The following is a 61,646-nucleotide window of genomic DNA, read 5'->3' on the forward strand; positions in this document are numbered from 1 at the left end:
CGGCATTTTATAGTTTCCCAGTGCAGACTATCTCCACCCAATCCTTTGTTTGTACACAGATCACACTCAGCACGTTTTTATTACTATAGTAAAAGAGGTGACTACATAGGGAATTTCAACATACTTCATACAGTTTCCAGGCAGGTATTACTTCTGCTGAGTGACCAGGATGAATCTCTTAGTTTTTATTCCCCTAGAAGCAGACTCTGATTTATGAATTTGAGTTTAAATAGTTTTTTAGGGAGAAGAGTCGTGTAGCATGATAAGGTCATGGGAAAATGATACAGGAAGGGATGAAAGCCAATAAAGGGCACATTAGTGGGCACATTCCCTTTGAGGATAACTGGGACTTGGCATTCCCAAGAGACTACGTAGAATGTGCCTCAGAATGGTCCCACTGAGGGAACAAGGTGTGAGATATTTATTTAGCAATTCCTGTCCTTCATCATTTGAGGGTCTCTCTTGGAACATCAATTTCCTAACAATTCTGGCCTACACACACTTGGGCCAAACAGGTGACAGTAGTAGAAATTTTCCTGAGGCAGAGAGATCCAGAAAGCTCTCAGTGTATATGGGAATGCTCTGTATATGGGAATGCTCCAAGTTAGGCCAAAGTGATGTGGGTGGGATACCAATGTTCTTTACTATGATGTGCCATTTATATCATTGAGATCTACTTGTGCCCCAAATTAAGTCCTATCTGAACTCTCAAGAATTCTTGAAGTTGATGGTTAATTACAATTCTTAAGAGAGAAAAGGAAAAAAGGAAAAACTTCCTGAAAGACAGTTAGTAGAACAAAATATAATCATTGCTGTCGTAGTTGGTCTTGAGGTCATAATTAAAATCCATTGCCACCCTCTCTGCTATCCCTTCTAAGTTTGTCTTACCCTTGGTCAGTAATTCTGTTATGTTATGCTGTTTGTTTAGTGACGTGACCCAGAGCTTTACCCCTGAGTTATCTAAAACTCTAATTCCTTTACCACATCAGGGTGCAATTGCTTCCTTTAATTGTTCATATACTGTTATTAGCAGTTTTGGAAGCACCAAGAGGTTACAATGGATACAATAAGTCCTAACCATAACTCATCCAGCTTTTATGAAGTGTCAGCTATCCTAGATTTTTAAATAATCACATCTGATGATTCTACCCAGTATAGTAATTCCATTATTTGACAAATGACCCACTAGAATTTCTACTATAGCCGCATGGACTAAAACACTCAATCTTGCAAAGACTAAAATTGCTGGGATGAAAAGCCCCCCAATCAGCAAGTGTACTACTGAGTGTAATGATGAGAAAATCCGACCCCCTCTGATTTTTGGAACTATGAATTCTAGCTCTTGGTAGCACAGCACCATATAATGACAGTTTTATGTGTATAACGTATTTTGAAGAATAATGTCTCACTATCACAGGTTATCATTCTCAAGTTGGTCCCAATGTTCCAATTTTCTATCTGTTGAACAGGTTCTGCGTCATGATATTCATGAAATAATCAGTCAGTTCCTTGGTCATATGCTCATTTTTGCACTTTCTCTCCAAAAATTTCAGTCTTTTAATTTTATATGATGTCATGCAGGGTCCCGTATTGTAGATACTGTACTTTTAGTCTCTGGATGGCGACATTGTCAGAGGCAATGTCAGCAGGGAAGGTGAGCTCTCACTCATAAATGGCATCCATTTGATTAAGGAAAAATCACTGCCCCTTCAGAGTGTAATAGGTTTTATATAAATAACTTGCCTTCAAGAGATTGATGGTCCCCCTAAGAGATGCTACCATATTGAGGGTGCAGTGATTTTTACCTCTGCTAGTAAAATAAACATTAATCCATGATATTAACTAGGTAAACCTTAAGCAAGGGGAGTCAATGTTATTAGGACCTTCCATAACCTCTACCTCTGCCTCCACAGCTTGTTGGTTCATGGATCTGCTGTGGAAAGGGTGAGGAGAGAGGCTGGCAGATCTCCACTGAATGAGCCATCCCATAAAATGGTTGTTTTGAGTCTACTCTTTAGGCATTGATGTGAGATTCGAAAATCTCCAAACTCTATGCCCACTCCCACACACCCTTCCATAAGCCTCTCCCTCAGGCCTCCTGGTGTCTGGTCTTGAAATATTGTTCCTTTCCTTCCAAACCCCCAACAATGCAGTCAAACCGTGTGCTCAAGTCTCTGCCCACTGGATGTCTCCTCACCACGGTCTTTCAAATTATTTTTAATTTTGTTTCAAAAGAATAAAATGCAGTTTGATTATCAATTGCTGTTTTAAAATAGTCCATTATTATTAAAATCATTTATTGAGCTCAATGTTGATTATTTCTTCCATAGGAATTTCTCTTGAACGCATAAATTTTAAAAATTAGAAGAATCACTAGTAAAATACCGAATTGTTTTAAGAAACCAGGAATCAAGGCCTTGCTTAATCAGTGGCTGGCTATAAAAGTTTTGACAAATTTGGGAATTTCTGAATCTGCTTTTCAGCTGTAAAGTTGCACTAATAACACTTACCTTGTCTATCACAGCAAGTATGAAGGACAAGACAGTACCTATTTTATATATTTATAATGAGTATTCAGGAGATAATACATATAATAAATTCAGTAACTGGTGTACACTGAGGGCTCAATAAAGAATAATATTAATTATTACTAATTATTAATTCACTCTAATGGTTATTGAAAAGATCAAGTTTAATGTAACAATACATAACCAGTTGCTTTATATAACAATGCAATGCACGTGCAAGTTTCTATGACTATTTTCAATTCTGTTATGTGGTATTAGAATTATTTCTGGATATTTTCTATAAAGTGGACATCCCTTTTCTTGAAAAGACTGCACAATCATAAAGCATTCAAAACGTTTACTTAATTGGCCCTTGAAACTTCTTAGTTCAGCACACATAGCTGTAAAATTTTCTGTACCAATCTATATACACATCTCTGCACCCAAAACTATACTGTTTAATTGACTGGAAACTTTCACTGGCATTTGGAACAAATGAAATCACATAGGTCAAACTATTTCACAGAAGATGTGGTTATATATCATATGAGATGAAAATTAAATGTTAGGACACAGGTTATTTTTATCCTACTAACAAAGCTAGAGATGTTAGACATTCTTCTTTTCTTTTCTTTTCTTTTTTTGTCTCTTTAGTGTTAACAATAAAATTGATTTGCAAGTTTAAATGAAATTAGGACGTTTTTCACAGCCTGTGTGACATAAAATTCATCAACTGTCTCAAGAAAATAAATAAGAATGAACACCTTTGTCTCACTGGACCCTGATATAACATGTTTGTATGAGCAGATATATCCGCAAAGATCATTAGGGCTCATACCATCACCATAAATGTCTTCATCAGCACCATTATAAGCACCATCATCAGATGCCTATATTATCCTAATAATTGAAGATACTGAACTTCTAAGGCATATGGAGGCAAGATATAAATGGCTCAATGGCATATTTTGGATAGAAAATCATTTCTTCTGAAGTTTAAACTTTAGTTCAAACTGAAGTGTTGAAACAGATTGAGTTCACAGAGGAGTCAAAGGTAAGATGGAAACTGAATATAAACTAAGGAAGAAAATAAAATTATTCCAAGGATTATCTTACAGGAATAAAGGCATAGGGATACAGCATATGCATAATATGAGGAATATTTATTGGATAATTTTAATAAAAGTGCAAGGTTTATGCAGGAGAGTGAGATAGTGTTTGATAAACAGGAAATGGAAATATATAAAATGGTTTAAGTCTGGACTAATTATTTTTGTCTTTATCTTATAGTCATAGGAAGCATCTTTACATATTTCACTGTATGGGTGACATGACTATAGCTATGCATAATCTAATAGTGTTTTATAAGATTGATTATAGTTGGTGAAATAAATTGAAATTGTACCAGTATTTCATGCTTGAGAGTCAAGGAAGAGAAATGTCTCTACTAGAAAAGTTGGACAACATACAAGATCAAACGGTTAACTTTAGCAGACAGATAGAAACAGTGAAAAATAATTGAATGGAAATTCTAGAAATTAAAAATATATAACATATATAGATGATATCGTTAGTGGGCTAATGAGCAAAGGCAACACTGCTGAAGACATAATCAGTGAACTTGAATATAGATCAACGGAAATTATTGAAATGGAAACCAAGAGAAAAATGACAGAAAAAGTGTGGGGGAAAAAAGACCATCTATGAGATGTGAAACAATATCACATAATTTCATTAAACTGAATTATGGAATTCTGGAGGAAAATTTGACAAAGAAATATTTGAAGAAATCATGTTGAGAAATTTTCATGACTAATGACAGGTACGAATCAACAGAGCAAAGAAGCTCAGAGAACAACAAGCAGGATAAATACAAAACCAAAAAAAGAGACAGCAACAAACAAAAAGCAAAATTAGGCATATAATGTTTAAGCTTCTGGAAAAAAAAAGATGAAAATCTTGAAGGCAGCTACATTAAATATATTGAAACAAAGCTGGCAATGAGAAATTATGTGAGCTAAAAGACAGCGAAGCTTGATCTACAAGATATGCTTCAAAATTGAAGGGGAAATAAATACTTTCTGCAACTGATAGAATTCATTGCCATAAATTCTATATTGTAAAGAATATTAAATAGAGTTTTCAAGTACAAAAATATCATGCCAGATAGAAACTTGGATTTTTAAAATGCCAAGAAGAGTATTAGAAAGGGAAAAATTAAAATATTTTTGATAGAGGAAAAGTGGAAATATACCTTTAAAGTCCTCCACTACACACAAAATGGTGAAATATTATCTGACCTTAGACTTATTTTTAATTGAAGATTTATATGTGAACCACATGGCAACCACTAAAAAATTAAATAATAATCCGAAAGTGTAAACAAAATGAAAAATAAAAATGCAATTAACCAGATCAAAAGAAGAAAAAGAAAAAGAAAATAAGGAAAAAGAACAAATAGAAAAAAGCCAGCAATGTGATATACTTTAATCCAATGGCATAAATAATCACATTAAAGATGAATGGACTTAGATTTGCAGTACCTATCTAAGAAAGAGGTTTAATCAGAATATCATAGAACACCTAAGTTCTCCTACTCTGTAATAGAATGATGACAAGTATGAAATAAAAATCATACTGGAATATAATAAGGAGAGCTTCAAGTGACAGATCCTTTCTGGGGAGGAGTACAAAGAGAAGACACAAAGCCAAGCATGAAGACCTAAAGCCAAGAATGAAACAGATATTGAAGAGAAAAAAAATCTGGCAAACAATTCCACGTCATAAATAAAATAAATTTCCAAAGGGTTTGAGGTTTCAGGTGCACAGGGGCTAACCAACCATAGCAAACACAGATTTCACAGATTTCAAACTCAGACCAATTCCTTACTGACACAAGTCCCCACACTAAAGGCCCCCAGAAATAAAGGTGTGCTCATCTCCAACTATAACAAATATTTGATTTAGTATCTACAGTGTTATACAAGATGTCTAGCTTTTAACAACAATAGTAAAAATTGCAAGAAATCTGAAAAGGAAAACACAATCTGAAGAAAAAACCAATCATCAAAATCATACTAAGATGCAGCACAGATATTGGAACAATCAGAAAGGGAATTAAGATAACCGTGGTATGCTGTAGTTTTTAATAGAAAGATATTTTACCTTCAAGTTAAGGTGTATAATTCAGCAGAGAGATGAAAAATATAAGAAGTAATCAAATGGAAATGCTAGGAATAAAAACAGGGAGGATTCTTTCAAAAGATTCACCAGGAGTCTTGACACAGCTGAGGAAAGAATTGGTGAATGTAAAGACAGGTCAATAGAAATTACTCAAACTGCAACGGAAAAGGAAAAAGAGAGTGAAATAAGCAGAGAGATAATCCAAAGATGTGAAACAATATCAAACAGTGCAATATATTCACAATCAGAATCCAAAAAATAGAAGTAAAAGAGAATGCAGCAGAAGAAATTTTAAAGACATAATGGCAACATTTTTCCAAAATTGGTGACAAACACGAACACAGATATAAAGCAAACAAGGATTAAAAATTATAGTAGAATTCATATTAGCTCATGCTAGTGAGAAGACAGTGCAGACTTCTTTAAAGCATTGAAAGAAATAAAGAAAAAATTCCAACATTAATTCCATCCCCAGTGAAAATAGATCTGAAAGGAGAAATAGATAAATCTGCAATTATATTTTTTTTAGATTTCAATACTCCTCCCTCACTAGTTGAAAAAAAAAAAAACACCTGTGTGCAGAATATTGGTAGGGATACAGATGACCTGAATAACACTAATTGATATTTATAGATGCTCAACCAAACAACAGCAGAATACACATTCTTCTCAAGTGCACACAGAATGTTCAACAAGATAGGACACATGTTGAGCCATAAAACGAAACTTAGCAGTTATAAAAAATATATTCTCAGACCCTAACAGAATTAAATGTGATATTGATAACATGCAAAGTAGGGGAGGATTAGCATGGGTGTTGGCTCAGGAACAGTCTTCCTCGGGCAAGGAGAGGAGGATTTGCAACAGATGTTAGCTCAGGGCCAATCTTCCTCACCTGAGAAAAGGTAAATGAGTATCCAAATTCAAGTGAAATGTATATTTTAAAATGAACAGAGTTATCTTATGTTTAGTATTAGCATCCAAATACACTATTTATTTTCTCCTTTATCAATATGCTACAAGGTTATCAGTTGCTAATAAAAGTATCACAAGTCAATATCTTACTATTAAATTGAAACACTAAAATACTTTAGCTGTCTGTTGCATTATTATAAACAAAGAGTTAAATGTGCAAATTATTATAAAACAATGACATTTGTATTTAATGTTTAATATGGAAAAAAATGTACAAGACTCTGAAGGAACAAGAAATCTCTTTTGACTAGAAGTAACAGAAAAGTTTACAGGAAAGAAACTATAATTGATTTTTACTTTGAATGGTTATTAGAATATGAGCAGACCAAGTTGATGAGGAAATGAATACCAGAAAGAGTGGACAACACGTGCAAAGACTGAAAATCTGAAGAGGAATTGCAAATAGCATCATTTGTTTGGAGAAACTATATTAAACCATATATATATATGTGTGTGTGTGTGTGTGTGTGCATGTGTGTATATGTATGTATATATACTATAAGTTCTAATAGCAAATTTTTTTCTCTATTGCAAAAATGTGACCTTGGAATAGTACTTATCTTCTCTGAAATTCATTTTTCTTACTGATTAAATCAAGATGTGTCCTGCTTGTTTAAAAACTTCTGATAAATTCAAGCAAGGGTAAATATTACACATAGATTTGTTACTATTATTATTATCAATGTTTTATTTTTAAATATTGCCAATCAATTATACTGCTACCATTTAGAGTCATAGCAAATTGCCGCCTGCGTGTGTTCTAATTAGGAAACTTGCATTAGAATATTTAGTGATAGCTATTCCACCTGATAAAACCAGAAATGTTGAGGTTCTTTGCACAGTGAACATTTATCACTTACTCACTTCACAGCCCGTTGTAGTTGGTGGAGAGGAGGAAAAGAAGACTCTGTTCCACACAGTCATTCAGGGAACAAGGTGTCTTCTGCACTTCAATTGGCCCTGTCAGCACATGGCTTCAAGGTTACCTTGGTTTCATTTATATGGAAGAAGAGAGTAAACACGGAGTATTCCACAAAGATTTTAGGGAATGGAATTGGGATATATAATTTATCTCCACATTCAAATATTGAGAACTCAGTCACATGGCCTTCCCTGACAGTCTTTAAGTGTAGACGACACAGTTTTTCTGTATAGCCCAGGGAAAACAAAATGTTTTAGTGAATGCATAAGATTGTCTCTTTCAGATGTATCTGAGTAGTACTGGCATCTGAGAAAAGTTTTGAACACCAACGTAGAATATAATTTCGTGAGACAAAACACTGAATTTAAATACAATCAATTATTTTAATGTTAGGTATGTCAGATTAGCAAATGACATTGACATGGTTTTTCTCCCATAGATAAGATTTTATTACATACAGTAACACTTTGTTAACATTCTTCCTTCCTGATCTTGTTTTGAAGTACAAAAATAATTTTGATTTTTAAACCCTGGGCAAAACAGTTTCAGTTACAATTAATATCTGCAAAAGACAAAGACAGTTTAATGTTAATTTGAAACTAATTAATATACATAAATTATTTTATTCAATGAGGTTTTGTAATTTTAACTTAATTTATGTCTGAAAAGATTCCAGATTGAGTAAATAGCAGGAGTGAAATATCACCTCTCAACTGAGAATTCAAATGTTGATGAAAATAAGTAGCAGAATTGTAAGCTAATGAATCTTGGGCAGTTAAAGAAGCAAGTCTGTAAGACCAGGAGACTCTGATGATGATTATGAAATTGTATACTTTACAACTTCCTTGGGTTTTCAGGAGTCATCTTTGATAGAAAATGAACATTTTATATGCACTATGTAAATGCTAATTTTATTAGGATACTTGTACATATTAGGATATTTACATATTAGGATACATTTTTAGCTTCCTCCTGGGAATGTCACATATTTAGTAAATAGACCTGTTTTCTCTCCTGCTTGCCCTCTCGCTCTCATTTTCCCTCTTGTTCTTTCTCTGTTCCTCTCTCTTTTTCTGAGAAAGCAGCTGGTCTTTCTCCCTATAAGACTTCTCTCCTTTCACACTAAGGGTTGCTGATCAACACATTTAATGATGCATTTGGCTTTATTTTCACAGCACAGCGACTATGTGATAACTTTGGATAGTGTTGACATCAGTGTAAGTAGTTAAAAAACTGAAAATAGATTAATCTGTTCTGCTAATTATTTAGAATGCTTGACAGTTCTGATCAAACATTCTATGTCAGCCTTTTCTCAGATGAAGAGTTTAGCAAGATTTCTTTATCAAAAACAGTTTGGGGACATCTGCTGGAACAAAGTTATCATGGGATACTTGATGCAAGACTCTCAGGACTTTAATACTCCATTATGTGCTTTGAATCTGTAAAAGGTACATAGTTTGTCCTTGCGGAAAATTTTTTTGTTCATATATCTTCCATATTCTGGAAACTATCTAAATGGAGATATTTCAAGACTAATATAATAGAAATGAATATGCCTCGATTTTATAAAACTATATTAAAATTTACTTAATAAGGAATTAATTCACACCTATATTCATCTAGACAAAAAGAACATTTGGGAAAAGGAGAAAAGAGGAATATAGGTAAGAAAAAAATGTTTCAATAGATGGATAAATGATAGGTAGGTAGGTAGATAGAAAGATAGATGATAGACAAAAATATTGGGACTTTCAGATGTTCACTTTTTTATATTTAACTTTTTTGGATTGTTTTATTATGTCTTAATTATGTGTTCTCTATGCCTTTCAGGTAGACCTGAGAAGAAGTCATAAAAGAGAATATCTTTGAGATTCTCATAAACGGTAAATGCTATCATTCTATGAAGTATGTTGTTTCTGTTTGATCAAGCTAGGTTCTATCAGAAAAATTGCAAATTTTATTTTCAATATTCCCAGTAATAAAGAATTTAATGCAGGCCATCGGGGTTTTTGCAATGATTGGTGGGCTGAAGAGTAAAGGTCCTGATACACGGTTAGCTCAGGAATCCGGAAGTGCACACTCTCACCAGATTGTAACACAAAGTTGATTCCAGGATGTTTGCCCAGATGCCACTGCAAACTGCACTTTGCCAAGTTCCCATGCAATTGTCTTTAGCTCTCATCTAAGAGACGTTCCAGCTCTCTTCTGTCTTCCAGATCTTCTGCAAATCTCTCTCATTGGCAGAATCACGACTGTAACTCTGCTCATAAAACAACTTAAAGACTGTGATTTTCAGGCTTCTTTCCTGCTCTATAGGAAAGTACAAAAAAGAGAATTCAACAGTTGAAAAAAGAAAATATGATACAATATACCCCTTTATTGGTATCTATAAATTATTTTCTACCTGTATCTAACTTTGAAACAGCAATGCAGCAATGCATGTGTCAAACAGGTTTTGTATCTTTTCTTACTTGTGCTCCTTAATTTATATTATTACGAAGTTTACTTTTTTATTTTAATTTCTATAAAAGCTATAACTTAATTATAAGGTTGTATAAAATCTTCAACATTACCATGGCTTACCTAATGGTCTTTGGCAGTTTTAAAACATGTCTGCCAACTTATTTGACATTTCTTCCATCAGGAAGTGGGGTCTATTTCTCCACCCCTTCGAATCTGTGCCGATTTTAGTGGCTATTGACAATAGTGTGCAGTGGAAGTGATACCACTGCCTCTGGAGCTAGGTTCTAAATGCCTATTCAACTCTGCTTGTCTCTCCGGATTACTTGTAATGGAGACCTGAGTTTTCATATGAGCAGTCTGACTGCTCTGTAAGCACTGCAAATGGAATGACCACATGGAACAACGTTGGAACTATAAGAAGAGATAGAGATAACCAGCCTGGACCAGCCTCCACCTGCTACAGTCACCTGCTATTCCAGCTCCAGCCACATGAGACGACCTGAGCTGGAATGGCTTAGCTAAGCCTGTTCTGAATTCCTAAACTACAGAAATTTTGAGAGAGAAAAACAAAATGCTTTACATTTAGAGGAATAGCAAATTTAGGAAGAATGTCCCTTCCCCTCTGTAATAACCATGATTCTCTAGAGAAATATAAGCAATTCAGCAAGACAAATACAACAAAATTTTAAACGTCAAATGCTTTTCTCTTCTTTGTATTAAAAAAACACACCTAAGAAAGCAAAATATTCTGTTTGTGATACCAGTTAAGTTGTAAAATATCTATAATAAGCTTCATGAAAATGTTACATGATACACATTAAGCAATGTAAAATCTCTGAATGACATAAAAGTAGATGTTCTTTTTTTTTTTTTCAGTGAGGAAGATTGGCTCTACGCTAATATCTGTTGCCAATCTTCCTCTTTTGTTTTTCTCTCCACAGCCCCCGTACATAGCTGTATATCATAGTTCTAAGTCCTTCTAGTTCTTCTACATAGGATGCCTCGACAGTATGGCTTGGTGAGCAGTGTGTAGGTCTGTGCCCGGGATCCGAACCCACGAACCCCAGGCAGCTGAAGCAAAACATGTGAACTTAACCACTACACCACCAGGCTGGCCCCAAAGCAGATGATCTTGGATGAGAAAACTTAATATAAAAATTTCAGTATTCCCAAATTAATGCAAATAATGCCATTCATTTAGAAGTCCAACAGGCTTTTGTTGTTGCTGTTGTATTATTGAGGAAAATTATTTGAAAGTATATATAAAATGAGAAATGTCTAAGAGTAGCTGTAATATATTGGAGGAGAATTATTCAGTTCAGGTCACTTCTATGTTTCTCTGTTTTTTCATCCTAGCTGGTCACTCAATGCATGTTCTTCTCTTGGAAATGGCAGAAGGAAAAGAAGCAACCCCAGACATGCACACACATTGAAATTCTCTTCTTTCTCCATGTCTGCTAATATCCCATTGAACCCAAAACATAGCATGATCAAGACAAAAGTCTAGGGACAGACTTAAGGATGATAACCAACAGGAGCATTGAGACTCGTAAGGGAAGTTTTGTAATCATATCAGCACCTCCTTCCTTGGAGGTTAGGAGTGAGAAGAGGGAGTGAAAATTTGCTGAACAATATTCTATTCCACCAGAGCGGAATATTTTGGGATCCTTAGACACGGACTTCAATTTGGGAAGATTATATTTCAAGTATACTTAAATTTACACTTCCCTTGGGAACCTAAATGCTCCTGCTTTATTCCTGGTTGTCATCCTCAAGACTCTGCTTTTGAAATAACCCCTCATCAATTGTTCTCAGTCCCAATCTTTCCCTCCCTGCAGCCCGTCCTCTATCGCAGTGCTTCTCAAACTTTAGAATTATGTACAAATCAACAGAGATCTTTCTAAAATGTGGATTCCAGTTCAGTAATTCTGGGGAGGCCTGAGATTCTCCATTTTATCAAACTCCCAGGAGATGTTCGTGATGCTAGTGTGCGGCCCAATCCTTAATTACCAGGACTTTATCCTGTTGTCAGAAACACACACACACATACACACACAAACGTGCAAATCTTCATCAGTTCTCTGCTTTGTTTTCTATTGTGTTCATATTAATTAGAGAATAAAATTCAGCTGCACACGTCTTCTTCCCTCCTTTTTAAATGGAGCTTCTTGCAATGCCAGTTGCAAGCTCTTTCCTTCATTTTTAATGAACAAACATTGACTCACTGTCCCAGAGGGAGCTCACATGTCAATAAATGCCACAGTGCTACCAGGTAGGGCTACTCTCCTAATTTTTCATTCTCTATGTAACAGGTCTGTACCACCTTTGTTTGTACCACTGATGATCATAATATCAATTCCCTGAGGAAGAGCAGCTCTATTTTATTTACCTGCACCTGCAGAATCTAGCATATGGGCCTGGCCCGCCATATTCAATCAGATATATTTATATATCCCAAGTGATGCTATATTTGTATTTTATTATTATTATTATTTCACATGTAATCAAGTGCCTATAAGTGCCAAACACTGAGCAGATCACTGGGGATGCAATGTGGAGCAAAGATCACTTCATCCTGGAAACTAACAGTCCAGTGGGAGAAATACCATAAACAAATAATCACACAAATAATTCTATAATTACAGAGTCTAAGAAAGACTACAAAGGAAAAAAGTATAGGATAGGGATATGGCAACGAGAATTGATTTAGTGGAGAAGCACCAGGTAAGCCTTCTCTGAAGAAGTATCAGGATTGAACCCTAAAGGGTAAGGAGGAGTTAGTGAAGAGAAAAACAGCAGGAGGATTGGAGGCATGTTCTAAACTGAGAAAACAGTAAGCGTTAAGATTCTCAGACAGGAAAGGGTTTGGCGTATTTCATGAACTCAGCGGCAGCTGTGTGCGTTGAGCATACAAAGGAGGGGGAGTAGGATAACAAATGAGGCCGAAATGGTTGGGGAGACGGCACACAGCCGAACTGTGCAAACTTTTTCCTTCCATCTCAAAGAGCATAGATTTTACTTCTTATGTCTTGAATGGGAAGCCAAATGAAGATTTTATGCAGGGCATTGACATAAGTTTGATATGTCTTTAAACATTGTTCTGCCAGTAACACGGGATATGAAACAGCAGGAAGCTTGTGGTATATCTATTAGGATTTCTATTAAGTCTTTCTCATCATTTCGCATGCGGTTCACACGTTATTTGTAAGTTTCAGGCCCTCTTCGATGACTGCCATTGCGGTTTCAAAGTTCAAAGCAAAGATACATCAGCATGAGGCATACTCATTCAGGACCATAGAGGTAAGCGTGGTTCATTTCATCTGCCCCAGAGAAGTGTGTGTGTGTGTGTGTGTGTGTGTGTGCAAAATGAGTTTTACTTATGACACATTATACTAATTCCAGGAAGATAGACCACAAGCCAACGTATCTTCAAATTACATTATGTGACTCACCCTTCAAATAAACCTCTTTAATAAAAATAATTTGGTAGAATAAAATTTTTAAACTGCATTTATGATATGTGTTTTCAATATACTAACTTTATTTAAAGCATTGTGTATATTATTAAACATGTGTTCAAGCCATAAGGTACACATTCTAAATGGTAATTTCAAACATCAGAATTCTACCTACTTGTGAGCTCTTCTTATTCTAAGCTGTCTGAGAGAATTCGAAAAACGTTTAAAAATCACTATAATGTAACTTAGAGTACTCTATGTTGTCCAATTGACAAATCATTTTGGCTGCATTCTTATTTCATCCTCTCATTATCTCCCCACTATAGTCAAACTCTCAATAAGAATCAAGCCTTTTTGAATTTAAGTTCCGTATTTTACCTTCACTATTACTTCTGCGTAATCTTGTCTCATTGCCCTTGCATATATCCAATGAAAACGCCAACCATTCACTGCTAGAATATACTCTATGTAGAGGAAGAAGAGTGTTTAAATGTATAGGGAGTATATTTCTTTAGTGCATTTTGTAATGTATTACGGTTTTCACAGAATTTGCATGACAAATCAATGATCAAATGACAAATAAGAAATCTTTCTTATTTTGTGATATTTAGTACCACAATAGGGTAATTACAGTAAATCCATGTAAAATGAAGACCAGAATATCACAGTAATTAATGAGTAAAGGGTTTTTGATAAACCTCACCTGGAAAGTAATCATATATATCAGTTTATCTTCAGAAAGATGCAAAATAAGATATTTCTTCCCCACGTGATTAGTTTCAGGAGTTTACTTTAGTAGCTATGGTGATTTTAAATAAGTAATTTTGAATTCGTAATTTAAATGTGTATAGTCGGTAATGGGACATTCAAGAGGAATGAATATAAATAATCATGTGTATTTCTTTTAAGATATTGAAATAACTAATTTTCTGCTTGAGTATAGGGCAGCCAGGAAGGTTTTAAATATTTAGAGAATAGATTATGTGAACGTTATTGGTTGTAAAAAAATGCGGTTTGAATACGTCAATGTGATTCAGTTAAAGTGCAAAGTATAGCATTTTTTCCTAAGCAGTGACATATTGGTGGATGCTTTAGAGCCCTCTAAAATACAGGGGAAAATAAAGACTCTTTTCTCCACTACAAACCAGGAGTCTATTACAGATGTTTAGTTCCAGCAATATCTGTCAGAATTTCAGCCAGTAAGGACCACGTTTTGCTATTCAGTAGATCAACTAAATATTTAAAGAAATGAAGATTGCTAGAATCTTCATTCTTCATTCCCTTATAACTCTTGCGCCAACACACAAAGGCTAATATTTACTATGTTGTATTATTCTACATAATACAAGAAGTTTCCACAGCTCTTCTTTGGTTTTAGAATTCAGGGCTGGTGGGTGTTAGTAACATGGGTTAACATGCATGGACTTTTAATTAAACATGGAAAATTAACACGTGCTTGTATTACCTCTTTCTCCTGAATTTCACTTTAATGGGCAAAGAGAATGAAGGAGACAGCAGGTGATGAGAGATGTTAACACGGTTTTCAAAGGGTGAAATGGGAAGGGAGAATTCGTAACTCACCTAGAAGAGTGGAAAAAGATGAAACCTAAATGCTGGCTACAATACATAACTTATGAATCAAGACAATCCATCCTGAAGAAATCTAGAGAGCATCAGGAATCAGAGGGTTAGGCATCTCAAGGGGAGGGGTGAGGAGTGAAACTGACATAGGTAAATCTACACGAGAATAAATTAAAAGTGTAAGTTTACCTGATGAGGCTGCACCTAGTGCAATCTGGGACCCCAGCAACTGAGGAAACTTGAATGCCTCTGCATTTAGCAACAGTGAGCATAAAGAAAGACTCTCAGAATCTGCCAAACTAAAGGCCAAAAGAAAGAGTAGAATGTTCAGTTTATGGATTCCTTAAACTTCTTTATTAGACATATAAGTAAGGTATTAATTTATAGAATTTTTTAGCACTGAAGAATTTTCTTTTAGATAATTTCCTCATTCTGCTGCTTTGAAACAGGAAGAAAGACAGCTTAACGAGAGGACAGTAGGTAATAGTGCTCCAAATTTTATTCAATTTTTGTAATATATTCACGGTGTAGTAAGAGAGAGAGGTCTCTCATTTTATATTTAAAATATATTAGGTGGTAGAAATTTGGTCTGTTCAAGATTATCCAAAAGCTTCGTTACATTAAGAACCACTTCTCTTACTCAACATGGTATTTATTAAAATTTTTCTCTTCAAAAGAATCATTTCATAAAATGACTTTAAAAATACTGTGTCAAGACAGGAAAACTCTCAAAATAGCAGGGTCTGTTTTGCTCAGAGGAACTTATCATTCTGTTGAACGACAGAGCATAAGCACACACATCCCGAACAACGAAAGTCAGAAAGCTTGACTCACCAGGTCCCTATTCTCATCGGTCCCACAACAGGTGTCACCAATAGCCATTGAGGCAAACGCAAAACACAACGGACAAAAGACAATATTGATGCTAATGTGAATCACAGTTACACATACACGTGCACAAAGTAGATTTCACTTTCATTTAAGTTTGACGCGACAGGAAATTCTTGGGGAGAAATCTGTAGTTTCATTTTCACATGCAAATATTTAGGAAGTAACTCAGGTATGTCTTTCTTCACTTATGTTTTCATGGGGCATTTTTTTCCCCTTCTCTCCTGAAATCCTTAATTTTAACCTTATATTTCCACACTCCGATTCCAAGTTTATAGTTTTGTGATGATTTTTGTATTATAGAATAAGAGCTAATCTTAAATAAGAAGTGTTTGCATTAAGGATAGCTTAAAGGACATTATATTGGAATATTAATAATAAATAGAGCACATTTAACTAGTGCAAATACTTAATTTGGTTACAAATACCAAACAGTTTCAATACAATTGTTCCTAACTTTTTATTAGCAAAATATACTAAAAGTCCTGGTTAGAATCGTGTCCTAAGTTTTTTTTCTTTCCATAAAGTGAAATTTGAGGTCATTTAAGCCACGCATAAACTTACTTGCTGTGTGTACATGGGTAGGTTACCTACCTGTTCTGTGCCTCAATTTCCTTCTCCATATAATGAGAATAAGCTGTATCTCACAGGGTTTCTGAGGATTAAATGAATTAATGTACTTAAAGCATATGGCAAATGATAACTAAAAAGGGAGGCTTGTTATTGTAGTTATTGCTCTTGCATACATACAAAACAGAGAAAAAATATTTTCTACTAGGCTTATTTGTCTCCAAATATTTTACCATACTACTAGAATATGTTTTTGAAACCAATTTCCATTCCTTTAGGAGTATATAAAGAAGTATAGTGCCTTTTGATGAGAAAATAGAAACTAAAGTAGACTAATGTTGAGGTCAGGATGCTTTTAATACTCTGAGGAGAACCCCTTTGTCCTGGGCAAGTGGTATTCTGTGTAGTAGACACATCCCTTTTTATATCTGTTATTTCTTAAACATTTAAATTTGTTTTTAATTACATGTATTTAAAACGATATCTTCATAAAATGACTGCATTTATCAATTATTTTATTAAATATTGTATAGTTAAGATGAAAAACGTAAATTGTATGTTAAAAGTAAAGTTAAAATTAACACCAATATACCAATTATGCAGATGAACATATCAGTATTTATGAATAGACAACAGTAGTCACCCCTTATCCATGTGGGATATGTTCCAAGACCCCCAGCGGATGCCTGAAACCGTGGATAGTGCCGAACTCCATACATACTATTTTTTTTTCATATACATACATATTTAAGGTGTGATAGCAAAACTAGAACAAATTTCTTGTTCTTTCTTTACAATTCCATGGATAGAAGATTTGTTCTTACCATAGATCTTAACCTCAGCATATGATTTTTTTCTTTCTATACTATGTGGAGAACTTTCACCTTTTCACTTAAAGGAAGCACTTCATGGCTTCCCTTTGGCAGATCCGAATTGCTAGCATCACTACTCTTGTGCTTTGGGGCCATTGTTAAGTAAAATAAGGGTTACTTTAACACAAGCACTGTGATACTGTGACAGTCGATCTAATAATCAAAATGGCTGTTAAGTGACTAACAGTTGAGCAGCGTATGCAGTGTGGATATGCTGGACAAAGGGATGATTCACATCCCGGGTGGGATGGAACAGGATCACAGGAGACTTCATCACGCTATTCACAATAGTGAACAATTTAAAGCTTTTGAATTATTTCTAGAATTTTCCATTTAATATTTTTGGACCACCATTGACCGTGAGTAACTGAAACCGTGGAAAAGGAAGGGCTACTGTGCTGTACTACACTTTTGAAACCACCTATGTGCCCTTATCAGATAGGAGGGGATGTATCAAATAAGGTGTATATCATGCTGTTGTTTTTATAGATCTCTATCATACATATACAAATACTAATGATTGGTTTTATAATTTTTTAACCGTAAATGGAATTACATTTTCTACATACTTCTGAAACTTGATTTTTTGCTCTATAATATATGTGAAATTCATACATATTGTTATATATAATTTAGTTTTAAGTATATTATTTTCATTACTATTGTAAAATTTCATTACTATTTATAAAATTAAATATTTTATTTCATTACATTTCATATACTATTTCATAGTATAATATATGGTATAGTATACCACAGTATGCATATTAATTTGTCCTTTTTTGAAGAATTCTTTTCTGTTTTTACTATAACAAACACTGCTCATTCAAAAATTCTTGTATATGTCTCCTAGTACCCATATCCAAGAATATTGTAACCTATGCACATGTATAGAGTAGTGGCTTTGAATATGTGAGTCACAATACTTCAGAGGATCATAAAGTTAATTTAGATGATTGTGTCCCACATTTGTGAATGTAACGGGGTAGATTAGAAACAAACAGAAAGAATAAAACAGAATACATTAGTTTCATTGCTCATCTCAAATTGTTGGGGAAAATACTGTTTCATTTAACTTTTGTCTATACTCATATAAATATTGTGAGAAATATTTTATTATTCTTTTGTTTACATATACATAGACACAATATTTGTAAGCATGGCTATATTTACAATATCACAACATTAAACACATTTTTTACTGTAAGCCACTGTTAAATTTTGAGAAAGACCGCTCTAGTGCACAAACCCAGAAGTGGGATTACTGATTAAAATAAGTACTTTTAAATTTACCAGGAAAGACCATATCATTGTCTAAAATATTGGCTGAATTTATTAGCACCATAAAATATGCAAAGTTCTGGTTGCTTCAAATGCTTGCAGGTATTAATAGTCTCAGGTTCTTAAAAATTTTTATCAAATACAGATAGGGAAAAATGTTATCAATTATTTTGATTTTCATTTTTCTTAGTTCTAATGATAAGCATCTTTTCACATGCCTATTGGCTATTTAAGTTTCCTCTTGAACTAATAACCTATTTAAGCTTTTTTATTTTCCATAAATGGAGTCTGGCTTTTTCTTATTTGTGGGCATCCCAATTATATTATAGAAATTATCACCTTTTTAGTTTTATGTCCAATATTATTTCTATTTTAGGTTTTCTATTCTCTTCCCTCATGCTGTATTTGGATGAACAGAATATCTTTGGTTTTAATGTGGGCAATTTCTAATCTTCCCATTTAAGACAGAGTGAATTTGCAGCTGGACTGGGAAAACTCTATCTTCACTCTGGAGTTGCCTGAATGTCCACCTTTTAACTCTTGGCCATGACAAAGGCAAGGTCACTTATGAAGTGCCGTTTAAAGTCCAAACCTCCTGATTTGGGCCAGTTTGTTCGTTTAAAAATATAGAGTGAAATGTAATAACTTTGATTTATAGTGCATAGGGAAAACCCTGATCTACTCAGCCACTCCTGGGCCACTAGAGGTTCTTTTTCATTTCAATCCTTGTTTAATATTTTATCAATTGGTCTTGTGCATGTTTTCCTATTTAACAAGCACAGTTCACTGAATGCAATCTTATCTTTCTTTGAGGACTAAGAATCTTACAGTATCAGATTGATGTTCATGAGCATTAATTCTCTTCCACGCATCCTGAGGATGTGCTCCACATGCTCTGTGTTGAACGGAGATTAAATGGGCTGGCTCTGATGTCAAAACCAGCTCCGCCACTTAACTAGCTGGATGGACTGGGACAAGGAGCTACCAGTCTGAGTTTATGAGCTTAGTGTCTTTATCTGTAAAATGGAACTAACAATAGTCGCTTTGCTAGGACCAGAGAGGATGACTGTAAAACCCTTAGTATAATATCATCTGCTACATAAGAAGCACTACACAAAATATATTCTTTTTCTTATTTTGTGACAAGTGAAATATATATTGATCCTAGGACATACCCTAGAAATATTGACTGTTCGTAGAGGACGCTATACTACGTCCCCTCCGTGGAGGTAGGCTGTCCCCCAGATGTGATGGATCATACTTGCGCTCCTGGGACCCCAGGGACTGCAGGACTAGTTCTTTTTACTGAGGGTTTTCAGCTGTCATAACAGGTTAGGCACCCTGACTTGAATAAGTGATCAGAGAACATAAAAACCCCGCAGGAAAATTAATTCTGCATTGAATTTTTCTGAAGTTAAGATTCATTGTACAATTATTGGTGGCTCAGTTTGGAGGCAAACACCAGCTGTGTGTGACTAAGGAGACTGAAAACTTGCACCTCGATGTCTCTTGGATCCTATTGCTTTGCTTTCCTCTATTCTTTTTTTGTGGCTTTAAAATAAGCCTTACGTGAGGATGCTGTGTACAACCTTTGAGACCTTTTAAAGATTTGAATTTATGGAATCTTTGCAGTTGGCAATGAGAATGGGATATTTGAACCATCTCTGACAATATAATTTAACCAATGTCGGCTAAGACATGGTTTGGGAGAAATAAAGCTGAGCAGAAGGAATCGCCATTTCCAGGTTGGCTTCCTGGCCATTGCTGGTTTTGGCTGCATAAGTACTATATCCAGCGACAGGAGGAAAAATCATAGATGAGACTTGAAGTTCATGGATCCAGGGCTAGGTGGATAGCTAAATGTATTACAAAATAAACTTTAAAAAAAGATAAATCAGCCAACAATGTGGTGTCTTTTTAAAAAAAAAAAAATATGTTTGGTAAAATAGAAGGTAAGAGAGAAGCAGCTGGAGGCTGCTAGAGCTACAAAATTATGACCTATACTTCCTGTCTATTAAGATTTTCACTATCTCCATAGTCCTTACCTAGTGATGACTGGTGCTCTGATAAAAGGAACTCTAATTGTTTGTGCCCAGTGTGTGATTTTATTGTCAAGGAGAAAAGAAGGTGTGTGGGAAACTGTTATGGATTCTAAGTCCTCGAATGGAGCCAAATGATGGGGAAATTTTCAGGATTATGCTAAAGAAAGAGAACAATAAGAAAAAAAGTGTGAAAAACCTCGAGATTGTTCACCTGTGTGGGATTTGTCAGAGGTTCAATTAAAAATGACATTAGGAAAAAGAAGAAGTAGATGGAGTAGCTACTGAAATTTTGTGGGACGACTGTAAGAGACTAGGTGTTCCAGCCCTACCAACTGCTCAGGTTGCAAAAGGACGAGGACAAATTCACTTACTTTATCTTGGTCTTGATAAATTTTTAGAAATCGGATGATTATAGAAAACTGGAGTCTATAATTCTTTCAGAGTCAACGCCAATTAAAACAAGAGAGGATTAAGATTCTGAGTGACAAGAGGGCCAGGTCTCTTGGCATTATCCCCACTATGGGACCCAAGGTCATTTTCATTGGCATGGGTGCAACAGCCTGGGCTGGTAAGGAAATTTGTTAAAATTGCTGGACCCTGGTGTTCAGTGTACTGTCCTTTATAAACCTGCTAATGAAAAGTTAGAAGATAGTAAAATTAGTGAGATATGGTAATGCAAATATAGAAGGTTTTCAGGTGAAAGTATAGCTCAAAGTAGGAAATTATGAGCAAAACTTATTTATGAGTGTTGGCTCACCATTGTCAGAATGTATTATTGGAATATATGTTATGTCTAAATGGAGGAGTTCTCCCTGATCCAAAATATAGGGAAAAGGGATCATATGCAAATCAGCTCTTCAAGCTGTTTTAATTAGACAATCTATATGGGAACATTTAGAATAATCTAAATGTACTCAAGTGCTTAATTTAAAACAGTGTAGGATTCCTAGGGGTATAAATATTCTGGTTTAATAAAGGAAGTATTAGAGGCAAATATGTTAATATCACAGAACTCCTTGCTCAATGGCCTGTAAAAAGGTGATGAATTTTTAAAGTTAACTGTAGATCATAGAGGATGGCATAAAGTAGTGACTTCAAAAGCATCAGCTGTACCAATATGATATCAACAATTCAAGATATGCCACAAACTAAGGGACATTGGCTCTTGCCTTCTTTTCCATCTCTACTTAGGAGAAGGTTAAGGCTGATTTGCATTCACCTTATTTTTTTGAAAGCCAAAGAGTATTTAATTTCTCCTGCTGATTGCCACAACCTGGTGAGAAGAGATATAGGCTGGATTTAGTTGGAAAGTACTGTTATTCATTATATTAACCATAGAATATTGATATTTCAATCTGAAGACTAAGCCAAGACATAATTACAAATAATGATTAATCACATGACTGCCAGAGGATGGTTAAGTAACCCAAATAAAGTGCAGAGCTCAGAGCAAATGATAAAATTTCTTGGCATTACTTGAAAAAGGGGCAATAGAGATATTGCTCAGACAATCAAAAATAAGTTATTGTCTCTGCCAGTTCCAGAATCAATCAAGAGGTATACAGATTTATTGGATTGTTTAGTTTCTAAAGATATCTCATGCCACATTTGGGAATAAATTTGATTTTTTCCCCAAGATCAAGTTTCCTTGGAGCTTCACAAAACACTTGGTAGAACCCAACATGTAGATACCCTATGCTTAAATGATTTTCGAAGTGTCTGAAGCTTATGGTCACAACAACTAGACAGCAGGCAAAAGCTGATTGCTGCCACTCAGCACAGACTACTGGGATTTTGGACTAATTTACTGTTGCAAGATCAAGGTATACACCATTTAAAAAGCTAATGCTAGTTTGCTAGTTCGTTATTGGAATTTACTTGCAACTGCTTCTGTTATAGAGGGACAAAAAATTATCTTGAGACCCAAGATACCCATTGTATCAAAACACCTGCTCCATTCTTGACACCAGATATTATGTGTCTTACTGCATATACAGCAATGTGTGCGTGTGTGTGTGTGGATGGAGGGAAGTTGCCAAGATAAAAAATAGTTGGAAAACAGAAATCAATATTAGTTTATGGATGACTTAGTGGCACATATTCTTGTTTCTTATAGCCCCAATGGCTGCCAAGGACATCCATGAGAAGCTCTTCGGCATACTCAAACTAAAGTATATTTTGAATGACTACAAGTCATATGATAGTGTCCTGGGGAATTCAACTAACAGTGACCAAAATATCCTGCCTAAAAGATCCCTAGGAGAAACTGGCACAACTGTAGGAGTCCTTGAGCAAGCCGAATTTGCCTTCACTAAAGAAAGACATGCTGAGGAAAAAGTCTTAGTGGCTTTTGTTGGTCACTTAAAAGGGAATTTTTTTCAGAAGAACGGAAAAGGATGCAAGCAGCCTAGACAGATTGCACTTCTTTGAAAAATGGATAAAATAACCTCAAAGGATAGTTAAACAGCATGATAGGAATAAAAATGGGAAAGAGCATGGATACTGAACCAAGAGGGGCTATTAAGTATGCTCCTTCAGATGAAAGCAGAGGTACCTCAAGGACAATGGCCTGGATCTTTGCAACAGAAGCAAAAGCAATGAACATATGAGAGATCTATGGTCCCCCTAGTCTATGGGAATTCCTCGATGGGGAATGTAATTTGTATAGGTCCTCCACAGTTGCCAAGGCCTCACATATAAACTAACACCACATGTACCTTATAGAGCAATTGGAACTGGAAACCTGTTCAGTTTAAGCAAGAATTTACTTGTGTGTATGTGTGTGTGTCTGGGGGTGTGTGGCATTGTTTAAATATAAGGCTGATCACAAAACCTAGTCAGTACAATCTTGTAGTATGACATAGGTTATACGGCTACCCTCCGAAAGAGACCTGAAATCCAGAATTAACAAAGATTCAGCTCTTGACTTATACAACAATTCGTGACAACATTTGACAATACAACCAAGGACTGCTCTTATTAGGAAGCCCTAAATACTGCTATTGTAATTCTAAACGAGTGATCTTGTAATAATTTTAGTTTAATACTCTAACTGCTATCTAGTGTAATACTGATGTAACTGGTAAGAATAATTTGACTGATTTACCTACATCTCATTGGATGATACAAAAATAATTAGTATTTGACAGTTGTCCTTTTTTTAATTCTATTGCTGCAAAAGATACATGGAAAGAAATGATCATAGTGATTCATAATTAAAAAGACTTGTTCAAGTGTCAGATTGTTGACTTTGTAAGATAGAGTTAATTTACAGCTGTATTGGTAAACTCTATCTCCGGGAATGTGGGGATGGAGGTATGGTTTGGCTTTTGGCCAAGATAAAAGACAGTGGAATTTATGACATGCTATTTAAAGTGAAAAATTCACTTGGCTATCCCCAGGGTCAATTTGTTCACTGACGGTTTTTCAAAAGGCATAAAAGATTAGACAGCCTAACTAGACTACGTAATCAAAACTATGGCTGGGAACATCTGCCTTGAGCTCTTCCAAAATTAAGACTTGTCATGAAGGTAGGGATTTACACTGGAGATGAACGTGTCTATGTGCACATAGGGACTGTGGAGAGCTTACTCCCGGAGGTCTCTCAGAACTCCAGTATTACCTGTACTCTCTATCTTTGGCTGCACCATATATTTGCCTTTAAATAAAAGCTTAATAAGAGTATGCTCTGTGAATGCTTGTGAGTCCATTTTTTTCCTTAAGGAAGATTAGCCCTGAGCTAACATCTGTTACCAATCTTCCTCTTTTTTGTATGTGGGTGGCTGCCACAGCATGGCTGACAAATGGTGTAAGTCCACACCTGGCATCTGAACCTGTGAACTCAGGCCACCAAAGCAAAGTGTGTGAACTTAACCACTAGGCTACAGGGCCAGCCCCTGTGCATTCTTTTAATATCTAAACTTCTAAAATATGTTCAGTTCTCTTATCTTATTCAAAATAGTGCCTCAGTCATTCATCTTTTTGATTAGCAAAACGAAGATATTACAGTGGCTTGTAAAAAGATTAATGAGTTCTTTCTGGAAGTATGCAATTGCAAGGGGCCTAATCTTCCTAAACCTCTCCCTGCCTGCCATAGGACACTTTTAGTAAGGCCATAGCCAGATCAATCAAGAATTTTTAGAGTTACATGTCCCTTGTCTGAACTGTCTTTGGGACAGAAATCATCAGAGACAGATTCAAGGTCTAAGAAGATTGTAGAGGGTAACTGTGGTAGGCTGAGTAATGACCCACCAAAGATGTCCACATCTTCAACTGCAATGTATTTGCTACCTTACATGGTATAAAGGACTTAAAGACATGCTTAAATTAATAATTTTGAGATGGGGCATTATCTTGGATTATCAGGGTGACCCAATGTAATGTCCTTAATAAAGGGAGTCAAGAGAGTCAAAGTCAGAAAAAGGAGATGTGAATATGGAACCAGAGGTTGAGTAATATACTTTAAAGATGACAGAGGCCTGAGCCAAGGAATTTGGGCAACATCTAGAAGCTAGAAGAGGCAAGGGAATAGGTTCCCCCCCTGAAGCTTCCAGAATGAATGTAGACATCTTGATTTTGGTTCTTTAAGACTTATTTTGAAAGTCTCACCTCCAGAACTGTAAGATAATAAATTTTTGTAGCTTTAAGCTACTAAGAGTGTGTAAATTTGTTATAATAGTAATAGGAAACTAATAGAGTAACCAATCTGGCCCAACATCAAATTGTAGGCCAGTGATTTTTCTCTTTCTATGATTTCCAGAAAGAGCCTAGTCCACAATTTAAAACAGCACCACATTTACAAAGTAAGTCTCTTCCTAACAGATTCACCACAGAAGAATCACTAAACAAACAAACAGACAAAGTATGTTAAGGGGCCTGGTGGCATAGTGTTTGAGTCTGGTGCACTCCACTTCAACAGTGTGGGTTCATGTGTTTGGATCCCAGGCATGGACCTACACTACTCATCAAGCCATGCTGTGGTGGCAACCCACATACAAAATAGAGGAAGATTGGCACAGATGTTAGCTCAGGGAAAATCTTCCTTACCAAAAAAAAAGAAAGGAAAGAAAAAAATTACATTAAATAACAAGAGAGATTACATACACAGGAAGTGGCTGAAATATAACCAAATCTGAAGTATTTGGGATTCCTACCACTGGAAATCTTTTGTTATCCTGAGGAAGGAATGATGAAGGGAGGGGGGTTTATGGTGGACAGTAGACCTGATACCACCTAGAAATGATTTTAATAATTACATTCCTTTTTGTGTTAAGGGAAATTTTGGGCAGACAAGAGTGGCTATTTCCTTGGAGAGGTGTCATTCTATCAGACAATTTTTCTTCCAGTGTTCCTTTTCCTTACAATTTTGACAGTGTATTTTCTCTAGCCTACACATAGAGTTGTTCTGATCCTCTGCTTAGCTAATGGCTTAATACTAAGAGTTATTAATTTAGTACATGATGTTTCTGTTTTCTGAGTCAAAGTATCTTCAAAGAGCTCAGCAAGCTCTTGTAACTCAGAATGGGGGGCAGTCTGCCATTTTATTTTCTGTTTCTAACAGAAAGTTTAAGATGATCAAAAAAGAGAGCAGATACAGTTGTGATTATCTTCACACCTAACTTGAGCGATGTGTTCCCAGAAGGTGGTATTTAAGTGGACTCTGAAATGGATGCTTCTTTCCCCCTGATTACCATTTTTAATCATTCAGTTTTTAGAAAAAGATATCAGATGTAGCTACTAAAATGACTGGTCCTGTTCTTGCACTCATTTTATATGCATCCATGGTCAAATTTTGATCCATATATTTGATAATATCTTGCTAATTGATCCTTCTTGCTCTTTCTAACCAAGTTTTCACATGTCCAAGAACCACAAAGAAATAAACTAATTGATAGTGATCAGGGAATCCTGGCCTGAAGGTTCATAGGGCAATCCTAAATTCTTCAGTGAAACTTTGTCTTTCCTTACCTCAATGAGATTACGTAAATATGATCGTAAGCAAGATTTCAAATTAAAGAACCAGTTTGATCATAATTTCCAACTATAGTATAAGATGTTATGATAATGATCAACGAGAGGAGTATGTTTAGGAAAGACCAGTCCATGAAAGAGAAAAGGGTCTGGTGAAAGTACAAGAGATAGAGAAAAAGCAAAGAAAAGGGGAGGAAGTTGAGGTATGGAGAAGCAGGATGCCAATTCGGAACTGGATCTGAACAGGGTGAAGAAAGTTTAAGTTCAGATGTTAGATATTCCACATTTTCCTTAGTTTTTTTTCCTGAGTCTCTAGGACAAATAATTTTAGAATATTCCTATCTTGTAGTGCTCTCTTCATGCCAATCTAAAAATGCTGACCATTGAATATTTAAAAGCGTTTAAATCTTTGGTTCTAATGCACACAAATGGTTTATGTTGTTTATCCTAAATTGTGTGGGGTGGAAACCAAAGTTTTAAATTTCTCATGTAGAATCTTTTCAACATTTTGATTATTTAGTGCTATTGTCACCATAACCCTGAGGTTTATTGAAAGGCTGGTAACTGTCAATATTTAAAAGAAGAGAATAAATGCAATACAAATAACCAGGCTCTGAGATTCTTACCCCTATCCCACCTTATCTATAAGATACCTGAGTGAGACAAAGCAAATACAGAAGCTAAGACAGGGAAAAAAGGAAAAAGAAAGGCTTAGGGGTCCTTCAAAGTATAGGAAACTATATCATGTCAGAAGCAGGACATATTCAGCTACACAGTGACTGAAACTCTGAGGATGATGTCAAAGGATTTCTGGCGTGTACTATCCTCATGGAAGTGGTCTCATGATGAGAAGCAGAGGATTCAATTCTGATCCAAGCTACTCACTAAAAACTGTGGGAGCTTTTGTTAATAAAATGCCAGACCTGGCTCTTTTCTTATCCTGGAAATCCCTGCCCCTACTCCCACATTCCTTCATGATTTGCTCTTATTTCTTACAGGTATCAAATCGAATCTCTCCTTATTAGTCAATCATCCCTGACCAACCTTAAAATATAAATAAATAAACCCATTCCCTTTGGATACTCTTTATATCTTTGTCCTACTTTGTTTTTTCTGTAGCACTCATTTCTAATTGACTTGTGTAGTAGTAAGCTCACAATAAATATCTGATGGATGAATGACAATAAAAACCAATTCACATCTGTCTTGCTGCTCATAGAGATTTAAGTTTTGTGCCCGTTTGCTATTAGCTGTAACAACAGTGTAGAGTCTTGTAACATGTGCAAAGAATGTTCAAATTCATTATCTTTTCTGAGTGTCATTATAATCCTGGTAGGGGATATGATAAATATCATTGTCATTGTGTGATATCAATATGGGGCAGAGAAATCAAATAATTTGTTGAAGTTTTCATAGCTTATTTATGGAGTAAAGATTCAAATGATTTTTACATGCTATGTTGTCTCACTACATGGCAACTTTTTTCTCTAAGAATCACTGTTAGCAATTTCTCTATGAAACTCCAAGAAACCTGAGACCATGGTTGAGTACCTCACTCCCCAGGCCCTCAGGATATTTAATAATTACCTATCTTCTTTATTATTTCTTTTCCTGTGACGCACAATGTATATCTCCAAGTTCCTGATTTTTGAAGTCTTACTTTCATTACAAAGTACAACTTACAAGTGTATACAGTTCAAGAAGTAGGAGAGAACCTGAAAGATAAAATTTTGATCATTATTTTATAGACTGATCTTATTCAGTTGTAAATGAGAGATACATAAAGAAATTCTTTTATAATTATGGGGAGCTTTCTGATGAATAGAGATTTTATTATATTTTATGAAAATTCAGGCTATTGCACTTATAAAAATGATATATACCTACTATAAGGCATTTAAGTAATATGGAAGAATACAAAAATGAACGTAAAAAACAATTCTGAAAACTCAATATCTGTGATAAAGAAATAAATTATTTTTTAATAATATTATTATTCAAGTCATCCCTCCATTCCATGCAGGATTAGTTCCAGGCCCCCCACCCCCACCCAGCAGATGCCGAAATCCAGGGATGCTCACCCTCTCAGTAGGCCCTCTGGATCTGTGGCTTCCGTATCCTCATATTCAAGCAACTTCCCCTTGATGGTGCACTGTTATGATCCGCGTTTGATTGAGTCCATGGATGCAGAAGCCCCAGATATGGAGGGCTAACTGTATTCATATAGATAGAGATGAGTAGATTGCTGCTTAGAAATATTTTTATAAAAAGTTAGACAGTCTTACATGTTATCAAATAGAATGTAAATTGAAGTCGATAGAAAACAATAAAAAGGGGCCTGCCCTGTGGCCAAGGGGTTAAGTTTGTATGCTCTGCTTCGAGGGCCCAGGTTTGCCACTTCGGATCCTGGGCGCAGACCTAGCATGGCTCATCAGGCCACGCTGAAGTGGCATCCCACATAGAAGAACCAGAAGGACCTCCAACTCGAATATGCAACTATGTACTGGGGGGCTTCCGGGAGAGGAAGAACAACAACAACAAAAAAGAAGACTGGCAACAGAAGTTAGCTCGGGTGCCAATCTTTAAAAAAAAAGAAAGAAAGAAAACAATAAAAAGAATGAGCTACCATACTTCAAAAAATCTTCCCTCACAAGTGCAAGTATAGTGCACTAAAGCAAGCTTGTCATGTTAAGCGAGAAGAATTTAGCTTGCGGTTATTGTGGTTTGTTTTACAAAACGCGTTTCAATTGTATATAACGCTAATTGATTTGGGGCTGTGAAAGATCTCCTTATTGGCACTTCTATAATTTTCTTTACAGTGCCTCCTTGCATCTGCTACTCTTTGTGAATATTTTTTCACATTACGCTGCCAATATTGTACCATTCATATTTTCTTTTGCAACTATTCCTCATAATTATATTATTTGTTCCAATGTATTTAATACTCACCAGCAGTCCTTCTACCATGATTTCTTCTGTGACAGAAATATTTACGCTGATTCCTCTCTTCATTGGTTGGATTTTATTGTCAATAATGATTTTGTTTTGTTTTTATGGAACTCTTTTCCTTTAGTTCTTTCGTGACTGGAAAGGTTTACTTTTGCTCTTATATTAATAATTGAATAGCAACTTAGTATGATATAGCATCCTTTGTTCAAATTTCTTCGCTTTACAATGTTGTCTGCATTTTTTCATTGTCCTCTGGCATTGAATGTTACTCAGGCATTGCCTCTTGGTAATCTTTTTTTTCCTCCCTATAGATGTCCTGACTTTCTTTTCTTCTTTGAAATGCTGTTTCAGATTCTCTTGGAATATAGGATGATCTTTCAACCTGCAAAATTATTTCTTTGTGTTAAAGATTTGTCTTATATTAGACTATTTTTTTTCCATTAGTTTGATGGTTCTATATTATATTAACTTTACCTTTCTTTTTACGTGAATAATTAGCAAAATTTCTTTTTTTCATTTTGCTATTACATGGGAAATTTTGGCGAGCCCTTCTGTTGTCTCAGAGAGAGGGTGTCTTGACATGTTGTCTCCTTGGAGCTATAGTCTGAGGGCTTTACATGAATCCTAATTGTGTGGTGAGAGGGCATTCTCAGTTACATTTATGTCATATTTCATTTTCAGAATTCCCAAATGTCTTTCGCTTCCACTTATATGTTAATGTCCATATCAGGGTTTACGTCACCTAGTTGGGGAATTTATCTCATTCCCACAAGGAATTCCCTGAAGGTGACATTGGTCCCCAACTTTTGTGTGTTTTCTCTTTTTCCTCCCACTTTTCACTAAATACAAATCACACTACATCAGTCATATCTAATACTCTCCATTTAAAATAGACAAGGCTGATATTGGAAAAGACATCTGAGACGAAACTATAAACTTTATCCCCTAGGAAATCAGAGGATAATGACCAGGAATGGCTTTGTAAAGATAACATGATGGCATATGAGAGAAGACTTATATAAGAAAGAGAGCAGCTTTAGAACAAAAGTAGGATGATAATGGTGATATTTATGATGATATGAATGATACAAATAAAATAAAACTATTTAACATTTAATATAGGGTCTATTTTATGCCATGACTATTTGTGTGTCTTATCTATATTAAGTGATTTAATTCCTTCAGCAATCATATAAAATAAACATTGGCATTCTCTTTATTTTGCAGGTGAGACCAGTGAGGCACATTGATATTTAATTTACTTTAAGTCACCCAATATTAAGTGGCATGATTGGGACTGGAATCCAGGTAAGAATCCTGGAGTAAGGGCTCTGCTGGTAGACACATGGTCATGCTTCCTTAAAATTGATTGGAAGAGATTAAGAATGTTGTATGCTATTGAAAGCATATGCTAAAGTGAACCAGCAGAGAATGTTGGTAAAATACTATATTATTTATGAAGAACAAAGCTTGAACTTTGACTAGTGCAATGGGGAAAAATGAATGGGAAATAGATTGAAAACATTTTATAGGGAAGATAATAAAATGTTTTTGTATTAAACTGAGGTTGAAAGAATAAAATTACATCATCAGAAACTTGAGACGGGTTCCTGAAGTATAAGGTCATTTAAAATTGGAGATTTCAGGAGTCTTCTCTCATCCTCATCTTCACACAGTTGGTGGAATGCCATGGAGAGAGAGGAAAGGAATATTAGCTACATAACTCTAATCATGCCCAACTGTTTGCAAATGAAAGGTCTTGTAGTAAGCAAATTAGAAAAAAAGCCTAGTACTACTAACATAGTCACAAAATTAACTAAAGTTTTGAGATGTTCTATGTATGTATGTTATATTATACATATTGTCGTTGAATGTGTATTCTCATGAATAAATAAAATGTCTGTGGTGTAGTTAGAAAGTTTTCTAAGTGTGTCTGCAAATAGACCTCTGAACTCAATAATGTCACAAATTCATAATATACTTTTTGTAATTCCAAAATCTAAGTAGCCTGTAAATATAAGATTTTGAATAATTAATTTGGAAGTGAATCTGACCTAGTCTAACATGAAGCATTTTATATCTTTATCCATTTGGTGTGAACATTTTTTATGTTTTTCTCTAGAAATATTGTTTAATCATGAGATACTGCCCTAAACAATAATGAGTCTGCTGCCTAATATCTTACACGTGTACATTTAAACTTTCTAAATATCTGAAAAACTCTAAAATGTATCTTGCCCCAGTATTTTTGGATAGAGGAGTGTGGACTTCTACCATATACAGATGTTGTAGTCAGCTGTCGACATGGTTCATTTACAGGATTGCCTGGGAAGTAATACACATCAGCTGGCACTCCATTGGCACATCATTCTAGACACGACCACCACCTGTCTCTCTTGACATATGGACGGAAGGAAACAAAAATTTGGTAAGTTTAATTGAGGCAAGAAAATCTCAGCATAATTTCTATCAACGTGTGACAAAGATATAGACGGTTACTGTGCTGGTTTTAGCATCTAACACCTAATGTGCTGGTTTAATTAAAATGTACTGTCCTTATTAAGAAATAACGGTAAGTCAAATGTTATTTGTTCAACCCAATAAAGTGATAAATTGTGATTGCATAGGCTAATTCTTGTGGCTCTCAGGATGTAATTAAGGAATAATTACACACAAACACACATACAGTGACTTTAAATTTGACTAGATGCTCAAAACAGTAACAGATGATGTACCTGAGAATGGATATGGTTCTTCCATGTTTTGAGTGTGCCTGTTGCAATCTACACAAAATATATTCAAATGATGCTGTGATTTCTTGAAATATTTCAAGATTCTATTTTAGGATTATCTCTAGAGTAAAATTACAAAACATACAAGGGAATATCTCATCTTTTAGCAATCATATATTTGTTTAGGTGTGTGAGGAAGATTAGCCCTGAGCTGACATCTGTGACAAGCGTCCTCTATTTTTGTATGTGGGATGCCTCCACAGCATGGCTCATGAGTGGAGCATGTCTGCGCCCAGGATCTGAACCTGTGAACCTGGGCCACCCAAGCAGAGCATGAGGAACTTTAACCACTTGATCACAGCCAGCCCCTGTAATCATATTTTTAATATCAAAGTTTGGTATGCAAGTTTTAGCTTCCAGTCTGTTAGGCAGATGTAGGCTTAATGGCTTTTTGTTTTTTTCAAAACTCCAATACATTGTTAAAGAATAAAGACTTGCCTCCTACTAAAGTATTCAGAATCAGTTTCCTCAAAAGCCAAGAAAAATGTTAATACAATATTATCTAAAAGAGCTTCACTCAGCATCTTGTTAGTAAAGCAAAACAGAAATATTAATTAAACATTTAAGCATGGTACTCTGCCAGGCACTGCATTATCGGTAAACATCATAACTCTTTAATGCTCACAAAGATCGCAAAGTTGAAAACAGTGAGGAAAGAAAACTGAATTTCTTTGTGCAGAGTCCACCACTAGTTACTGAATGTACAAGAGTCAATCGACATCCAAAATCTGCACAGTGTAGTTAAAAAGCAGATGGCATTATGAAGTTTAAAGAGCCTCTGGAAGCTTTTCCGACCTGGCTTCCAACATCTGTTCTCATACTTAGTAACTCTGTGATATCGTACATGTCAAATTATCTGACCTTGTTTCCTTATTTTTCGAAAAGCATTGACAATAAACATCACATGGACAAGTTGGGAGAATAAAGTGGGATATAAAATATAAAACACATAATGACACAATAGATACTTGTTAGAGCTTTAAAAATGCCACTTTCATTCTTTCTAAAAAACGAAGTGTTAAAAGAACAAAATTTAACTGCGTAAATTTTAAAGATCTCGTTGGCTTTCTTCAATAATTCATGAATCAGGCAGGATCCAAGCTAGCAGGTAGAAAGGAGCTCTGAGGAGCTGTACAAAATGAAAGACTTTCATAGGCAGAAGGGAGCAGAAGCAAGGAAGTTCTACTAGGCAAAAGTGGACTGGTTATTGCAAAGTCACTTTCCTTTAGGGGCTGGCAGGGGTCTATCAGGCAGATCACCTAACTAGGGCAGATCAGGAGATTCCTGATTGACTGGTTTAAGATTCCATTTCTGGGAAAGCTAAAACTATAATTAAGTTTCAGTTTGGTGGCCTGGGGCTTAGCATAAGTGACTCCATTTTGAGCCCATTGTCTTGTTTTTATCAGTAATCTCATTCATTGCAATAGTATAGTAACTGTATATACCATTCATGATTGGAAGTAGCTAAACTGTTGTCAAGAGCAAACTTACAGCCCCTTCAGATAACATCTCATTAATAATTTGCTTGTGCCACAAATACTTGTTCTGAATTTCACTTGTTGAGATTTACTTTCACTTCTTTTTAAATTCTCTCAAAGAAACTTTTCAAAATGTTGTTTTTAATTTTTCTACTTTTTCAGGTTTTCAAAAGAATAAGTATTCAAGTATATTATTAGTTAACCCACAACTTCTTAAGATATAGATAGAAAAAAAATCTCGTTTGTGTGTGAAATTTTAAGATGATGATTTAGAGAATCAACAGTTGTTGTTTAAAAATGCAACAGAGGGGAACTATACTGTATTAAATTCATTGAGATAAAATATTTTCCTGTTATTAACAAAAAAAAGTTTGATTTTCATCAGTGTTTCTAAAAGCTTGACAAAAGGACAACTCTAAATCTTATGATTAACCGTATTCAATGTAGAATAATACAAAGTGTAAAAATTTCCATGTATACATAAAGTTAATCCTTCCTAAATTATCCTTTAAATTCAAATAGAATAAGTGTAGACCCTTGCCCTCATTTTATAAACTTCTACCTCCCTCCTTTTAAATGTCATCAATGTAACTATCTGATTTCTCTGGCTATTTCCACACGTTCTTGTATTCCACATGTACGTCTTTTTTTGAAAACTCATCCATTGGCTCTTTCCCTAATTCCTTCATTGATGATAATCATGGTGATGATAGGATGATGATGAAGATGATGTTGGTAATGAAGATATTTATTATATTAATACTTCACTATAATGCTAGTTCTAGGTTAGTTCTTATCCTAAGCTCATTACATATCTATTTCTTTCAGTTCTCACAGCACAATTCTATAAAGCAGAACGAATAGCATCTCTTCTCTACGATGCTATTCTGCTTCTCAACTGAAGAAAATACCCTAGCCCTTATCTAATATCTACATATCCTTGAATTTCTTAATCATACAAAGGCTCTATTATCAAACGTGTATGGAATGATCAAATATTAGTCTTTATGATTCATTTTCTTTTTTCTTCTTTTCTTATTTCACACTGTAGTAAAAAAAAAAAATCACTTTAAATCCTCCCCTAAGTTCCTTAGCATTTCATTTTATTCTTTATGTTTCTTTTTCCAAAACTAAACAAACTTTAAAGCATCTCAATCTTGTATTCTTAAAATCTATATCTGGGTCTTTTTAACCTTGTTTTGATCCATCCCTTACCTTGGTTCCTGTTTATCAAATCACTGTTGATATTTTAAAGTCCCAGCAGTGGGACTTTATTAAATGTCCCTGAATGATCATAGTGTATCAAGTTTAAGATGTTACTCTTAGGCTTTTGAGACTTTCAGAAAATGTTTGTACCTTTATAAATAACATTTATTAGGTAATATTTCTGTTTCCATCTTTGATCTACTCAGTTTTTTGATCTTTATATTTGTCCACACCCCCTAATCAATCTTTGATACGGTGACTCATTCTACGCCTGTTCCTCATCAAGTCACATCTGTTCTTCTTAAAACTCACTGTGAGCAACATGCATTATCCCTTTGTACTAATGGAATCATAATAACCTGGAATGTAGACCTGGATAGTTAAAAAAAAGGAAGAAATGTTAATGACTGATGGCAAGATATTTAAGAGTTGCTCCATATAATACTTTTAGAATTAAAACCATATTAAAGATTTCCAAAGAATTACAAGTGAAGTAGCGCACTTTTTTTGAATAATTGTTAAGAATTGAGGACAGAGCCATGTTGTCGCCTGTGCAGTACTGCAAGTGTTCTCTTTAAATGCACAGTTTCAGGAGAGAACTCAAGCTGAGAGAAGAGATAAATATCACCGTTAAGACTAATGTAAGAAAAGTCATGCTTGTTTGCTGCTAATGTTAATCTGAATGAGTTGTTCAAGTCCCAGCCTTCAACATTATAAAGTTCTAATAATTAAATTTCCTTTCCCTACTTCCTAACCACCCATTTTCTCCTCAGTCAATTATGATGAAGAGCCCATCCCCACAAATGCACTGAAATCATCTCGTTGTTGTCAATAATAACCTCATACTAACCCAGTGGTCATTTCTTGGTCCTCATTTCATTTCACCACTCAGCAGCACTTATTATTTATCCCATCTTCATCCTTGAAAAAACGTTTTATTTTTCTCTTTTCTCACTGGCTACTTGTTTTTAATTTCCTTTGCTTTTCTTCAATTTCTAATGTTGACATCCTCTAGGATTTTGCTCTCTATACTCAATCTCTTGGTGACTATATATAGTCCCACAGATTTTAACATCATCTATAATTTGACTCTCTCCTGAATTCGAGACTAATTTAGTCTACTTATTATTTCCCCTCTGATATTTAATATATATCAAAATTAACATGCTAAAAAAACACCTGATTTTCCTCAAGGACTGCAAATCTCCCAGTATTCTCCATTTTGGCCAACAGCCATCCTTGATGACTCTCCCTCTCTCACATGCCATATGTAATCAATCAGTCATCTCTATTGGCAGTTCTTTGAACCTGGGCCTTCTTACCAGCCCTACCACAACCATCTTAGCATAAAGAATTCCACCCAAGACATTTGTGGGATCCAGAGTAAGAATAAAAATGGAATTCACACACATATATCTAAGTACTTAAAAGCTATAGAAACAGTTTTACTCATAGCCTGGCCTGCTCGCCTGTAATGGGACCCATCTGGCCTCTTCTCAGGGATTTTCTTCATGAGAGAAAAACAAAGGAGCTGCTTTCTTTCTTTCCCTCTCTGGGCCCACTGCCTGTGGGCCGGCCAGAGTGGTAGCAAAGATGCGCTGAGTCAGGGTAGCATGAAAGTCGGCCTGGGCCCAGAACTCCTGAGACATGACTGGACCATTTGGAACCCAAATTAGAGACTGACAAGGTCTCTAACAGGCTGGTTCCCCTCCCCCATTCCACCCCATTTCCTAAAACACTGCTACCCAGCTGATGGGAGAAAAGAAGCACCATTTCCCTCGGGAACAGAGTGGTTTAACCTCTCTCTGGGTGACTTGAGTTCTTTTCTTCCTTCCTCTTGCTCATGTTTTCTGTCTCACTGCATCTTCTGGCCTGGCAAGGAAAGTTCTTCTCAAAGGAGCTGCTTTAGCATATTTCAGTCTCTGGATTAGTTACAAAGTTTCAACAAACTTTCTTAAGAGAATGAAAAGAAATTACATATATGCACATACATATTTATTTATATTTTGTGTAATATTTACATATATTTGTGTTTCAATATTAGTATATGTGAAACCATCCAAAGTGTATGGCCCAGAGTAGGACCTCTTTTCTTAGATCTATATGTCATGGTATTTGTCCCAGCTATCACCATGTGGCTTCTGTGCTGTTTCATCTCTGACTATAATTATTGCATGTGAGCTAATTACATTCCTAATGAGGTCATAGATATATTTCAATTTATTAATACTAATCTATTTTTTTAACAGAAATGAATATCCTTGAGGAAAAAGAACCAAAACACAGAATGAGTCATTCTATCCGGGAAATACCTATTCCTAAACTTCCACACCATTTCTTGAGAATAGCAAGAGAAAAAGAGGATTCATTAAATTGATATAAACTTATCAATTTGTTTAAAAATGCAGAATGCCATTATTTGAACATTTCCCTGAAGGTGTGCTTGTGGAAATAGAAACAGTCTCAAAACTTTTGCAAATTATAAGCTCTATAGATAAGTAGGATCTATTCTTCAAGTGTTTTTGGTTTATTCTCAATTTTTGTTTTGCTTTTTGTGGTTATTTTCAGCTGTTTCAACTAAAGTGCTGTGCAATATTGCAGTATGTAAGGTTATATGTCACTCATGCTGCATTAAAAAGCAAAAATATCAGTGTAAATCATTTCTTAAAGCTGGACTTAAAAGGTATTATCATTTTAGAACATGGTCCAGCCATGCAAAACTTTTGAAGATTTCTCTCTTTTGTGGATGTTGCTGGTGACTCCTGAGCTGCTGTCACCTCTACCCTGTCTGCAAAAGAGACAGAAATGGTTTGCAGTGAAGAACAAAGTACTGTCAGCAATTCGTTATTATTGAAAATACAAAAGACATTTAATTCTGCTTTCATCTTCGTTATCCACAATTTAAAGGACATTTAAAACAAAAAGAGATGAAAATAGATTATCTTTTTTTTCTGACATAAAATTTTAGTGTGTTGTTTCAAAACCACTCTGTGTCAATAAAATTCCACATAATGTAAATAAAGCACTTGCCCTGAGAAATATACTGAAGCTTAAAGTACAAAGTGCTTAAGCTTAGATATCCTGGGGCTGATTCACAATTTATGCAAAGCTGAGTAAAGCCGTTCCACTGAGTCTGTCATTTCTGACTCATAGTTATATTACCGCCATATTAGGTAAGCAAGTTCTGGTGCATAAATGTATTGATTTTATATACTATTCAAAAGAAGTAAATATAACTACATCTACCAATGCAGAAAGTTCCTAGAACATATTGTAACATATTGTTATAGAAAAAAGGAAGTGTTCAAACTAATTCCTTTCTTTAAAAATATATTAATAATGACATAACATGCATTAATATACTCCAAGCAAAAATGGAAAGCATATATAATTATCTTTGCTGGGATTAAGTTTACTTTTATTTTCTATACCATATAGATATAAAATATGGTATAGAGAATAAATGTTTAAGTAGTTACATTTTCAATTAACAAAAAGAAATATTACCATGTGGCATCTATAATTTTTAAAATATGTTAAAATTTGATGATTATATACTTTTTTCCCCTTCTTTATATCAAAATGTTAAATTTGTGACCTTATGGAGACACACTCAATTTGCCAGGGAAATTTGGGGATTTTCTCAGAATTCTTGGCAATGAAACTAAAATGTATTACTCACCAGATTCACATTTCAGGCTACATTAACTAAAAATGAACTCAGGCTAAAATAATGATTATATAGGCAGACCTACTTGGAAGAAACTTTACTAATTCACACCTAATGAACAGCAAAGCAGGGTCAATTAGAACCAATGTTAAATCCTCAGTAAAGGATTTATCTTGATACTCTTATAAGAACTATACGGTCATTACAGTCATGCACCGCATGACAATGTTTGAGTCAAGGACAGGCTACATATACAACGGTGGCCCCATAAGATAATAATGGATCTGAAAAAGTCCTATCTTCTAGCAACATTGTAGCCATGGTAATGTCATAGCAAGAGAGAAGGAAACCCCAGAAAAGAAGATCCAGAGTTTAGCAGAATCTTTTGCAAACCTCAACACGTTTCTTAAAAAGTTTGAAAATGTGAATCTCAACACCAAAAGGGATTTTCATTAATAGAGAGGAATATTCATGGTGCATTATCTGCTTACGAGCAAATCTGTGATTAAAAAAAAAAAGAAAGAAACCAAGCAAACCACCATGGATATGTTTCTGAAAAGAGTGACACCTCCTCAAGAAAAGCCTCAGGCAGGTCCTTCAGGAGGTATTCCAGAAGAAGACGTTGTTATCACAGGAGATGACAGCTCCATGCATGTTATTGTCCCTGACGACCTCCCAGTGGAACAAGACGTGGAGCTGGAAAACACTGATGGTGATAATCCTGACTCTGTGTAGGTCTAGGCTAATGTGTGTTTGTGTTTTAGTTTTAACAAAAAAGTTTAGAATAGAAGTTAAAAAAAATAGAAAAAACCTTATAGAATAAGGATATAAAGAAAGAAAATATCTTTTACGGCTATACAATGTGTTGGTGTTTTAAACGAAGTGTTATTACAAGAGTCCAAAAGGTTTTTACCTTTTAAAAGATTAAATGTTTTATAAAGTTACAGTAACCAAAGGTTAATTTATTATTGAAGAAAGAAAAATAGTTTTTTCTAAATTTAGTGTAGCCTAAGTGTGCAGTGTTCATAGAGTCTACAGCTGTGTCCAGGAATGTCCCAGCCTCCACATTCGCTCACCACTCACTCACTCACTCACCCAGGGCAACTTCTGGTTCTGTAAACTCCTTTCATAGTAAGTGACATATTTTTTTTAGGTATACCATTTTTTGTCTTTTTTTTTGAGGAAGATTAGCCCTGAGCTAACATCTGCTGCCACTACTCCTCTTTTTGCTAAGGGAGACTGGCCCTGAGCTAACATCCGTGCCCGTCTTCCTCTACTTTATATGTGGGATGCCAACCACATCATGATATGCCAAGCAGTGCCATATCCACAGGCGGGATCCAAACGGGCAAACCCCAGGCTGCCAAAGCAGAATGTGTGAACTTAACCTCTGTGCCACCGGGGCCAGCCCCCATTTTTTATCTTTTATACTATATTTTTACTATACCTTTTCGATGTTTAGATACACAAATCCTTACTGTTGTGTTACAATTGCTTATAGTATTCAGTAGAGTAACATGCTGTACAGGTTTGTAGCTTAGGAGCAGTAGGCTGTACCATATACCCTAGGTGTGCAGTAGGCTGTACCGTCTAGGTTTGTGTAAGTACATCGAGGATGTTCATACCATAATGAAATCATTTAACCACACGTTACTTAGAACATATCCTCATTGCGAACCAAGGCATGACTGTATTTATTTATTTACCATGAAAATCTATTCTCTAATCCTATAGTTGAAGCCAGCAAAGAGTTAGCCATTGATGATTAAGTAGCTAGGAACTAAAGGTTTTTTCCCTTTTTGCAATTACTGATTCTAGCTTTTAGCTCTTCACTCGCCCATTGTTAACTGTGCTGTTTAGGCAATATGACTCCCACTAGGTTCCTGGAGATAACATCTCCCCGGAGTCTGGGTCACCCTGGTGATGGGTGTGTGAGCTGTTTTTCAGGTATTAGAACCCCTTGTCCACGTCAGGCCGGTTGAGACCACCAACCCATCAACCAGGCCGGAGCAGATGTCTGATAAGTGATCTTTTGATTTCTAGAGGCTAAAAACTCCCCCCTCAGATCATGCTAATGCCACCATTTTGTGAACACACGTCCTATGAAGAGGCATGGAGTCTGACTACAGTTGTGCAGGTCATCAATTACCTCACCTCCAATCATCTATCACCACATTTCAGACCACCTGACCCCCTACCTCATAGGTATCCCTGAGTCTCTATTTTCAGGGAAGCAGATTTGAGACTCATTCTCCCATTTCCTCACTTGGCTGCCTTGTGCTTAAGCTTCTCTGCTGCAAGCTCATCTTCTCTGTGTTTGGCTTTCCAGGCAATGGGCTAAAATGAACCTGGTTCAGTAACAGAGTGGTTATTTCCAAGAAATCATTACGTCTGCCACATAAGGTAAGTGCTATACACTCTGGCTAAGGGCTTTACATACCATATCTCATTTAGTCCTCCTATTTACCCTAGGAGGTCAGAACTATTATTCACAATTAAGACAAATACAATACAGGCATAGAGAGGTCAGTTGATCGGCTTAGGGTCATATGTCTAAAGAGAGGTGAACCAGGAGTCTAGCACAGCTCTGTCATTATTAACCCCATTTAGCCTTAACAGCACTACTATTCTGCCTCTTTGTGTTGTTGTCTACGGGAGCAAATTGACACAATGTCATTCAAGAGACCAAGTTGGATTTAAAATAATGATTATATCTATGCATTTAAGTAAATAAAATAAAATTGTGTTAATGTTTCTAAATTTAAAAATGTATATTTCTGCTTCTTTAATACATAAAAAATTAAATCCGTGTCTTTTTATATTATAATTAGTATTAAATCCAATTATTTCCTGACAGGCATTCTAGCTGTAGGCTATGCAGAAGTAGCTACAGACTTCTATAATTAGGATAGAGTTTGAATTCATATCACAAGCATTTTTAGGCACATATCCCAAAATTAGTCTGCAAAAATGAGAAACTTAATTTAACCAAAAACTTCATGTTTAGTAAAGTTGTCTTTTTGGTGTACCTACTTATACACACACAAGAAAGTAACTACAGAAACAGTTTACTCTGATATTTTCCATATTTATGAATGTCATCTATATCATAAGAGAATAATGAAAATTATAGGAGATAATATATAAAGTATTTACAACAATGCCTGGCATATTGGTTGTAATGAATGTAATGTATTGTAATGTAATGTAATGAATGTAAGCATTATTATTGCTATTGATGTTAATATTTCTGTCAGGTAATCTTGGTGGTCAGGAGTGAAGTAATAATGTTTTTCTTTTTTGTAGAGACTAAGGAAGAAATGAAATCATTACACTTTTAAGTCTGTGAAGATTTGAAACATTTTAATTGGGAATTATTTGGTTAAAATAGCTAATCAGGGGCTAGCCCAGTGGCACAGTGATTAAGTTTGCCTGTTCCATTTCAGTGGTCCAGGGTTTGCCAGTTCAGATCCCAGGTGTGGACCTACGCACTGCTTATCAAGCCATGCTGTGGCAGGCATCCCACATATGAACTAGAGGAAGATTGGCACTAATGTTAGCTCAGGGCCAGTCTTCCCCAGCAAAAAGAGGAGGAGTAGTGACAGATGTTAGCTCAGGGCTAATCTTCCTCAAAAAAAAAAAAAAGATAATCAGGGGCCAGCCCAGTGGCAAAGTGGTTAAGTTCGCATGCTTTGCTGTGGTGGCCTGGGGTTTGTAGGTTCGGATCCCAGGCACAGACCTACACACCACTCATCAAGCTATGCTGTAGCAGGGTCCCATGTATAAAGTAGAGGAAAATTGGCATGGATGTTAGTTCAGAGATGACCTTCCTCTGGCAAAAAGAGGAAGATTGGCAACAGAGGTTAGCTCAGGGCCAAACTTCTTCACCAAAAACAAAAATAGCTAATCAATTTTAGAAAGAAATTGATTAAAATAAATATATGCATCTTGTTTTAAAATATAAGATTATTTTTCTAACAAATTTTTGCATAGGTACAGTCCCTCAGTCTGTCCACTTGCCATTTATATTCTTGGAACAGATGTGGGCTTGTTCCCATGCTTCATAATTACAAGTGCTTCCTAAACCAAATAGTACAAGTTCCAGGTGTTAATGTTATTTTTGGATATATAAAAAAATGTAGTTGCAAAATTAATTTGTAATTTTATAATACTTTTAGTTTTTTATATTACGTATAATGGACATGATCAGATTATCAGAGCACACAAAAATAAATTACCTCTTATAGGCACAGTATATAAAAAGGGCCCATTAAGATCTCCCAACTCAGTTCAACTCTCTCCTTTATATTATGCTTCTTTAGCATTTAAAAATTATCTTTTCTATCTATAATCTACATTGTCTAAAAGTAGCAACTAGTCACATGTTATTAAGCACATGAAACCTGGCTAGTTCAAATTGAGAAGTGCTGTAAGTGTAAAGTACACACCACATTTTGAGGATGTAGTGCAAAAAAAAAAAAGAATGTAAAATACTCATTAAGAATCTTCATATTAATTATATATTGAAACAGTCATATGTTGAATAGATTGGTTCAAAAAAGAGATATTATTAAAATTAATTTTACCTGTTTGTTGTTTTAATGTCTACTATAAATTTTAAATTATATATGTGGCTCATGTTTGTGAATCACATTATATTTTGAAGGGGCAGCATCAACCCATAGAATATGGGTGTGTGTACATTTGTGTCACATGTATGTGTGTGTATACACACAATGGCAAAACTGTTTCATTTTGTCTATTTACTATACAGACTTTACAAATTAGTTCATTTCCTTATGTTAATTGAAAGGCATATGAATTCAGTGCTGATGCTCAAGCACCATGCTATAAGAAAATGTTAATTATTCCCTATAATAACATCTGTTACCTTGCTTACTGACTATTTTGTAGGAATATATCAATATAGACATTTTGAAATATTTAGATTATGCTTTTCATAAGCTTCAAAACCTCATTATTATTTATATAACATACCCATTCACATTTTCCATTTCTTTTCATTTTACCATTTAAATCATGTCTGTATATTATTTTTCCTCCAGATGCATAAGATTTATGAAGGAAATTACCAAATATATGCTGTTCAGTGCTATATACCCAATACCTAGTATAGTGTCTAGAACATGAGAGATATGCAATCACATAAATTATGTAAATACATTTATATATTGTTATAAACCAATGTTACCTCAATAATAAATAAATAAGTAATATGAATAAGTGCATAAAAAGGCATCTTTATACATATTCCTACAAAATAATGTTAATGGCTATATGGTATTCTATATGATAATTTGTTTGGCCACTGCTACACAGTTTTTTAAATAATATTCACATTTATATTGATTCTTTGTGATATTTATTCTTTAAGCATACTTTTCTACTCAGTTGTTTCGAATATTTCTAATTATCTCTTTGGGATGAATTTATATTAATTAACTTGAGAGATTCAGAGGTAAGTAGCACAAAGATAAATATTAACGATTTTTTCCCCAGAAATATTAGAATTAATTTACATTGTCAATACTGGCCCATAGTCTCATATTTACCTCAAAATTAGAATGTAAATATTTAAGTAGACAAATGGATAAGAGAGAGGGAGAAAGAGAGGGATCTCCACCAATTTGAGAATTTTATAAAAAGTGTCTTGTTTCAATGCGCATGTTTCCAATTACATGTAAATTGAGCATTTTTGCAAAAGTTTGTAAACCAATTCTATCTTTACATGGAAATTTGAACCTTATTTTTATATCTCAGGAATAATTTTAAAAGTTTATATACGGTCAGTGTCACAGACAATTCTAACTCAATATGACCATATCAGAATCATCACATTTTCAAAAAACTTAAGATTTCTGGACACTTGTAGTTCTGCAAATGTAAAGTTGGGTGCTAATCGACGTTTTATGTAACATATTTGAAATTTAAATTTTTATTTTTGTGATTTTTTAAAAAACCTTAGAAAATGTATTGAAATAATGATACCCTAGTAACCTTAACAAGTAGTTCTCCAGATTATAACCTTGTAGATGAGACTAGCACTCAATTTTAATATCTTTGTTAGTTTAAGTTTAGGGTATCTTTGCTGTCAAGTGTAAATCCATAATAACAAGTTAACATTCAATGTAATGCCAATTGTATATGGCTTCCCTACTTTGGCATGTCTTAATGTACCGTTGACCTTAAACAAATAGACAGTCAATTGTTTCTCCAGCAGAAATGGGTTTATTTGGGATCAGCAAAGAATTGCAGTTTGGGGTCTATCACCATGGTGAGCCGTATGAAAGTCTCCAAGCAGCAAGGAAGGAGAAACTCTTTTACAGAGAAGAAGAGGAAGCTGGGGGGGATATGGGAAACAAAGAGTTCTAGGTGTAGTGGTTTTTCATTGTCTGGGTTGTGACAGCCTCTCATTGGCTGAGCTTCTTGCTGGTGAAGAAGAGAAAGTCTTTCTTCTTCCTACTGGGCTCTGATATCAATGTAGGTCAGAGACACAAGGTTACTAAGTTTGAATGACTATATTAACCTCCTTAGCAAATTTGTGAGGTTCTTTGGTTACTTTGGGAAAATCTTTGACTATGGCTTGCAGTTCAGCTTTAGTCCAGGGAATATAAGAAATTAAAGCTTTAGGCTTTGGATCCTAAGAAGGCATGATTTTAAATGGACAAGTTTTGGTAGTTTCAGAGGAAGAGAGATTGGGATGAAATTCAGAGAAAAAAGGAAGTTCAATGAGAGTGTTAAAATAGGGAAACTGAGGGTACAGAGAAGGTGTAGGCAGTATAGAAGGGAAGGAGGAAGATGGTGCTAGGGATGGAGCCTGAGGCAAAGAGGCTGGGGAAGAGGAACAGGATGGTGCCGGATGAGAGGAACCTGAAGCTTTGAAAGCCATTTTATTTTTTTAAATCATTTGCCTCAGTTAATCTTAGAGTTACATTTTGCAAAGAGGCAATTTAAGACTTCTAGTAACCTTTGGAAACCTCAAAATACCAATGGAAATAGGTGTTCCATTCAGTTTTGGAAATTACAGAACTATGGTTGTCCAATTCAGTTTTAAGAAAACTAAGCTTGGGGAGTTCAAAAATTTCCCATAATGGCCACTGATATTCTAAATTTCTTTTGGTTAAATCTGTCCACATAGTTAGAAATGCACATGAGGAAAGACCACAGTTTTTAAACATAAAATCGGCTGGGTGCCTGGATGGGGGGCACACTCAAAATATTTAGATAACTGGGATTTTATGTCTTAGAGGTGTTTCTCTAGAGCATAGGAATAATTCTCAAATAGCCTAAACAGCTGAAACAGCCTGCGGGCTTAATAGCAGCCAGTCCCAATAGAAGAGTCCAATTTCATTAAGGGGGACTGAAGGTTGAATCAATGTAGTTCCAAAGCACAGCCCAGTTCCCAAGGGAATGGGACCAAAGGTTAATCGACACAGTTCCAAGGGACAGTCTGCTTCCAAGGGAGTCAGGCCAAAGGCTGGACAGGCATAGTTCCAATGAACAGTCTGAAAGTCAGAGTGAAAGCTAACACAGTTCCATGCAGGAACAGTCTGGTTCCAAAGGCATCGGACCAAAGGCTTGCACGGTTCAAAGGAACAGCCTGATTCCAAGAGTCAAGCCAAGGTGTCACTCAAGTACTTGCAGACAAACAAGGCCTTAACCAGAAAAGGATGAAGGCTTAAAATAGAGCCTGAATAAAGCCTGGAGAGCCTCAAATGCCAAAAGGGTGTAAGCTCAGATCCAGGAGAAAAGCCTTACCCTCAAACTCCAGGGTTGGCAAGAAAAGCTTAATGAGCTCTGCCGTGGGTACCACGCCTGTTTGCTCACCAGCCTTGGAGTCATCGGGGGTCTTCTCTGGATCCCCATATGCGCTGCTAAAATGTTAACCTTAAACAAGTAGACAGTCAATTATTTCTCCAGCAAGAAATGGGTTCATTTGAGATCAGCAAAGAATTGCAATTTGGGGCCTGCAACCATGGTGAGCCACGTGCAAGTCTCTGAGCAACAAAAGAGGAGAAACTCCTTTATAAAGGGGAAAAGGAAGTTGGGAGGGCTATTGGAAACAGAGTGCCACGGGTAGTGGCTTTTCATTGGCTGAACTTGCTGGTCAAGAAGAGGAAGTCTTTCTTCTTCATGTTGGGCTCTGCTGTTGATATGAGGCATGAGTGCTCCCTCTTTTGGCCTCCTGACAGCAATTTAATGAAGTTTCTGTTTATTAATTTGACAGTATAATTACATCAATAATCTCATTTTATGTCAACTTTAAAATCACAAAGATTTCGTATTTTTTTCCCTCACTGATATATCTTAAGTACCTAGAACAGTACCTGGCCTTTATGAGACACTCTATATCTGTTAATCTGAAAGATCATCCGTGATCATACTTCTCTATATGGACAAAATTTTTCACTTATAGTGGTAAATTGCAATGAAATTACATTTTCATAGATTAAATTTATATTTGTTTAAGTATTTAAAGAATTAGATATGAAAGTATTTTATTTGTCATCATAAAGCAGTAACCCCAATTCATATTTTAATTGTCTCTATGGACTAATAAGTAGTGAAATAACACAAAAATAATTCATTTGATTCAAATACACTGTAAAGGAAAATGGTTCTAAAGTGGTTCAAAAGGAGAAATGTGTTGAATCATTATACAACATACAGTTTGCAAGATGTCTGAACTCAAGAGAACCAAGGACCTGTGGTCACCACTAAAATCACATTCTAGTGGATGTATTGCAATGATGATAACTTTTAATATTTTGACTGCTGAGGTAGTGGTAAATACGCTATAAAGTTTTTTGTAAATGTGGATTAAATTTTTCAAAACTATATTTGGACATAAGCCCTAATAGTGATGAGACTATACAAATAATGATTGATTTGATTTCTTTTAATATGATGTAACATTTTCACAATAAATTAATGTTACCTTTAATTATAATAATACTTCTGTTTACATAATTTATGATTTTTAATTTGAAATTAAATTTTTAAGTGGAATTTAAATTTGGTTTTATTTGGTAGATAATATATTAGTTTGTGTTAAAATAAGTATTCAACTTTGGGAGTTCATGAGAACTTTATTTTCCCTTCACAAAGGAAACAGTCTGCACACGCCTCAAATTCAGTATAGTGTAATGCCTATAGGTTTGTAATCAGACAAGCAACTTTAAGTTCCACTACTAAAAAATAACTGAAATTTAGCACGTTGTTTGCTGCATAATTCTGTGTTTTTCAACTGTGCAATGTAATTATCTGAATCAGGTAACATTTATGGAATATAACTGATATAAGGTATTGTGAGGTAATGGGAAATATATATTGACCTCTGCCGCTGATTTCTGGCACAGAGCTCCTAGAATCCTCGTAATTGCCCAAGTGATGAGGGGCATCTTTTGTTTTGACACTTGGTCTTTGACCTTGGTCGGAACACAGAGCTCCTGAAACCCTTATAATTTTCCCAGTGATAAGAGTTTTGTCTGTTCTAATCAGGTGACTCTGAGAGGGCTTCTGGATGGCTCTTGGATAGGGGCTGGTGACCAGAATGACCAAGCCGCAGTCAGAAGTTTGGAATTTTCAACTCCACGTCTCATTTTCCAGAGAAGGTAGAGGGGCTGGAAATGGACTTAATAATTGATCATGCCTACATGAGGAAGCCTCCATAAAATCACGACAGTATGGGGTTTGGGGAGCATCTGGTTTGGGGAACACATCCGCATACAAGGAGAGTGATGCACTCCAACTCCATGGGGAAAAAATTCCTACGCTCTGGACCCTCCAAACTTCGCTCTATATCCCTTCATCTGGCTGTTCATCTGTATCTTTCGTCACATCCTTTAATAAACTGGTAAACCTAGGTAAGTGTTTCTCTGAGCTCTATGAGCTGCTCTAGCAAATCAATTGAACAGGAGGAGGGGGTCATGGGAACCTCTGATTTGCATCCAAGTGGGACAGAAATTTCGGGTAACCTGGGGACCTAGTATTTGAGATTGGCGTCTGAAGTGGAGTACAAACAGTCTTGTGGCACTGAGTCCTATCTCCAAGTAGATAGTGTTAGAATTGAATTAAAATGCAGGACTTCAGCTAGCGTCACAGAGAATTGCTTGGCATGGGGAAAATCTCTCATACCTTTGGTGACCAATAGTGTCAGAAGTGAAGTGTCCAGTGCGAGTAGTAAAGGAAACACACAAGTGGAAAACTGAGTTTTTCTAACTCAGATATAAAGCACCTGAAGCATATTAATATTTATTAAGTTCTGGTGCTTTCTACAGTCGTTCTAACCTGATAAGATTATTTTTTTCATGGGTCAGTGGTAAATGTTGGGGATTAAGTACCCAGATTAAATGAAGCCCATTTACTCTCTCTATTACCTTGGTTTTTCATTTTTTGTGAGGATTAAATAAACTAATTCATATGATGTGCTGAGAGTGGTATCTAACATAGAGGAAGCCTACAATAAAAAGGGACAGGATTAAGTTTTAAAATTTCTTTTAAATTATTTTATTTTATATTATGTTGTTCAATACTCATATATATATTTTTTTAAAGATTTTATTTTTTTCCTTTTTCTCCCCAAAGCCCTCCAGTACATAGTTGTATATTCTCCGTTATGGGTCCTTCTAGTTGTGGCATGTGGGATGCTGCCCCAGCGTGGTTTGACGAGCAGTGCCATGTCCGCGCCCAGGATTCGAACCAACGAAACACTGGGCTGCCTGCAGCGGAGCACGCGAACTTAACCACTCGGCCACGGGCCCAGCCCCGAATACTCATATATTTTTAAATTCTGTTCTGTTTAGTCAATTGGCATTAAATAGTGTTTGAATTGTGTCCTGAAATATAATAATTAAAAGATCTAATAAAAAGAACTGCCACTGAAAAGACAGACGTACACAAGAGAACACTATGTGAAGATCCGAGTTATGCTGCCGGTAGCTGGGAGAGTCCTGAACAGATCTCTCCCTAGGACCTTCCGAGAGAACATGGTCCCAGCACCCTATTTTTGAACTTCTGACCTCTAGAACTATGAGACAATAAATTTCTGTTATTCAAAGCCACCCAGTTTGTGGTATTCTGTCATGGCAGCTTTAGAAAACTAATATAATTAGATTTACTATTTTGTGTTACACTGAGAAGACACAAAGATAACGAGTACATGATCCCAAATTAACCAGTAAACAGCTAATACAATGAAGTTTGCTAAATATAAGGAAAGATGTTTGTCATAGGTGAGGTTCTCTGATAAGCACACCGTAAGCTACAGATCTGAGTGCATGTGACTTGTTTACGGAGGCCCCAGAAAGAGTGTGAAAGAAGCAGGATAGAAAAGCAGATAAGTTTAGCAAGAGTGAGGTTTAAGTTGAAGTCTCAGACACAAGCTAATCCCAGGAGGAGCTCTGAAGCATAAATTCAAAAGCTTGTCCCAACTGGAGGCAAGAGTTGGGCTTTTGTACTCCCTTGTCAAGCATAGACCACTGGTCACCCCAGAGTGTAGGAAAGATAATGCAAGAGTGCAAGGACAAAAAAACAAAAAAAGAGTGCAAGGACAAAGAGAGCCAGACACTTCCAACCTTCTCCAGAGGCGCAAAGTGGTGCGAGGTCAAAGGGTAATACTCTGAATGCTGCAGATGCTCCTAGCTGGGGGGGCGGTGGGGGGTGGGGAGTGCACACACAACTGGTAGAGTGGATCTGGATGGGGTTTGAGGACTCAATACACGGGATTTTATGGGAGATCTTATGAGGGGCACCACGTTAACCTTGAGGGCTTAAGGAAAGCTTTTCTGGAAGGAGAGTCTTCTTTATTGAGTCTTGAGGAATGCATGTATGTAGACCAGTTGAATGTCAGTACACTTTTTCATTTGTCAATTTTGTGATCTTAATTTCATTCTACACTCTATTTACTATTATATTCCCTGGGCATTGAACTTGTGTTTGATTTAATAATGTCCTTCCCAGTGTCCAGCAGAGTGCACTCAAATGTGTATTAAAAGAATGAATGTTAAGCCTTTCTTATCAGCCTCGCTCTCCTTTTGTCTATCAGTCACTGTTCTTCTAAAGCAAATTTTATTTTTAAATGTATTCCAAGATATCCACATCTTCAGAAAGCTGTTTTTCACAGTCTACTTCTGTTACACTGTCACAGTGGCATCAGAAAACCTCACAATTTTATCAAAATATTTAAACATTATTTTAAATACATATTCTAAATGTGATGTTACAATTAATTTATGATACATATTTACTCATATTTATACATACAATTTATAGTAACTTAATTTTTAATTATGTAATTAAATTTTAGAAGATATATATATAAGACGCTGACTGGAGAAAAGAACTTTCACTGCTGTCTTAAACTTGATGTCAATAACATAAAATGTCAGTCACTAGAAACAAGAAAATGTGATTAATCCAGATATTCTTTTTAATTGACTCAAATAACTTTTGTGGAAAAAATATCAAAAGAAAATATTGTAAACTATAAAACATAACAAGTATAGATTGAATGTAAACCCTTAATTTGAAGAGTTTATTTGCAATGTGCTTTTTAAAAATCCAATTTTTAATAATAGAAAAAGTATTTAATTATCTTTGTGATTGCCTGAGAAATTTCCTATAAAAACTGAATAAAGGACAAATATTTCACACATGAATACCAGTCAATGGGAGAAAGTTACACTGCACAAAACTATTCTCTAGATAGTATTGCATTTACTAGGTAAAATTTATGATTATTTTTCCTTTAAGACTATCAATAATTTTGTTAGATCTAAAATTACATGCAAGTGAATATGGATAAAACGTAAAATTACGTCTTAGGCATCAATACATCTAGTAAAAAATGAAAACAATTGCTAGGACAGATGATATTGAAAGATTGGATTCCATGCCTCTTTTCTTCACTCTTGGTTTCTGTACCCCTGGGAGGTCTTATCTACTTTAAGCAGACGTTAGGGGAGACAACACTTTGGAAACAAGGAAAATAGAATTACAGAACTGCTAATCTGAGGACTAAAGTTTATAAAGATAGTGTACGGAGAACACAAAGAAGTATAGTCATTGCTTTTCATGAAGTGATATATTCCAAGTTTCACTGAAATTACTCAGTGACTAAACAGAATAATCAAAGGGAAAATAATTAACCAATTCTGAAAACAAAATGCCTATTTAAATATGTACTCAAAAGCGTTGTACACTTTTTTTCCACTTTATTATTGTCTCATGCGCTAAAAGTATCTTGTGGCACTACTGTAACAGATGCAAAGATACATACAAGTATACATATTTCTAAAGCTAAAAGTTACTTGAACTATTTATCTGTTCAAAGCTGTTGTCATGTATCAAATGTTAGCTGACAAGTTGTATAGAAGCCATGTGTTAATTAATTATTTCTATCTGAGTTGCTTGTCTTTCACAATAGGGTCTGAGGCCACATACCAGGTAATTCTACTTCAGTTATGGGAGTAATTTGTTTGATATTGACATCAAATTTTTCAGTATGCTTCGTGAGTTACTTTCAAGAGAATAAAAGGGTTTAGATCACAAACACACCAGTGAAATGCCAGTGGATATGATATAAAACTATACACATATGTTGAATTATCTATTTCTTATAGCTAGAAAATAAAGGAAAAATAGAAATCTAAAATTTCCTGCCTATTCTCTCTTTGCATGGGTTTTCTATATGTTTAATTGGGATAAATCAGAAATAAAATAATAAGACTGTAGTAATGAGACATATGATTTTGTAGACCCCAGTAATGTAACTCTAAATTATAGAGTTAATTTGCAAACAAACTATTCCTCCATCTTGATAAAGTATGTTCTTGCTTCCAAAAAGCATGGGGAAAGATGTAACGGTTGCAGGTAAATGCAGTATTGGATGAGAAGTGTTGTTATGATTCTATCACAGAACACCTAGAAGCACATTAATAAAGCCATTTGGCCAATCTTCTGGCTAAATAGAGAAGTTTCATGTGAAGCGACTGCTGAGTGAAAGTCAGCAAAACCTAAATGGGAAAGTATGTGAGTATTTTTCAGAAGGAGGAAAATGGGGGAGAAATCCCAGACGGAGAGAGGACCCAAAAAACCAAAGGGGAAAGAGGACACAGCTTGTTAGGGAAAAATCAAATTATCCGGTATGAGGAAAGCTCAAGAAAGACTGATTTATCAACAAAAGTAAACAAGTGATTGATTCATCAAGAAAAAAGGTCTTCTTTTGGCTAAGGGATTTGGGTGTAATCTAAGGCTTGCGTGTCTGTGCTTTGGAAGAAGCTGCTAATAATCAAACCCTTAACAGAGTTAAAGCAATGCTAAGCTGATTTTTATGACAGAAAAAAAAAACAACACTTCTGTTTTGTTTTCAAGTATATGTTTATTTTTTTTTCTTTTTACAATGGTTCATATTTGGCCAAATATTGACTTAATGATTTCTTCTCTTTTTTTCAATTATATAGGCTTCACAGAACAAGGTTTTTATTAGATTTTTGTTTAGTGTCTTACCCAACACCACACAAAATATGTGTATTGTTAGCTCAGTTCTTAAAATTTTTAATCATGAGGTCACTGGCATAGGGCAGTTTATTCAATTCGATGCTGTCACAGTGCTGAATGCCAATTATTCCTCTTACAAATTCGTGACACTCATCCCAAATTTAAACGCAGAGAAATACACATGATTAACAGAAAGACCTTTAAGGTCATGTACTTCTGACTGAATATAAGTCATATTTCGTAATGAAGTTCAGCATGTTGGCTAATTGCTTCGTGAAGTCCTAAAAATAATAGAAATACTTTAATCCAATATGCAGAGATAATTAGAATTAAATGCCTGAATTATCAACAAATGACAAGCAGAGCACTACTGAGCAGACACATTTCCTCCCAGCTCCAAACTGAGAACCATGTGCAATCATTTTGCGTAAAGCATATTTGTATTTTTAAAACACTACAATGCAATTTAACATAAAATGCCAAAAAAAAAATTGTTCTCTCATGCTTAAAGAATTTAATTTTATATTTCGGTTTCAGATGTGTAAAATAAATTTTTTAAAGAGTGCCTAATGTAAATGATGGACTCCCTTAACTGCTTTATCAAATAAGCCAGGTGCAGTAACGAAGAAGTGAGGCGTGTGTGCGATTCCAAAGCACGTGATACTGAGTGTGGAGTTTTAAGTCGTCTACACCTTTCGTATACTACTAAACAACTCTGACTGCTCCTTGTCTCTTGCTTCCTCCGCAAATTGTATTTGCCACTAGATGATTTATTTTAAAGTAGTTTTGTCTTGATGATCATTTTTGACTCTGTATGGAATGGGTCATGATTCCATAATCTATGAATCTTAAATGAATGTTTTAACAAAGAGCATAGATTATTTTTCCTTTGATTACCAGCTGCTTTGCATTTAAATTTGCTTGTGCAATCTACCTCAAATATCTGAAAGAAATCGTCCATCATTTTCTGGCTTAAAAAAGAGTATATGTCTCAATCTAAAATAGTAAAATTGTTATATGATTGGTCTGGGCTGGGAAGTTAGGGATGGGGTGGGGAGAAAGACAGGGGATGTGATGGCTAAAGAATACAGGATTTCCTTTTGAGTTGATGAAAATGTTCTGAAATTGACTGTGGCAATGGTGCAGATATCTGTGAATGTTCTAAAAATCAGTGAACTGCACACTTTAAATGGATGAATTGTATGGCATGTGAACCACATTTAAATAAAGCTGTTAAAAAAGAAGAAAACGACAACCTGCTTTTGCTGCCTCTGAAGATGGAGGAAAGGACCATGAGCCAAGGACCATGAGTGGCCTCTACAAGGTGCAAAGGGCAAGAGAACAGATTCTCCACTAGGGCCACCAGAGACCTAGACCAATCCTGCCAATTCTTTGATTTCAGCCCAGTGAGTCTCATTTTGGAATTTTGACCTGCAGAACTGTAAGATGACAAATCACTGTTGCTGTAAGCCAGTAAGTCTGTGGCTTAAATAAGCAACACAAAACTAATACACTGTACCTAGGCTATGTGACGATATTTGTAGCTGGTTAGTCGACAAAATTTCCAATAGATTCACACACAATGGATCTCCTAATAGATAGAGAAATTATTTACTACCATAAGAGGGGAAAAGTGGTGCTCAGGCAAATGTTCTACAAGTGTCATCATTTTAAAATAATATAATGAGTATAAGTAATGGATAAGTAATGGAGTATTTGGATCATGTGAAGCATCAAACCCAAATCGTTTAGTTGATATTGATTTTTGTAGCGCAAATAAAATCAATGAATAATGCATTCTCTTCTATCTTTTACTTACGGATTTTATCAAAGGAAAATTTTTTCTTCTTTCTCTTTAAAATTTTATTTTCAAAACATGTCTAGATATTTATGTTCATCTAAGTTGCAAAATCCATCATTTTCTTTTCTATTATCAATTAATGAAAAATAAAAGAATGAAACTATATTAAAATATTTTCTTTTCTTCTTACATGAAAATTTCTTTGAAATACTACCATATTGTTTTGCTAGTAATAAAGTTAGAAACATTTAGCTAATCTGCTGGGTTTCATCAAACAAGGATAAATATTAAAAAATTAAAATCCAAACTAAAAAAATTAAATGCTAAATTATAATTTAAATGTTTCTTAATAAAGCTTATTATAAATATTTAGTTCACCATAAAAATTAGCAATATAATTGTTCTATTTAAGTATATAACAGTTACATTCAATTTTGTATGTATTCTGTTCATCTTTTACATGAGAATAGTAAGGAAAAGCTTACTGCTTCTCAATTTTTGTTTGTTTGAAAAATTTATGATGTACTTGATATTTTTCTATGGAGAGGTTAAGTTGGTCCACTTAGAAACTGCTTCTTAGAAGTTCATCCTAACAATTGAATACAGGCCATGGAATGCTAATTTATTTGCATGAGATTTCAATGTTTCTTTGAAAATAATGGACTGGTAGTTTTTAATAGTGAATAGTATTAGAAAAAAAATGCCTTGGACTAAATGTTTTTAGATATTCTGTTCCAATATGAAAAACTATTTTTCATTTTGAAGTGTTTCTAAATTACGTTTTAGGTTTTGATCAGCTATGTGTAAGTTAATTCTCAGATAACTCCAAAAATTTTCCAAAAGTACTTTTGAAACAAAGTAATAAAGATCATTTGAGGAAGATTTATGATGTTTTAAAAATGTTGATTCTATATGTGGAGACTAAAAGAACATTGAATATAGTAAATTGTCTTTGGTTTCCAATGTATGTTGATAGCAAAGGGCATTTCTTTAAATAAGATGCTATACCTATCGTCTCCCTCATTATTCATATAGTGAAACAGCTTGAGAGTACAATCATTTTTGTTCTTCTCAGTCATAATTGAAGGCCATTCAAGCCTAATCTTTGTCAGTCCACATGTCTCTTGGTCTATCTTGGCTTTCTCTTAGCTTGAGTTGGCACTGTACCTGACAGGCTGTATCAATAGCTGTTAAGTGTCTGGAGAGGCAATCCACCATGGGCTCTGAGAATCCCAGCAAGTTCTTGCTGAGTCTACCAAGAATACAAGATCCTTCTGCTCATTAACTGGGCCATTTGTCAGTGCTATGTCTGTAACAAACAACCTTGAGGGATGAGCTTTTGTCTTCCCCTAGACAGAAAGCAAGCTTGTTTCTACTCACTGTAAAATCAGGGAGTCCCACAAGGAGTGTTCCTTTCCTGTAGTTCAACTCACTGCATGTAGAGTCATCTTTCACAGACCTTTTGATTAACCAGTATGGGGACTGAGGGAAAGCAGAACTGACACAAACAAATACGAAGCTCTGGCTGTGGCTTTTACCATGAGTAACAAAGTCTTTTGTCTCTGACTCAGGCTTCTTATGTCTTCTGCTAGCATCCATGAAGCAATAACAGACTAGCTTATAAACTCATAAGTAGAGTGAAATCCTAGATTATTTACAGTTCTTGATATTAAGAAGGAGTTTCAGTACAGTGTTGTGCTACTACAATACTAGGGAACCAAAGCAAAGGATTGTAAGTGGGTGGAATTTAAGCTTCTAAAGGTAGATTTGCCAGGAATTTACCTTTGCTACCCTGATACTGTATGTATCCTGTCTCATATCTGTCATTTCTATACAGTTCTGTTGCACATCGAGTTTATTGGTCATTCTGGACACAAGGACCCTTGGGGAAACCCAAGACTTACTAAATTCTGCTTTCTTGATCCATGACTGTGATCCTTGTTCCTCAAAATTAGGCATATCCCAATTCGCTTTACCTCACATAGAACTGACATGCTCAGTTTAAAAAGAAAGACACTTTATGAGTCCCAATAATTCTTACTCTTCAATTTATTGCAGGTCAGTTCCACATTCTTGAATTACAATGCCTAGAATTTTGGAGACTGTTGCTATTACACTTTTTTCAATAATATGTTATGGGATCACTATTTATGTTTATAAGATTTGTCATATTTTACATTGTTTATTTATTTAAGCACTACTAGCCTCTCACAGACACAATTAAATAACCAACCACCCACCTGCATCCTATTTGTTTCTTTAAATCACAAAGAAACTAGAACCAAAATAGATAATAGTAGTAGTTAACACTTATTGAGGGCTTATTATGTTATTATATAACATATTGCTATGTATTGAGCATTTATGAATGTGTGATATATATATACATATCTCTATATATACTCAGAAAAGCCAAAACAATGACTTTATGCTTATGAATATGAAGTTGCTACTAGTATTATCCTCACTTTGAAACTGACAAGATGAGGTAAAGGGAAGCCATGTCACTCTTCCATAGTCAGTTTTATATACTTGGCCACTTTTCTGATTTGTGGGGTTTGCAGAAGCTCCCGGATGGTAGAGCATTACTACGCATCTGCACATGGAGTTCCAACATGTTTTGGAACACGTAACATGAATTGTAGAGAGAAAATATATTAGTAGGCTGATGAAGTCCTTTCTTTATCATAATTTGAAACCTGCATCATGGAATTATTCAAACTTATTTGTATTCAATTATTCCATCACTCACCAATATATTGACTTTAAAAAAAAGATAGTGATTACCAACTCTGTACTCTGGTGGAGAAGTTAAAATATTTTTGATAACTTATGATAAACACACACAAATCTGCATATATATACACATACATACATATTCATATGCATTGCATTTTTAAAATACTAAAAAAATCTTTTTGAATTCATGTAAACAGTGTTGTGCTTCTAAGTAGGGAGTAGTTTGTAAGGATGAATAATCTCCTTTATATAGTTTCCCTAAATTTATTCATTAAATTAATTAAGACCATGATAAACTGACATTTACTTCAGTTTTAGTAATCTATACTGTTACCTAAAAATTCATATTATGTTAGTTTTGGTATAAGATGAATATTGTATAATTTCTTTGCATCAGGAAACTAAAAAAGGAAGAAGTTAAAATTTGTTCAATTTCATGATAAGAGGAAAGTGAAGGTAATGTGCAGGGGAGTTGCAATTTGAATGCACATCTGTCTTATCGCCCAATGTATTTTTCTTAAATCAAAAAATAAAATACTAGGTTTAATGAGTTATCTTTGAAACACATCTTGTCTAATCTACAGTTTATAGCATCAAAATATGTATTCAAATATTGACTAAATAGACAAAACAAATATAAGCTATTTGTGGAAACAGGCACAATTTATGGCAGGATCCAAGGTGAGAGGTCTTTCTAATAAGAGCAAGGTATTTCTTAGCAATGCTCTTTTGGAAAATTAGAGAAGAATAAAGGAAAATAAAACTAATGTTTTAGGGTGTTTTGGTGCTTAACATTATGTTTTATTGTGGTAAAATATATAAAATTCATCATTTTAACTATTTTTTTTCTTTTTTTATTGTGGTAAGAACACTTAACATGAGATCTACTCTTACAATTTTAAGTGCACCACACAGTATTGTTAACTTTAGGCACACTGTTGTACAGGAGATGTCTAGAACTTATTAATCTTTCATGACTGATTAGTACCGATTGAACAGCACATCTATTTTCTCCTTCCTCCAAGAAGCCTAAATTTGTACCTCAAGGAACTAGAAAAAGAAGAAGAAATTAAGCCCAAAGTTCACAGAAGGAAGGAAATAACAAATATTAGATCAGAAATAGATGAAATAGAAAATAGAAACACAATAGAAAAAAAAATCAACAAAACTAAGAGTTGGCTTTTTGGAAAGATCAATTTTTTAAAAAATTTTATTGAGGTCATAGCAGTTTATAACATAGTGAAATTTCAGTTGTACATTATTATTTGTCAGTCACCATATAAATATGCCCCTTTACCCCTTGTGCCCACCATCTAACTCCCTTCTCCCTGATAGCCACTAAACTGTTCTCTTTGTCCATGTATTTATCTTCTACATATGAGTGAAATCACATGGTGTTTGCCTTTCTCTGTCTGGCTTACTTTGTTTAACATAATACCCTCAAGGTCAATCAATGTTGCTGTGAATAGGACTATTTGTCTTCTTTTAAGGCTGAGTAGTATTTCATTGTATATATATACTACATCTTGTTTATCCAATCATCAGTCTATAGACACTTGGGTTGTTTCCATGTCTTGGCTGTTGTGAATAATGCTGCAGCGAACATAGGGCTGCATAAGTCTCTATGAATTGTTGATTTCAAGTTCTTTGGATAAATACCCAGTAGTGGGATAGTTGGGTCATATGGTATTTCTATTTTTAATTTTTTGAGAAATCTCAGTACTGTTGGAAAGATTAAATTTCTCACAATTGACAAACCCTTGGCTATATTTAGAAATAAAGAGAGAAGACTCAAATAAATAAAATCATAACTGGAAGAGGAGACACTACAATTGATGCTACAGAAATAAAAAGGATCATAAGAAACTACTATGAACAATTATACACCAACAAATTGGATTACCTACAAGAAATGGATAAATTCCTAGAAATGCATGCTCTTTCAAGACTGAATCATGAAGAAATAGAAAACTTAAACTGATCAATAATGAACAAAGATATTGAATCAGTAATCAAAAACTTCCCAAAAAGAAAAGTCCAAAAGCAGATGACTTTATTGATCAATTCTACTAAATCACTTAAAAAAGAATTAACACAATCCCTCCTCCACTCTTCCAAAAAATTGAAAAAGAGAGAATACTTCTAAACTCACATTTTGGGGTCAGCATTACCTTGAAACCAAAGCCAGAGAAAGACACTACAAGAAAAGAAAACTACAAGCCAACATCCCCGGTGAACATAGATGCAAAAATCTTCAATAAAGCATTAGCAAACCAAATTCAGCAACACAGTAAAAGGATCATATATCATGACCAAGTGGGATTGATCCCTGGGCTGCAAGGATGGTTCAAGGTATGCAAATCAATTAACATGATACATCACATTAACAGACTAAAAGATAAAGGTGATATGGTCATCTCAATAGCAATAGATGTAGAAAAAACATTTGACAAAATTCAACACTCTTTCATGATAACAAACTAGATATAGAAGGAATGTACTTCAGCACAATAAAGGCCATATATGAAAAGCCCACAGCTAACATCACACTCAGTGGTGAAAGACTGAAATCTTTCACTCTAAGAGCAGGAACAAGACAAAGGTGCCCACTCTTGCCAGTTTTATTCGACATAGTACTGGAATTCCTAGCCCAAGCAATTAGATGAGAAAAAGAAATAAAAGTCATCTAAATCAGAAAGGAGAAAGTAAAATTATCTGTTTGCAGAGGAAAGTAAAAATAATATTTAAATAAATTCTTATTAGTCAAGGAAAAATAGAGAATAAAGCGCAAGGAAGATTATGAAAGAAAAAACTCTTAAAATCAACAAAATCATATGACAGAGGAGAGAAAAAGTTTGAGAATTCAACTTAAATTTAGGAGCGAACTAATTTGGAAAAAGTAAATTTATGAAATATATAAATGAGTATGCACTGCAAAAAGAGCAAGTAATCAATTTGATGAATAGGAAACGGTTTTTAAGGAGTAAATGATTTTAAAATGTGATTATTTTTCCCTACATAATATATTTAATGCTAAATACTTTTGTATATTATAGCATTTTTCAATATTCCTTAAATTCCTCAAATATTAATATCATATAGTCAAATAATTTTTTTTGCTAAAACTGCATGTTATGTGGGTAAGTTAAAACTAAATAATTATTATCTTTACTCCTTTCATCCTACATTGGGAAATATATCTTCAAATTAATTTTAGATTATTTTTGCCCAGCTAAGACTATATGTGGGTAACTACTGTTTTTTTAACGAACACTTATATAAGGTCTACAAAAAGTTGGCATTATTTTAAGCACTTAATTATTAACTTAATTGCATCTTATAAAATTTCTCATGTTCACTAATATTACCCTATTTTACAACTGAGCAAACTTAGGCACAAAGAGAATAAGTAACTATCCAAACTTTCCTATTTATTCCCGACAGAGGTGTGATTCAAACAGAGGCAGATGGGATTTAAGAAATCAATGAAGTTTCCAACATTATTTTTACGAATCTATAGAAATGGCATACATCAAAATATCTTATTGCTACATAGTAAAGTCAACAGTAAGATGTGTTCTTCACTTGATTTTAGGAAGACTAATGTAATGGCCCAGAACACTGACTTCTTCATCACACTGGGCTCAAATCAATGCTCCACTGCTTTGCAGTTATGTGACCTTGAGTATCTATATCCTCTTTTTGTGCTTCTTTCCTCATCTTTAAAATGAGGATTAATAATAGCAACTACCTCAGATGGATATTGTTAATAATTAAAA

General features: G+C 34.9%; 1 long non-coding RNA gene across 2 annotated transcripts; it reads left to right on the top strand.

The window, feature by feature from the left end:
• The first annotated feature begins 9,888 nt into the window (after window positions 1-9,888).
• On the top strand, window positions 9,889-50,459 carry LOC138923466 (uncharacterized). Of its 2 annotated transcripts, XR_011437109.1 has the most exons (6): window positions 9,889-13,350; window positions 30,889-30,969; window positions 31,981-32,089; window positions 41,137-41,210; window positions 48,330-48,694; window positions 49,416-50,459. It is a non-coding gene; the product is annotated as an uncharacterized lncRNA (long non-coding RNA). The 2 variants fall into 2 exon arrangements; XR_011437110.1 differs by lacking the exon at window positions 41,137-41,210.
• The last annotated feature ends 11,187 nt before the right edge of the window (window positions 50,460-61,646 follow it).

Source organism: Equus caballus, chromosome 3 (genome assembly GCF_041296265.1).
Source record: "Equus caballus isolate H_3958 breed thoroughbred chromosome 3, TB-T2T, whole genome shotgun sequence".
NCBI classification, from domain to species: Eukaryota; Metazoa; Chordata; class Mammalia; order Perissodactyla; family Equidae; genus Equus; species Equus caballus.